Consider the following 72,089-nt stretch of genomic DNA (forward strand, 5'->3'; position numbering starts at 1 on the left):
CCCAAATACCCGATGCTGATACAACATGTCCAAGAAAAACTGACTTCACGTAACCAAAACTCACATTTACTGAACTTCGCATACAACTGTTTATCTCGCAAAGTTTTTAACACAAGTATCAGATGTTTAGCATGCTCAGTTTCTTCACGGGAATAGATGAAAATATCATCTATGAACACAACCACAAACTGATCTAAATACTGTCTAAATATTTGGTTCATCAAATCCATGAAAATAATAGGTGTATTGGAAAGTCTGAAAGGCTTAACCAGAAACTCATAGTGTCCGTTCCTCGTTCGAAAAGTAGTTTTTGGCACATCGGAGTCTTTAACTCGCAACTGATAGTAGCCTGATCTCAAATCTATTTGTGAAAACACTGTAGCCCCTTTTAACTGATCAAACAGGTCATCAATCCATAGCAATGGATATTTATTCTTTATGGTTACCTTATTGAGCTATCAGTAATTAATGCACGTTCCCATAGTTTCCTCTTTCTTTTTCACAAACAAAACTGGTGCACCCTAAGGAGAAAAACTCGATCGCGTAAAACCTCTGTCCATTAACTCTTGCAACTGAGCTTTTAGTTCTTTTAATTTAGTTAATGCCATTCTATACGGAGCTATTGAAAACAGAGTCATCCCCGACACTAATTCAATACCAAACTCTACCTCTCATATCGGCAATAAACCCAGTAACTCATCAGGAAATACATCTGGATACTCGCACACAACTAGTAATAATTCAATCTTCTTTTCTGTCACTTTAGAGTCGATTACATAAGCATAGTAAGCTTCGCAACCCTTTCTCACATATTTCTAAACAAACATTGAAGATATTACTGCTGGTAAACCATTCAGATCATTAGATTGAATCTAAAAATCTCATCATTTTGGCATCGTAAATCAATTGTCTTTCGTTTATAGTTCACAATAGCATCGTGCATAGCTAACCAATCCATACCCAAAATGACGTCAAACTCGTCGAATGGCAGCATCATCAAATCAGCCGGAAAACATGAATCTCAAATTATCAATGGAAAATTCTTACACACTTTGTCCACCAAAACACACCGACCTAAAGGGTTCGATACTCTAATCACAAACTCAGTAAACTCTACAAGAAAAGTCGTACTGGATACTAAAGTCTCATATACATAAGAATGTGTTGAACCAGGATCAAGCAATGCAACAACACTAGTATCATAGAGAGAGAATATACCAGTGATAACATCTGGGCATGAAGCCTCCTCGAGTGCGCATATAGCATAAGCTTTGGCAGGTGCATGAGCCTCATATCGAACTGCTTTGTCTTTAATTCCTCTCTAAATGGTACTCACATTACTCGTATTTCTAGGTGGTCTACCTTGAGCTGACATGTTACTCGGTCTCGCATTCTGTACTATGTTTTGTTCAGCTAACTCAGGGCATTCACAAATGAAATGATCCATCGATACACATTTAAAACATGCTCGATCAAGAAACCTACAACTATCGGGATGTCGTTTACCACAATGTTTGCACTCTGGTTGATTTGATCTGACGTTACCAACACTAGCCACTGAGGTAGCTTTTGAACTCACAGGTGGTCTATCTCGATCACATCTAGAATAACCCGCAGTAGGCTTTGAACGGCAAGAATCATCCCGAAATCTCTTTGACACCAACTGAAATGACTTACTCAATGATCTTTTACGTGAATCTCTAGCTTCAAGGTCATTTTTTCTTTTCTCTTTCCCAAGCTCGTTGGCTTTGCATGCTCGCTAAACAAGTACAATAAGCTCTTTAATTTCAAGAATGCCAACTAACAGTTTAATGTATTCATTTAACCCATCTTCGAATCTTTTACACATTTTTGCTTTACTCGATACACATTCACGGGTATATCTGCTGAGTCTCACAAATTTCTGCTCATATTTTGTCACGGTCATACGACCCTGTTTCAACTCTAGAAGTTTTTTGCGTTCTGGTCGATAAATCTCTGGCTGATGTATTTCTTACTGACCTCAGTTTGAAAGAACTCCCAGGTCACCCGTTCTTTCGGAACCAGCAATATTAGTGTATTCCACTAGTGATATGCGGTGCCTCATAACAAGGACATGGCATATTTTAAACACTCATCTTCATCAAACACGTGGATAGTATTATCAAGCCAGCATTCAGCTCACTCAACATCATCATCATCAGTGGCTCTGAATTCCTTAGCCCCATGTTTTCTAATTTTATCAGGGGGCTTACGTAATCTCTACAGATCAATCGTTAGAGTTATAACGGGTATCAAATAAGGATTTTTTGAGGATAGAGGTTGTTATGCAGCCGGATTCATCCAGATATACTGAGTAAACCAATCATTCCTCATTTGGTAAAAGGCTTGTGTAGCCTCTCCCTCTTGGTTACTTAAAGTTGGTCGAGAGTCAACCGGCGCTATCCCTTGAGCGAGAGCAGGTGCTATACTCTCGACATCATATTCTACGGCTCGATCAGAATCCATTTTCTATACGAAAACAAATTTTTAAATGTCAGGAATCATCACATTATGCAGTATAAAATATGGCATGTATAGCTAGACTCACTCGCGCTACGTTAGTCCTAGAATTGACTAAATCGTAGCTCTGATACCAATCAAATGTAACACCCCTAACCCATATCCGTCATCGGAATGGGTTATGAGGTATTACTTGTCAAAACACAACTTGAAATTTACATGCATTTTATTTCATACTTAATATATTATTCCCATCAAATCACTCAAGCCATTCAATTTCAAAACCTTATAGCTAACATAATCTTTCTACAAATCATTTCATATCATATAACGAACATATATGTAGTCACATAATTCATAAGCAAAAATATCAATTATATCATTTCACCACATAAGCGTGTGCGTGTAATGCCCCAAACCTGGCTTAGACATTATGGCTGAATCTAGCTTTCACATTGAAGTGTTTTTTGAAAATCGTGTTTTCGTTGAAACCCTTATTACCATTTAAAACTTTTTGCCATTTAAAACCCCAGATTTTGTTTACTTATTTTTAAAAAATGGTTTATTAAAAGTCAATCTCTTGTAAAACGTTATTACCCTTAAAACCTTATTTTTTGCGGAAGCTTAATTTATAGCAGTTGCAAAAATGTGATATTTTGAAAATCAATTATTGCTTTGGAAAAATCGTGTTCTACTTCTAGCAATTATAAAACAATAAATAAAATTCCAAAATTTAAAATCTAGAAATTATAAAGGCCTTATTACAACCCAAAAATAATAAATAAGGTAAATAAAATCTAAAGCAAATTTAAGTGTGTGCCTAGCTCCAAGTCCCTCGCAGCACCGAACCAACTTTGTCTGGGGATTACCTGCACAGTTAAAACAGTTGGGTGAGTTTACGAAAACTCAGTGTGTACCTCAGATCAAAACAGTGATCAACCAGAACAGTCTGGGCCTGGCCCATTTCAGATACAGTGTGGGCCTTAGCCCTAATCAGAATAGAATCAGAATAATCAAGCATGCAACACTCCTATCCATCCAACCTCTACACACCAGCTCCGTCCAACCCTACACACCATGTGGGGATATAATATCGACCTACCCATCCCTACACACCACATAATAGTATCGATGTGGCACTAAACAGAATTTACAACAGAGCTGCCAGAACGGTAGGCTAATAGCCATCAGAGATATGTAGCAGTGCTACCAGAACAAGATACTTCCTCCAAACACTAACCCAACCCCATGTTATGCAACATACATCAGTGGCATGCTATTAAATTTTATCATGCATGTAAACAGAACAATTATACACATACATATCATCTCTTGGCATACATAGTCATCCACATACCTTATAAGGTCAAAACAAACATTTTTACCAATTTAGGCTTAAGTACTTTTAGGCCCGTCAGTAAGCCCACGGTCGTCTAGTGACACGTGCAACCGAAAAATAGTACAAAAATTTTTGAATGGGCCAAAGCCCACTAAGTAGGCCATGTGGGCCCACACGACCGTGTGGCCACTAAGCCCAAAATTAGCCTTAGCCATGTGTACGTCTCAGCTAGAATAGTAGTACCTTCTTAATGGTAAGTTTTACACGTGTGGGGCCCACGGGCCCATTGGGCCCATATGGCCCTTTTCGGCCCAAGCCCATAAAATTGCTCATGGTGGTCGTTCCTCAATGTAGGCCCACACTCCGTGAGCCCGAATAATCACATAGGAATTTGCACGCCCATGTGGCCAAAAACCCAATTTTTGGCTTTTCGGCCTTTCGGCATTTCGGGATTTCATCTTTTTTCCGGTCTATAGTTTGAGTGGTGTGTGTACACACCTTGATACGAAGTGTGAGATGAATCCCCAAAACTAAACCTTAATCGATCGCACCTTGTCAAACCCTCTCTAATCGTTAGCAAAAGTTAAACCCCTAGATGAATTCTGCATCACAATGAGCCTTATTAAAAGAAGTTGTGTAATCATATGATTAAAACCACAATTAAAAGTTTACACACCAACTAGAATATTCAGCCTCAACCAAACAAGGCAAGAATGCTCACCTTGGTCAAGAATTGAGAGTAGAGAGTCTATTACTTCAAACAACTTATCCCTCTATCAAACCCGGAGAGAACCTAGGTATCAACCAATATCGAAATATGAGAAAAGAGGAACTGTTACCACCAAAAAGTATTGAAAAGGGATAGAATACATATGAGGTCAAGAAGCAAATCGTTTAAAAAAGGGAAGGGGAGATTCGGTAGAAGAGAAAACAAATATTAACATCAACGACAATACCATTAAGAGCAAACACCATCACTTACACTTAATATCAGCAAAAAGGAGAAGAAGAAACTGTAACTTTATGAAGAAAACAGTAGTTGATAGAGAAAGAGTACGGTATTCGGCTATGAAAAGATGAATGGAGAAAAACAAAAGAAGAGGATGTCTTGCTCATGCAGAGAAATAAAGTAGAAAATCAAGGTCATGGTTTAAAAGAGAAAATAAGAACACATTTGGCACAAGCAAAAAGAAAAAGAAGAGAGGTGAATCGACCAAACAACAAAGAAGAAAACCAAAAACCTGAGAGGTCACTTTCAAAATAAATTCGGCACACGGAGAATGGAGAGAAAGAAAATGCCTTGACAGAAATTGAAAGGCAAAAAACAAAGACCTGAGTGGTAAAAATTTTGGCTCCCACCAATGCAAACTAGGAAAAAATTGAAAAGGAAGAAAAAATATTCACCAAAGCCAAAAAGTGAACCCAAATTTCCCCCTTGCCAAAATTCAATGCACAACAAAAGTCCCATTTTGATTCCATCCTCCCAACAACTCAAATCTCCTTGATTCACTCCTTAATTCTCTCCATAATCCCCTCATCAACATAGTCCCACCACACATTCAAATTCCATGACCAAATCAACCTTCCACCACATAGAATTCTACCCCAATTCAACCACTTGCTGTCCACAAGTACAAAATAAATACTCATCAATATCCTATGCCAACGCTTGAACCCTGGACCTCTTTGCCACCCTTGTAACGCCACCTTGCCACTACACCACAAGGCTCTTTGTGTCACCATTTAGCCTCAATTAATTAAAAGTCTTCACATAAGGAGTCAGGGCTCCCTTAAGGCTAAAAGCCAAAATTTTTTCTATACCAAAACTTGAACCCCAGACTTTCTAGAGACCCCCTAACATTCCAAAATCACTAACCCCACAATTCTAACATGTATATGACCCGTTTCTATGTTCCCAAAAATTTTAACGCCCCACGCCCAAGTGTGATATCTCGAATTAGGGCCTAAACGGAATAGTGGTTTCAAAACCATAATTTTAAAGTAGAAAAATTTATTCCGATTAATTTTTATAATTTATTGAGTGATTAGATGCATGTGTTAGAATATCGATAGAAAATTTCATGAATTGCATGTCTAATTTGCCTATTAGGACTTAATTGCAAAAGTTGATAAATATGAGTTTTAGATGTTAAAGGACTTAATTGAAGAGCATAATTGAAGTAGAGGTCCTTAAATGGTAATTATACCATTAGGTTTTCATGGACAAAAATGGACATACATAGGTAGAAATAACCAAAGTTTTTAATGAAAGGTATTTTAGTCATTTGGTAATTAAAAGATTAAAAAAAGGAAAAAGATGACAAAATATGTCCATCTTCTTCATTAGGACGAAATTTCAAGGGTTCTCCATAGCTAGGGTTTGTTTCAAGCTTCCAAGCTCCATAACCAAGAAAGACGTGGAATCGACCTTGATCGAGGAAAGGAAAAGATTATGGACTAAATTGAAAATTTTCATTATTTTGTACCGAGGTAAGTTCATGTGTAAATGTAGTAACATAATTATTATTTTAAGTAATTTAATGTTATTTATATGATATGATGATTAATATCATGAAATATTATGCTTTGTGATTATTATTGAGTAATATGCAAATTATGTGTGCTACTTGTTAAATATGAATTGCCACCGAGTATTTTGATATTCCGTGGAAGAAGGCAAAGATGTGTGATCGAGGAAAAAGCCCGTTTGAACCTTGGGAATAGATTAGAATACAAGTGACATGTCACTAGGATATTTGAGTTCCCAGCTCGTTGAGTTGAGCCTGAGTTCGTGAGATGTAACTAGGCATCCGAGCTCATTGAGTTGAGTCCGAGTTCACTTATGGATGCGAACGCCTGAGCTTGCTGAGTTGAGTCCGAGTTCACTTATGGGAGGGTTAAATGGTAGCTTGGCTACATAATTTCCGCAGGCTATTGGGTTTGTCTAGCTGCGGGTATGGCACTTACGCACGTCAAATCCATGTATTCAAATTATATTGTGATGTGTTCAACAGGTGAATCTGAAGTGAATAAGGAGAATGCCTAAAACGAAGGTGACATGTTGGTTAGTGTGGTGAATGAGAAAATTTGACAGGTATGTGCTTAAAACCTCGGGTTGAGAACTTGGTATGACGAAATCGTGGTAAGATAGTAAATGAAAGTGTAACATGAATGCCTTGGTCATATTTATACAAATGATGTTTTATGTTAGATTGTATGATTATGTTACTTCCTATTTACAAGTGAACTTACTAAACATTTATGCTTATCCCTCCTTTCCATTCTTTGTAGTTTTGACAAGCCAGCTTGGAAGTCGGGAACAGCCGGAGGCTCGTTCACACTATCCGAGGACAATTTTTGTATAGTGGCTTGTATTGTGACAGCCCAAAAATTGACCCTAGTCGGGAAGTGGTTTCAGGATCGCTAAACCGAGTCACCGAAATGTTTGAGCATAATATTTATTGTCTATAATATGTATTTATGAATGTGTGAAAATTTCAAGCTTCGATTTAGTCGATTTCATGTGAATTCAGTTATTAGGACTTGTGTGACACTTTTGAAATGTGATAGGCTAATCTATAAGGACCTAATAGTGCATGTAATCAAAAGGGAGGACTTGCATGTCAAATTTCCCCCCCTGAATAGCTAGTGGCCGGCCATGACAAGGGATTATGGGCAAAACATGTCATGACATGTTATGTTGGTGCATCATGGGAGGAAAAAAATAAATTAATGGTTATGGGTAATAAAGAAATGGAAAAGAAAAAAAAAAGAAAGAAAGAATGTGTGTGTTACCCCCCATTGCCGTGAGTTGAAGAAAAGAGAAGAAAAAAATTGTTGTTCATCTTTTTTTTTCATTTCTTAGAGCCGAAAATTCTAAGGAAGAAGGAAGGGGTTCTTGCTTCATGCTTGGTTTGGAAGAGGATTAGGAGGAGGTTTGGCCATACTTGTGTCTAGATTAAGGTATGTTTGAGGTTGTGCCACGAGATTCATGCATGTTTTTAGTTGCTAGCTTGATGTTCTTATTAGCCCATGGTTCAAATCCTTGCTAGGTCATGGGGATGATATTCGGCCAAGGTGGATTTTGTGTTAATGCCATTGCATGCTAAATATGAAGCTTGATAATGATACATGTGATGGTGGATTAAGGACTCTTGGATTTTCTTTTAGCATTTTTGAGTGAGACATTAAGTTCTTTGTTTAACCAGGACCAAAATTGAAATGGTATGGTGTTGTGGTGTATTCGGCCATGGTATATCCATAAGCATGATTTATGCATATTGCATGGTAGGTAAGATTTGTGTTTTGGATTTATGTTCATGTTTAGTTATAATCAACTTTGAGATTCGGCTCTAGCATATATATATATATATGTTTGCACATGATGTATGGGTATGACATATATACTATCTCAAGGTATATATTTACATATGATGATGTTTCGGTTATGAAGTAAATGATTGATGCGTGTTGAGTTACAATATGGAATGCGTTAGTGAGTAAAATGTATGCCGTTTATGTGTGGTATTAAGTGTATAATTGGCCTCAACATGGACATGCATATTCGCCACATGAGGGGATTGGTGTGCATGCATTCGGTTAGAGGCAAGCATATTGATGCCTATTCTTGGCTTAGAAAATTGACTAAGGAGAGTACTAACTAATGTGTTGAGTTTGATTCATGATTTCCGTACATATGTGACTTTAATGTCTAATGAAAATATGTGGGCTAAGTACCTTGAATTCCTCTTTCGATGCTCAAATGATTAAATCAATTTATTTGTTGAATTAAGCTCAAGAGCAGAGGGGAGCTAAATCCGATAAAGGGAAGGAAAAAGTGGTCGAATAGCCATCGGAATCATTCGACAACATCCGAGGTAAGTTCTTGAGTAATAGAGCTTAAATTATGATTTGATTAGATCATGTCTCAAGTAAATCGAAATCATGCTCTTTGTGTGTGGATATTGAACCGAAATGTGCAAGAGTGATAAGTGTATTGTATTTGAGTTTTGCTAATGAAAATGAAATACGAATGTGTCATGATTTAGTGTTAAATGTGCATGTTTATTCGAATGATGTCCGGGCAAAGTCCCGAAGGCTTTTGTGCTAAGTGACTAAATCCGGGTCAATTTCCGAAGGCATTTGTGCGAGTTACCAAAACCGGGTTAAGTCCCGAAGGCATTTGTGCGAGTTACCAAAACCGGGTTAAGTCTCGAAGGCATTTGTACGAGTTACTAAATCCGGGCTAATTCCCGAAGGCAATTGTGCGAATTACTATAACCAGGCTATGTCCCGAAGACAATCGAGCTAGTCGCTACATCCGGTTAAATTCCGAAGGTACGTGATTTGGGAATGAGCAATCTTGTTGTAAAAATTTCAGTTAATACACTTGCAAAAATTCCAGCAATGAGGTATGTTCGTATGTGCATTGGAATAGTTGAGTTCCTTCGAATAATATTCGCTCAGTTGAGTAATGAGCTTCCGGTATTTGGCTAAGATGATCCCTTATGTATGAACATTGGGGTTGGAATGTAAAGTAGAAATGATTTGAATATATGAATCTGAATTATCCGATTAATTATGTGAATGCTATACTTGATTGTGTTTAAATTCTTGCTCAAAACTTACTAAGCATAAATTGCTTACTCCGTTTCTTTGTTCTTTGTTTTATAGATTTTGCTCGTTAGCTATCGGATTCGGGATCATCAAGTCGAAGTCATCCACACTATCAAAGCCCTTTTGGTACTCTTTTAGTTGAACTCTGGATATGGCATGTATAGGACTACCCTTTGTTGTTTTTCAAGTACTTTTGTGATGTATGTGTGTACGGCCATGCGAAAATGGCTCGTAGAAGTGGAGTATGGCATTAGACCATTTGTGTTTATGTATGTTTATATGGTTTCATGATGTGACTATGGACTGGAATGGAAGTGTTGGGCAATGATCAGCCCTTGGAATGGCTAAATATGATCATAGGTGGACCTACGATGACAAAACTCTAGTTGGTCCATGGAAACCACGAAATAGGTAAAGTTTACACGAAAACAGATCTTGACAAGCAGCAGTGGTGTGGATGTGAAAAATCACTAAAAATAGCAAGAATGGAATTAAGTAGTGAATAAATTATGTAAATGAACCTTGATGAATCTAATTTCATATGGAAGAAACAAAACGGTCATATGAGTTGTATGTTAAGAGATATTTAGGTTTTCGTGAAACAGGGCCAGAACGGTTTCTGGATTCCCTGTTCCAAGTTTTGAAATTCATTGTAAATTAACCAGAGATAATTAGGAGTCATGCCACATATGTATAGATTCCTCCTTGAGTATAGTTTCTACAAAAACAAACGGCATCAGTATTGAAGCCCTGTACAGGGAGATATCCAAGTCGTAATGCGCAGAGGTCAGTGTAGTCGATCCCTGTAACAGGGGAGACTTTAACTAATAAACTATACTAATTGGCCCGACCAAAAATTCTAGAAACAAATATGTAGATGGGCATATGAGTCTAGTTTCATGGAAAAATTACGAAACTGATTTTCGAGCTTTGAAACTCAAGATATGATTTTTAAGGCGACAGTGACGCAGTAACCAGCTTGTCTGGAAAATTTTTTTTTTATGGACTGAGAAAATAATTAAGTTAAGTCTGTGTGCACCTTGTTTTCGACTCCGGTAACGGACTCGGGTACGGGGTGTTACAATTTTATTGGTATCAGAGCTACGGTTTAGTCGATTCTAGGACTACCGTAATGCGTTTGGGTCTAGCTATACATGCCATTTTATGTGATTATTTGATAGTGTGGTGATTTCGACATTTGCAAATGTGTTTATTTATAGTAATGGACCCGATCCCGACCGAAGCGGTAGTGATGATCTTGAGAGTGTAGCGCTGCTCCAAGACAAGGGACGGCCGGCGGACTCTCAACCTAATGCTTGTAATTGAATGATGAGGCTAGGCAAGCTTTTTATAGCGTGATGAATGATTGGTTCAACCAATACATTCGAACTAATCTACTGTTCCACAACCTCCATTCCCAACAAACACAACCCCGCACCTATAATGCCTCCGAATCGACCAAATAAGGTCAAATAAGCCCCAGTTGACGAATCCGAAAACATGGGGCTCTGAATTTAAAGCTACGGATAGCGGCGATGCCGAGCAAGCTGAATTTTGGTTGGACAACACTATCCGGTACTCGATGAGCTATCTTGTACACCGATGAATGCCTAAAGTGTACTATCTCCTTGCTACGATTACGCCTACTATTGGTGGAGTACTCGACTACATTGCCCCGAGAGCAAGTAACTTGGGAGTTTTCCAAACTAAGTTTGGAAAAAATATATCGATCAGAGATTTGTTGATCAAAAGCGGAAGGAATTTCTTGAGCTTAAGCAAGGTTCTATGTCGATTCGATTCGAGCGAAAATTTGTTAGACTTAGTAGATACGCCGGGAATGTATTTCGTCCGAGGCTATCATGTGTAAATGCTTCGAGGATGGGCTGAATGAAGATATAAAAATGTTCGTTGGCATTCTTGAAATACGAGAGTTCATAGTACTTGTCGAGCGAGCTTGTAAAGTAGAAGAGCTTAGAAAAGAAAAACAAAAAGTTAATGTGGGGCGGAGAGTTTAAGTAAAAGATCCTCGGAAAGTCTCTTCAACAGCATCGAAGAAATTTCGTGATGATGTGGGCGGTCTAGAGGCACCGGGCCTTTTAGGCGAGATCGTGATCGACCCCACAATGGTACACGAGGCACCGATCGCCGGTGTTGGGAATAAGCGTCGAGACAGAGCGGAGTGTCGACATTGTGGCAAATGGCATTCTGGAAGTTGTAGATTCTATGACCGCTCCTGTTACAAGTGTGGATCAGTTGACCACTTCATTAAAGATTGCCCGAGGTTGCCTGAACAGAATGTAAATCAGAGTGGGAAGCGGCGCTACCATCGCTCGAGGTAGACCATCTAGAAATATGGGCAATGCTAGTGGTGGTCGAGAGGATCTAGAGATGCTACGACCAGATCCGAGGCTCGCGCTCTGCTAGGGCTTATGCAATACACGCACGCGAGGATGCTTCCTCGCCGGATGTTATTCTGGTACTTTCACTCTCTTTGATACTAATGTGATTGCTTTAATTGACCTGGTTCTACTCACTCTTATATATGCGAAACCTTAGCATCCAAAGAAGACTTTACCTATTGAGTCTCTTGAGTTCATAATTTGGGTGTCAAATCCCTTGGGTCGTTCGTCTTTGGTTGACAAAGTGTGTAAGAAATGTCCCTAGTAATTGAGGTTCTGTTTTCCGCGGACTTGATGCTTTTGCCGTTCGATGAATTTGATGTTATTCTTGGGTTGGATTGGTTGTGATTGCATGATGCGATTGTGAATTGCAAAAGCAAGACTATTGATTTGAGGTGCACAAATAACGAGATGATCCGAGTTGAGTCTACGGACTTAAAGGGTTGCCGGTTGTAATATCATCAATGTTGGCCCGAAATATGTAAGAAAGGGTGTGAAGCATACCTTGCGTATGTACTTGATGATAAGGAGTTAGAAATAAAACCGAATCTGTGCTTGGGTGGTTTGTGAATACCGGATGTTTTTCTAGAAGAATTACCGGGTTTGCCACTGTTCGGAGATAGAGTTTGGTATTGAGCTTGTACGGGACTACGCCAATTTCGATAGCTCCGATCGTATGGCACCAACCGAGTTAAAAGAGTTGAAAGCTCGATTGCAAGAATTGACGGATAGAGGTTTCGCTCGACCAAGTTTCTCACCTTAGGGCGCACCCGTATTGTTTGTGAAAAGAAGGACGGAACCATGAGGTTGTGCATCGACTATCGTCAACTCAATAAAGTGACAATAAAGAATAAATATCCGTTACAGCGTATTGATGATTTTTTGATCAACCGAAAGGAGCCTCGGTGTTTTCAAAGATAGATTTGAGATCGGGTTACTACCGATTCGAATTCGAGATTCGGATGTACCCAAAACTACTTTCAGAACGAGGTACGGTCATTACGAATTTTTAGTGATGCCGTTTGGGCTCACTAATGCCCCTGCGGTATTTATGGATTTGATGAATCGGATCTTGACGGTGATTTGGACCGGTTCGTAGTTGTGTTCATTGATGACATCTTGGTCTATTCAAGGATGAGACCGAACATCTTGAACACACGAGATTAGTGTTGCAAATATTACGGGATAAGCGGTTATATGCTAAGTTCAACAAGTGTGAGTTACGGTTAGAGAGGTTAGCTTCTTGGGTCATGTGGTATCTCGTGATCGGTATTCGAGTCAACCCGAGCAAAATTTCGACCATACTTAGCTGGAAGCCTCAGAAATATTACCGAGGTTCGAGCTTTTTGGGGCTTGGTTACTACCGACGGTTTGTAAAGGTTTCTCGATGATAGCCACACCCATGACGAAGCTACTTCAAAAGATGTTAAGTTGAATGGACGGAAAAATGTCGAAAAGTTTTGATCAACTAAAACTTATTTGTGGAAGCTCAATTTTAGTGCGGCCCGAATCGGGCAAAGAGTTTGTCATCTATAGTGGCGCCTCCTACTTGCGTTAGGTTGCGTATTGATGCAAGAAGGTCGAGTTGTGGCCTATGCGTCGAGACAATTAAAGCCACATGAGAAAAATTATCCGACCCATGATCTCGAACTAGCGCCATCGTATTCGCTTTGAAAATATGGCGACACTACCTATTTGGGAGAAGTGCCATGTATTTTCGGATCACAAAAGTCTCAAATATTTGATGACTCAAAGAGACTTGAATCTACGACAAAGGCGTTGGCTTGAGCTGTTGAAAGATTATGAGCTAGTCATTGATTATCACCGGGAAAGGCTAATGTGGTTATGGACGCCTTAAGCCAAAAATCTTTGTTTGCTTTTACGAGCGATGAATGTACACTTGTCTATTCTACCCGACAATGTGTTAATAGCGAATTAAAGGCCAAACCATTATTGACTCATCAAATTCGTGAAGCTCGAAAGTTGACGATGAGTTGGTTGCAAAACGAAATTTGAGTGTGTTCGAACAAGGAATTGGAGTTTCAAATTGATGATGATGATTGCTTGAGGTTGAAGTCGTCTGTGTGTTCCAAGGAATTCGGAACTCATTTCGATGATTCTGAACGAAGCCCATTGTAGTCGAATGTCAATTCACCGGGGGAGTACGAAGATGTACAACGATTTGAAACGTCTATTTTGGCGGCATGGTATGAAACGAGATATCTCCGACTTTGTTTCGAGATGTTTAATATGTCAACAAGTGAAAGCGGAACATCAAGTGCCTTGAGGTTACTTGAGCCGATCACGATACCCGAGTGGAAATGGGATCGAGTCACAATGGACTTTGTGTCCGGACCGCCATTGACATGACAAGTAAGAAGGATGCGATTTGGGTTGTTGTTGATAGACCGACTAAGTCGGCTCACTTTATCCCGTCGTCTGGATTTTTCATTGGATAAACTAGCTAAATTGTACGTTTCTCAGATTGTGAGATTACACGGGGTACCGATTTCTGTTGTGTCGGATAGAGATTCGAGATTTACCTCGCGATTTTGGAAGAAATTGCAAGAAGCTTTGGGTACCAAGCTGCATTTTAGCACCGCTTTTCATCCACAAATCGATGGTCAATCTGAGCGGTAATTCCAGATACTTGAGGATATGTTGAGATGTTGCGTCCTTGAGTTTAATGGTTCATGGGAACGGTATTTACCTTTGATTGAATTCGCTTACAACAATAGTTTTCAATCAAGTATTAAGATGGCACCTTACGAGGCTTTGTACGGTCGTAAATGCCGTACACCATTGTTTTGGACCGAGCTCGGTGAAAGTAAAATTTTCGGAGTGGACTTGATTAAAGATGCTGAACAGAAAGTAAAAGTAATCTGTGAAAGTCTAAAGACAGCCGCAGATCGTCAGAAATCGTACGCGGATTTGAAACGAAAAGACATTGAGTATCAGGTGGGAGATAAAGTGTTTCTTAAAGTTTCGCCTTGGAAAAAGATACTCAGATTTGGCCATAAAGGCAAATTGAGTCCGAGGTTCATCGGGCCATATGAAGTCTCCGAACGAGTCGGTCCAGTTGCATATCGATTGATTTTGCCTCCTGAACTTGAGAAAATTCACGACGTCTTTCATGTTTCGATGCTTCGACGCTATAGATCTGATCCATCGCACATAATTAGTCCATCAGAGGTCGAAATTCAAGCCGATATGAGTTATGAAGAAGAACCGATTCGTATCCTAGCTCGTGAAGTGAAGGAGTTGCGAAACAAAAGGGTTCCGTTAGTAAAAGTGTTATGGCTTAAACACGGGATGGAAGAAGCTACTTGGGAACTCGAGAACTCTATGAAAGAGTGATACCCAAACCTATTTACGGGTAAGATTTTCTGGGGACGAAAATTTCTTAAGTGGGGAGAGTTGTGACAGCCCAAAAATTGACCCTAGTCGGGAAGTGGTTTGGGACCGCTAAACCGAAGTCACCGAAATGTTTGAGCGTAATATTTATTGTCTATAATATGTATTTATGAATGTGTGAAAATTTCAAGCTTCGATTTAGTCGATTTCATGTGAATTCAGTTATTAGGACTTGTGTGACACTTTTGAAATGTGATAGGCTAATCTATAAGGACCTAATAGTGCATGTAATCAAAAGGGAGGACTTGCATGTCAAATTTCCCCCCTAATAGCTAATGGCCGGCCATGATAAGGGATTATGGGCAAAACATGTCATAGACATGTTATGTTGGTGCATCATGGGAGGAAAAAAATAAATTAATGGTTATGGGTAATAAAAAATGGAAAAGAAAAAAAGAAAGAAAGAATGTGTGTGTTACCCCCATTGCCGTGAGTTGAAGAAAAGAGAAAAAAAATTGTTGTTCATCTTTTTTCATTTCTTGAGTCGAAAATTCTAAGGAAGAAGGAAGGGTTCTTGCTTCATGCTTGGTTTGGAAGAGGATTAGGAGGAGGTTTGGCCATACTTGTGTCTAGATTAAGGTATGTTTGAGGTTGTGCCATGAGATTCATGCATGTTTTTAGTTGCTAGCTTGATGTTCTTATTAGCCCATGGTTCAAATCCTTGCTATGTCATCGGGATGATATTCGGCCAAGGTGGATTTTGTGTTAATGCCATTGCATGCTAAATATGAAGCTTGATAATGATACATGTGATGGTGGATTGAGGACTCTTGGATTTTCTTTTAGCATTTTTGAGTGAGACATTAAGTTCTTTGTTTAACCATGACCAAAATTGAAACGGTATGGTGTTGTGGTGTATTCGGCCATGGTATATCCATAAGCATGATTTATGCATATTGCATGGTAGGTAAGATTTGTGTTTTGGATTTATGTTCATGTTTAGTTATAATCAAATTTGAGATTCGGCTCTAGCATATATATATATATATATATGTTTGCACATGATGTATGGGTATGACATATATACTATCTCAAGGTATATATTTACATATGATGATGTTTCAGTTATGAAGTAAATGATTGATGCGTATTGAGTTACAATATGGAATGCGTTAGTGAGTAAAATGTATGACGTTTATGTGTGGTATTAAGTGTATAATTGGCCTCAACATGGACATGCATATTCGGCCACATGAGGGGGATTGGTGTGCATGCATTCGGTTAGAGGCAAGCATATTGATGCCTATTCTTGGTTTAGAAAATTCGGCTAAGGAGAGTACTAACTAATGTGTTGAGTTTGATTCATGATTTCCGTACATATGTGACTTTAATGTCTAATGAAAATATGTGGGCTAAGTACCTTGAATTCCTCTTCGATGCTCAAATGATTAAATCAATTTATTTGTTAAATTAAGCTCAAGAGCGGAGGGAGCTAAATCCAATAAAGGGAAGGAAAAAGTGGTCGAATACCCTTCGGAATCATTCGACAACATCCGAGGTAAGTTCTTGAGTAATAGAGCTTAAATTATGATTTGATTAGATCATGTCTCAAGTAAATCGAAATCATGCTCTTTGTGTGTGGATATTGAACCGAAATGTGCAAGAGTGATAAGTGTATTGTATTTGAGTTTTGCTAATGAAAATGAAATACGAATGTGCCATGATTTAGTATTAAATGTGCATGTTTATTCGAATGATGTCCGGGCTAAGTCCCGAAGGCTTTTGTGCTAAGTGACTAAATCCGGGTCAATTCCCGAAGGCATTTGTGCGAGTTACCAAAACCGGGTTAAGTCCCGAAGGCATTTGTGCGAGTTACCAGGTTAAGTCCCGAAGGCATTTGTGCGAGTTACTAAATCCGGGCTAATTCCCGAAGGCAATTGTGCGAATTACTATAACCGGGCTATGTCCTCAAGACAATCGAGCTAGTCGCTACATCCGGTTAAATTTGAAGGTACGTGATTTGGGAATGAGCAATCTTGCTGTAAAATTTCAGTTAATACACTTGCAAAAATTCCAGCAATGAGGTATGTTCGTATGTGCATTGGAATAGTTGAGTTCCTTGAATAATATTCGCTCGGTTGAGTAATAAGCTTCCAGATTTGGCTAAGATGATCCCTTATGTATGAACATAGGGGTTGGAATGTAAAGTAGAAATGATTTGAATATATGAATACGCGGAATTATCCGATTAATTATGTGAATGCTATACTTGAGTTGTGTTTAAATTCTTGCTCAAAACTTACTAAGCATAAATTGCTTACTCCGTTTCTTTGTTCTCTGTTTTATAGATTTTGCTCGTTAGCTATCGGATTCGGGATCATCGAAGTCGAAGTCATCCACACTATCAAAGCCCTTTTGGTACTCTTTTAGTTGAACTCTGGATATGGCATGTATAGGACTACCCTTTGTTGTTTTTCAAGTACTTTTTGTGATGTATGTGTGTACGGCCATGCGAAAATGGCTCGTAGAAGTGGAGTATGGCATTAGACCATTTGTGTTTATGTATGTTTATATGGTTTCATGATGTGACTATGGACTGGAATGGAAGTGTTGGGCAATGATCAGCCCTTGGAATAGCTAAATATGATCATAGGTGGACCTACGTATGACAAAACTCCAGTTGGTCCATGGAAACCACGAAATAGGTAAAGTTTACCTGAAAACAGATGCTGACAGCAGTAGTGGTGTGGATGTGAAAAATCACTAAAAATAGCAGGAATGGAATTAAATAGTGAATAAATTATGTAAATGAACCTTGATGAATCTACTTTCATATGGAAGAAACGAAACGGTCATATGAGTTGTATTTTAAGAGATATTTAGGTTTTCGTGAAACAGGGCCAGAACGGTTTCTGGATTCCCTGTTCCGACTTTGGAAATTCATTGTAAATTAACCAGAGATAATTAGTAGTCATGCAACATATGTATAGATTCCTCCTTGAGTCTAGTTTCTATAGAAACAAACGGCATCAGTATTGAAGCCCTGTACAGGGAGATATCCAAGTCGTAATGCGAAAAGGTCAGTGTAGTTGATCCCTGTAACAGGGGAGACTTTAACTAATAAACTGTACTAATTGGCCCAACCAAAAATTCTAGAAAAAAATATGTAGATGGGTATATGAGTCTAGTTTCAGGGAAAAATTACAAAACTGATTTTTAAGCTTTGAAACTCAAGATATGATTTTTAAGCCGACAGTGACGCAGTAACCAGCTTGTCTGGAAATTTTTTTTTTATGGACTGAGAAAATAATTAAGTTAAGTCTGTGTGCACCTTGTGTTCGACTCCGGTAACGGACTCGGGTACGGGGTGTTACATGTATACTTTGAAATATGGCATGTATAGCACTATAATCATTTTGTGTATATAATCTTATGATATGGCTATTGAATGATAAGGAAATGCTTGGTAAATATTAGCCATTGGAATGGCTAATCAAAAATCATGTTTGGTGTTATGTATGCTTGTTATTTAATCCATGGAAATTCATAATATGGTGAAATTTGCTATAAAATAGTATGATACAACAACAATAACGTGAGTTTGAAAAATCACTAAAAATATTAGAGATAGAATTTGATGATGAGTAAAATATGAAATTGAAGCTTATTAAGTCTTTTTCATATGGAAGAATCAAAAAAGGTAAATGAGTTGTATTTCACGAGATATTTGGGTTTTGGTGGAAAAGAGTTAGAGCGATTTTTGAATCCCCTGTTCTGACTTTATAAATTCACTAAAAATTGTAGAAAAAATAATTAAGAGTCATAATTTATATGTATAGATTCCTTATTGAGTCTATTTTTATGAGAAACAAACGGTATAGTCATCTGAATTTTTACAGAGAAAAAAGTGGTTTGTAGTGAACAGAGGTAAGAGTAGTCGAACACTGAAATAGGGGAAACTTTAACTAATAAACTGTACTAATTGGCACGAGAAAAATTATAGAAAAAATTAGTAAGTAGATATATGAGTCTAGTTTCAGGAAAAAATTACGAAATTAGATTTCAAGTTTCTTAACTCGAGATATGATTTTTTTAGCGACTGAGATGCAAATGGACAGTTTACTACAAGAATTATTTGAACTTGTTTAAATGCTAAAATAAGTTTAATAATGTCTCATGCTCGACTACGACAATGGTCTCGAATAAGGGGGCATTACATTTGGTGGTATCAGAGCTACGGTTTAGTCAGTTCTCAGACTAACATGGCGTATGTACGGGTTTTGCTATACATGCTATATATATTGTGATAGTATGACGGCTCCTGACCTTTAAAATGATTTTTTTATAGTAAATGGATCTCGATCCAGCTATGGCTGATGATGTAGAGACCAATGCGCCAGCTCCTGCTGAAGGGGCGGTGCTGACTAAAAATCGACCTCCTACTGTTGGTCAAGGAGGAGGAGAAGGGGCTCGGGAAGCTTTTCTCCAGATGATTAATGCATGGTATACCGAGTTCATTCGTACAAACCCGAATGCTCAACCTCCCCCACCTCCCCCGATTCCTCAACTTGTACCCCCGATGTCTCAAGGTATGGATCTAATGAAATTTCGTAGAACCCCAATTGATAGAATTTGCAAGCAATGGGCTGAAGAATTCAGGGCAAATGTTGATGATGATGCCGAAAAAGCAGAATTTTGGCTTGAGAATTCTATTCGGTTATTTGATGAATTATCTTGTACACCTGAAGAGTGCTTGAAATTTGCTATATCCTTGTTGAGAGATTCAACCTATTATTGGTGGAAGACATTGATTTCAGTGGTACCGAAAGAGAAAGTGACTTGGGAGTTCTTTCAAGAAGAATTTCGGAAGAAATACATCAGTGAAAGATTTGTTGAACAGAAGAGTAAAGAGTTTCTCGAGTTGAAGTAAGGCAACATGACAGTTACTGAGTATGAAAGGGAATTCGTTCGGTTGAGTAAGTATGCTAGAGAATATATTCCTTCAGAGGCTAAAATGTGCAGACGATTTGATGATGGACTTAATGAAGACATTAAAGTATTTGTGGGAATTCTTGAGTTGAAAGAGTTCGTAGTACTTGTTGATCGGGCTTGCAAGGCTGAAGAACTAATTCAAGAAAAGAGAAAGGCTGAGGTTGAGACTAGGAATTTGAAGAAAAGACTGATAAGCAGTGCATTCCCACCGCAATCCAGAAAATTCAGAGATATGTATTCTCGTTCTCATGTTTCGACCGGACATTCGTATGGGAATCGTAAGAAGCAAAATGCGGGTTTTAAATCTCAGACTATTTTTGTGGCTAGTGTGGGAAATTCGAGATTTGTTAGACCCGAGTGCCAACGATGTGGTAGAAGTCACCTTGGTCCATGTAGAACTAATGAATGTTATCAGTATGGTTCTCCAGATCATTTTATTAGAGACTGTCCTGAGAGAATTGAGAAAGAAAAATTTCAGAGTGCAAAACCTAGTGGTGCAGTTTTGAGAGGAAGATCTTCGAGAAATGCTGGGAATGAGGCAAGTAGCAAGAATGTAGTCAGAGATTCAGTGTTTTAAACAAAAGCTAGAGCTCTAGCTAGAACTTATGCCATATGGGTGCGGGAAGATACTTCATCTCCCGATGTGATCACTGGCATTTTCTCTTTTTATGATGTTAATGTTATTGCTTTGATTGACCCCGGTTCTACTCATTCATATGTGTGCATGAAATTGGTGTCGAATATGAGTATACCTGTTGAGTCTACAGAATTTATGATTAAAGTGTCAAACCCGTTAGGCAAATGTGTTATAGTTGATAAAGTATGCAAGAAATGTCCTTTGATGATTAGAGGTCATTATTTTCCGGCCGACTTGATGTTGTTGTCGTTTGACGAATTTGATGTTATTTTGGTTATGGATTGGTTGACGTTGCATGATGCTATAGTAAATTGTAAACAAAAGGTTATTGAATTAAAATGTGAAAATGGAAAAATTCTGCGGGTTGAATCAGACGAGTCAGAGGCATTGCCTAGTATGATTTCTTCGATGTCGGCTCAGAGATATTTGAGAAAGGATTATGAAGCATATTTGGCATATGTGTTGAATACAAAGGAATTTGAGAAGAAAATTGAATCAGTACCGATTGTATGTGAATTTGCAGATGTATTTCCAGAAGAGTTGTCGAGTTTACCTCCTATTAGAGAAGTAGAATTTGGTATTGAGTTGATACTGAGAACAACTCTGATCTTGATTGCTCCATACAGAATGGCACCAACAGAGTTGAAAGAATTAAAGTCGCAGTTGCAAGAGTTGACTGACAAAGGCTTTGTGACACCGAGTTTTTCGCCTTGGGGTGCTCCTGTATTATTTGTTAAAAAGAAGGATGGTTCTATGAGATTGTGTGTAGACTATCGACAGTTAAATAAGGTAACAATCAAGAACAAGTATCCATTGTCGAGAATTGACGATTTGTTTGATCAGCTGAAAGGAGCAACATGGTTTTCAAAGATTGATTTGAGGTCTGGATACTACCAACTGCAGGTAAAAGAGTCAGACGTGCTGAAAACTGCTTTTAGAACAAGGTATGGCCATTATGATTTTTTAGTTATGCCACTTGGTTTGACAGATGCTCCTGCTATGTTTATGGATTTAATGAACCAAATATTCCGGCCATACTTGGACAAATTTGTTGTGGTATATTTTGATGATATCTTAATTTATTCAAAAAATGAGACAGAGCATGTTGAGCTTTGAGGATAGTTTTGCAAACTTTGAGAGATAAGCAGCTGTATGCCAAGTTTAGTAAGAGTGAGTTTTGGCTTCGAGAAGTCGGATTTTTGGGCCATATAGTTTCAGGTGATGGTATACAGGTTGATCCCAATAAAATTTCTGCTATTGTTGATTGGAAACGGCCGAAAAATGAAACTGAGGTTAGAAGTTTGTTGGGTCTAGCTGGTTATTATCGACGGTTTGTAAACGGATTTTCTATAATTGCTACTCCTATGATCAGACTACTCCATAAGGATGTTAAATTTGAGTGGATGGAAGAATGTCAACAGAGCTTTGAGAAATTGAAAAACTTACCGACTGAAGCACCAGTGTTGATACAACCCGAGTCAGGTAAAGAATTTGTGGTGTATAGTGATACTTCTCTAAATGACTTGGGATGTGTACTTATGCAAGAAGGAAAAGTTGTGGCTTTTGCTTCGAGGCAGTTGAAACCTCACGAAAGGAGTTATCCGACTCATGATTTGGAACTGGCTACTATAGTATTTGCTTTGAAGATTTGGTGACATTATCTGTATGGTGAAAAGTGCCGAGTATATACCAACCACAAAAGTCTCAAGTACTTGATGTCACAAAAAGACTTGAATTTGAGACAGCGGAGATAGTTAGAATTATTGAAAGATTACGAGTTTGTGATTGACTACCATTTGGGGAAAGCGAATGTGGTTGCTGATGCCTTGAGTAGAAAGTCGTTGTTTACTTTGAGAGCTACGAATACTCAGTTGACGATGTCTGACGATGGTTTGATTCTAGCAGAGTTGAGAGCAAGACCGATATTTTTACAAGAGATTTTTGAAGGTCAGAAAAGTGACAAAGTTTTGCAAGCCAAGAGGAAGAAATGTGAGGCTGATACAGGATCAGATTTCAGAATCGAATCTGATGGTTGTTTGATGTTTAAAGATCAGATTTGTGTACCAAAAAATGATGAGTTGATTCAAAAGATCTTGCACGAAGCACATAGTGGTTGTTTGTCAATTCACCCGGGCAGTGCAAAAATGTATAATGACTTGAAGAAAATGCGTTGGTGGAACGGAATGAAAAGAGATATCTCCGAGTTTGTATCGAAATGCTTAATTTGTCAACAAGTGAAAGCTACTTCAGATAGATAGAAATCCTATGCAGATTTGAAATGAAAAGAAATCGAGTTTCAAGTCGGCGATAAGGTATTTTTAAAAGTGTGTCCATGGAAGAAAGTTCTTAGATTAGGTCGGAAAGGCAAATTAAGTCCGCATTTTATCGGATCGTATGAGATAATTGACGGACCGGTAGCATATCGATTAGCATTACCACCTAAATGAGAGAAGTTTCATGATGTGTTCTACGTATCTATGTTACGTCGGTATCGTTCGGATCCTTTACATGTAATTTCACCGACAAAAATTGAGTTGCAACCGGATATGACTTATAATGAAGAACCAATTAAGATTTTAGCTCGGGAGGTCAAGCAACTAAGAAATAAAAGTATCGCTCTCGTGAAAGTATTATGGCAAAAGCACGGAATAGAAGAGGCTACATGGGAGCCCGAGGAAACTATGAGAAATCAATACCCACACCTGTTTACCGGTAAGATTTTCAGGGAGAAAAATCCCTAAATGGGGGAGAGTGATGATATCCCGAATTAGGGCCTAAACGGAATAGTGGTTTCGAAACCACAATTCTGAAGTAGAAAAATTTATTCCGATTAATTTTTATAATTTATTGAGTGACTAGATGCATGTCTTAGAATATCGATAGAAAATTTCATGAATTGCATGTCTAATTTGCCTATTAGGACTTAATTGCAAAAGTTGATAAATATGAGTTTTAGATGTTAAAGGACTTAATTGGAGACCATAATTGAAGTAGAGGTCCTTAAATGGTAATTATACCATTAGTTTTTCGTGGACAAAAATGGATATACATAGGTAGAAATAACCAAAGTTTTTAATGAAGGGTATTTTAGTCATTTGGTAATTAAAAGATTAAAAAAAGGAAAAAGATGGCAAAATATGTCCATCTTCTTCATTAGGATGAAACTTCAAGGGTTCTCCATAGCTAGGGTTTGTTTCATGGTTCCAAGCTCCATAACTAAGAAAGACGTGGAATCGACTTTGATCGGGGAAAGGAAAAAATTGTGGACTAAATTGCAAAATATCTTTATTTTGTACTGAGGTAAGTTCATGTGTAAATGTAGTAAAATAATTGCCATTTTAAGTAATTTAATGTTATTTATATGATATGATGATTAATATCATGAAATATTATGCTTTGTGGTTATTATTGAATAATATACAAATTATGTGTGCTACTTGTTAAATATGAATTGCCACTGAGTATCGGTTTCGATATTCCGTGGAAGAAGGCAAAGATGATTGATCGAGGAAAAAGCCCGTTTGAACCTTGGGAATAGATTAGAATACAAGTGACATGTCACTAGGATATTTGAGTTCCAAGCTCATTGAGTTGAGTCCGAGTTCACTTACAGATGCGAACGCCTGTGCTTGTTGAGTTGAGTCCGAGTTCACTTATGGGCGGGTTACATGGTAGCTTGGCTACATAATTTTCGTAGGCTATTGAGTTTGTCTAGGTATAAGGATGGCACTTACGTGCATGAAATCCGTGTATTCAAATTATATTCCAATGTGTTCAACGGGTGAATCTTAAGTGAATAAGGAGAATGCCTAAAACGAAACTGACATGTTGGTAAGTGTGGTGAATGATACAATTTGATAGGTATGTGCTTAAGCCCTTGGGTTGAGAACTTAGTATGACGAAATCGTGGTAAGATAGTAAATGCAAGTGTAACATGAATGCCTTGGTCATATTTATGCAAATGATGTTTTATGTTAGATTGTATGATTATTTTGCTTGCTATTTACATGTGAACTTACTAAGAATTTATGCTTACTCCCTCCTTTCCATTCTTTATAGTTTTAACAAACCAGCTTGGAAGTTGGGAATGGTCGGAGGCTCGTTCACACTATCCGAGGACCATTTTGGTATAGTGGCTTGTATACTTTGAAATATTGCATGTATAGCACTATAATCATTTTGCGTATATAATCTTATGATATGGCTATTGAATGATAAGGAAATGCTTGGTAAAGATTAGCAATTGGAATGGCTAATCAAAAATCATGTTTGGTGTTATGTATGCTTGTTGTGCTATTTAATCCATGGAAATTCATAATAAGGTGAAATTTGCTATAAAATAGTATGATACAGCAACAATAACGTGAGTTTGAAAAATCACTAAAAATATTAGAGATAGAATTAGATGATGAGTAAAATATGAAATTGAAGCTTATTAAGTGTATTTTCATATGGAAGAATCAAAAAAGGTAAATGAGTTGTATTTCATGAGATATTTGGGTTTTGGTGGAACAGAGTTAGAGAGATTTCTGAATCCCCTATTCTAAATTTTGAAATTCACTAAAAATTTTAAAACAATAATTAGGAGTCATAATTTATATGTATAGAATCTTTATTGAGTCTATTTTTAAGAGAAATAAACGATATAGTCATCTAAATTTTTTACAGAGAGAAAAGTGGTTTGTAGTGAACAGAGGTAGGAGCAATCAAACACTAAAATTGGGGAAACTTTAACTATTAAACTGTACTAATTGGCCAGACCAAAAATTCTAGAAACAAATTATAAGTAGATATGTGAGTCTAGTTTCAGGAAAAATTTATAGAATTGGATTTTGAGTTTCGTAACTCGAGATATGATTTTTTTAGCGACTGAGATGCAAATGGACAGTTTACTATGAGAATTGTTTGAACTTGTTTAAATGCTAAAATAAGTTTAGTAATGTCTCATGCTCGACTCTAGCGACGGTCTCGGGTAAGGGGGCGTTACAACAAGGCCCAATTCCTCTAGGCTCAAAATTTAGGGCGTTATAGTGCGTATATCCAAGCTAATATAATTATTTCATTCCATTATGTCATATATGAATCATATAAATCAAACAAATCAAAACATATATCATTTTGACCATATCATAATAGGCACAATATGCATTTTTATTCTATGATTAAGTCGGTTTATGACCTAAATGATTAACTAACCATGTTTAAAGCATGTCTGAACATTACAGTTTCCCTATCATCAATTTGGCTAACAAATAAACCATGAAATCAAAATCCAATTCAAGCATTTACAACCATGACATAAGCATATATATAAATACTTCTCAATTTATCTAAATTTTGCTAAAATTATCATGACATCACTTTCAACCATACATCTATTTTCAATATAAACATATATCAATATACAAGGACATAATATATTTATTCGTTCACTATCCTAAATATGCGAATAAATAAATACATCAATAGAATCATTAACCAAATCAAATACAACCATTTTCCAAGTATATACTTGATAAACCGTAATTTATACATATTTTTACCCCATGTTTGATGCATTTTATGGATGATTTTCATTAGAATTGGTGAATTCGATGCTCCTAATGCTTTAGTTTCATGTTTTATACTTAGGAGAGCATAGGAGAGCGAAAGGAACAAGAAACGGGCCAAAAACGGAGAAAATGGGCCAAAGTACGAAATTAACATGGCCTGGGCCTCCTCACATGGGCAGACCACACGGTCGTGTCAATTTGGCAGGCTCGAGCACGACCTGAAGTAATCGCACACGGGCGTGTCACACGGGCGTGTCCCTACCAAGTCCAAGTTGAGTCCAATTCAGAAAAGGCTAATTTTGAGGGCTCTTAGGCTTTCCAAAGCCTATAAATACACCCTAGTGGAGGAAGAAAAGGGACACACAGGGAGAAAGGAAAGGAATTACTCGAAGGAAGCTGATTGATCCATCTTAGAAGCCGGATTCATCATCAAGACTGAAGATCTCCCCTCAGTTTCCCTTCAGGAGTGTTGGTTTTTCTTTATGTTTTGTATTCCTTATTATTCTGAGATGTTTTCTTATTTACTTATGAACTAAAACCCATAAATACCTAAGGGGAATGAAACCTAAGACGAATCTTGTTATTATTTTCTGAATTGGATGATAAATATTTAACTTGTTCTTAATTATGTGTTCTTAATTCTTGTTTTGATATCCCAGGATACTGATTCAAGATAAGCTCTTATTCAGAGGAGGAATAGACCCTGTCTAAGAGTACATTTGTCAGAATTAAGTGGAGTTGATTGCGCGCCAAGAGATAGGGTGACAAGATTTTGCCGGATTAGGGTGAAACTTAATAAGGGGATCCATAGATCGAGTTAATGCAACCCTAGGGTGTTAATTTGAGAAAGGTCTCAATTATTCAATCTGGGGATTAGACTTTATTAGTCTTGAATAGGGATAATAACATAACTTAGGGATCTCTACGGAACAAGTTGAATGAATAAATCGTCCGAATCGAAGCCAGAATAACAAGTAAAGTCTAGGTGGATTTTTCCTTAGGTATTGTCTTAATTCAATCGATTTTCCCAAAAGCAATTCCCCAATTCTATTCTCTGTGAGTTCTTAGTTTAGATAATTAGTTAGTTAAAACAAAACCTCCTTATTCTTAGGCTAGATAATAAAAAGACAGTCATTACTAGTACTTTTAGTTCTTTTGGGTTCGACAATCCGGTCTTGCTAAAACTATTCTACTGTTCGATAGGTACACTTGCCTACATCGCAATAATAGTTAGTTTCAAGAACGATTACTTATAGATATTTAAAACCTATCACGAAATCACGCGATCAAGTTTTTTTGGCGCCGTTGCTGGGGAACTAAGATATTAGGAACACTCAATTTTTATTACTTTAGCCATTTATTTTTCTTGCAATTTAATTTTTATTTATTATTATTATTTATTAATTTACTTTTTCTTTCTCTTGGCAGGTTTTTATAGTTTATGACTAGAAGAAACCCGTCAGGACCACTACTTTTAGACAACGAAATCGATCGCACAGTTTGCAGAAACCAAAGAGAAATAAGGCAAAGCTTAAGATACACAGAGAACGAGCAAGAGGACGATACTCAACCCCCAACCAAAGAGATGGCTGAAAACCAAGACAATCAGCTACCTCATATAATTGCGGTTAATCAAAATCCAGCTCCACGCACTATGTACGATTATGCTAAACCTTCTTTAACAGGAACTTAATCGAGCATAGTTAGACCTGCTGTAGCTGCAAAATCTTTTGAACTAAAACCTAACACTATTCAAATGATACAGCAATTTGTTCAGTTTGATGGTTTGCAAGATGAGGATCCCAATGCTCACTTAACAAACTTTTTGGAACTATGCGATACATTTAAAATTAATGGTGTTTCTGAAGATGCCATTCGTCTTTGGTTATTCCCTTATTCATTGAGGAACAAAGCTAAACAGTGGTTGAACTTATTACCACGAGGGTCAATCACTACTTGGGAACAAGTGACTGAAAAATTTCTCTTAAAATATTTCCTGCCGGTTAATACGACCAAATTACGTAATGATATCTCTTTATTTGTGCAGATGGACTTAGAAACTCTTTACGATGCATGGGAGAGATACAAGGACTTACTGAGAAGGTTCCCTCACCATGGGTTACCGCTTTGGGTTTAGGTTCAAACATTCCATAATGGCCTGAATCCTTCAACTCAACAAATGGTTGACGCAGCTACTGGCGGAACCATCAATAATAAAACACCTGAAGATGCTTATAAGTTTATAGAAGAGATGTCACTGAATAACTATCAGTGGCAGGTTATAAGGACAAAACCAACAAAAATAGCCGGTGTTTATAACGTCGATTCAGTCACCATGCTCTTTAATCAGGTAGAACTCTTGAATAAGAAAATTGATGGTTTTCTTAGTTCTTCACAGGTTCACCCAGTAATGCAGTGCGAAGCAAGTGGAGGTAGATTAACCAATTCGGAATACCAACCTTATGGCCACAACATGGATAACGAGCAGTTAAATTACATGGGTAATAATTCTCGATCTCAAAACAATCCATATAGTGACACTTACAATACAGGTTGTAAGTACCACCCAAATTTCTCATTGGGAGGCCAAGGAAATCAGAGACCACCTCCAGGCTACCAACAACCACCTTGCCAACATGAAAAGAAGCCCCCCTTGAAGAGATGCTCTCAAAGTTTATATTGATGTCAGAAACTCATTTTTAGAACACAGAGACAGCACTTAAAAATCAATAAGCATCAATCCAAGGGCTCGAAACTCAAATAGGCCAGCTTTCTAAACTAATCTCTGAACGACCACAAGGTAGCTTACCAAGTAATATTAAACCCAACCCAAAGGAACAGCTCAATGCAATTAATATTCAAGATGACGAAGGAGTCGTTGAGCCTAAGCCAGAACCGAGGCAAGAAACTACGGTAAGCAAAGGTCAAGGTGAGGTAGGTCATAATAAAAACAAATTAGTGAATATCGAATATAAACCTTATGTGCCATACCCCAACGTGACAAGGAAAGACTGCTCAGATGAACAATTTGGTAAATTCCTTAAACTCTTAAAAAAATTACACATTAACTTACCATTTAATGAAGCTCTATCACAGATGCCAAACGCAATGAAATTTTTAAAGGAGCTTTTAGTAAATAAGCGGAAGTTGTTTGAGGCATCGCATGTGGAGCTAAACGCAATTTGCTCAACTATTCTCTAAAATAAACTACCCAACAAACTAAAAGATCCAGGGAGTTTTATGATTCCTTGCTTAATTGGTAGTTTAGATGTTAATAATACATTAGCTTATTTGGGGGCTAGTATTAACATCATGCCCTACAAAGTGTTCAAACAATTAGGTCTCGGGAAACCCAAATAGACTAGGATGAGCATTCAATTAGCAAATAAAACTATAAGATTTCCTAGGGGTATTATTGAAGACGTGCTAGTCAAAATTAATAAATTTATATTTTCCGTTGACTTCATTGTTTTAGACATAGAGGATGATAGCAACACTCATTTGATCTTAGGAAGGCCCTTTCTAGCAACTGCTAAAATTATTATTAATGTTGGCACAGGTGAACTCACACTCGTGTGGGAGACGAAAAAATCACTCTTCAAGCTTGCAATTCTAGCAACACATCAGAAATTGAAGGTGTTAATTTCACCCATTCTACTAAAACTGACAATATGGTACAACCTACTTTGCAGGAAATGAGTCTAAAGGAAGTACATGAGCCATTCTCAAACAATAGTAGAGGACCTATTCATGAAGAACGAAGGCTACAAATCGAGGAGCTCGATGAATGGTGGACGCATAAACTGAGAACACTCGATAAACCGAAACTACGACAAAATGAGCTAATACCTTTCCAAATCAACTTAAGGTTGGAGATAAAGTTTTATTAGATGCCGCAGATCCTCACATTGTCACTACTAAACCGAATGAAGAAATCCCTCTTAGGGTACTTAGTATTTTCCATTCGGTACAATTGAGGTAAGTCACCCTAAGTTCGGCACTTTTAAGGTAAACAACACTCGTTTAAAACCTTAATTTGATGAGATTGATAACAGGAATGAGGAGTATAAACTCCTCGAACCACCATGACCATTCAACGGAGACATAATTTGAACTTAGACTATAAATAAGTGCTTCTCGAGAGGCAACCCGAGCACTAACTATATTAACTTCGTTAAAAATTTAGCCTTCAACACCTAGCTTACTAACGGAACTCTTGAATGCAGGTTTTCCACAGAGACACGGCCAATAGCACGGCCGTGCTTAGTGTCATGTGAAAATAGAGCAATGATTTTCCCAAACACGAGCTACAATAAAACGCCATGGCCGTGTGACATGTCCGTGGTCAAACCTACCAAAACAACACGAGCGTGCGACACGCCCGTGTGAAAGAACCATGGGTGAACCTGTTAAAACAGCACGGGTGTACGACACACCCGTGTCTAGCACCCGTGGTCGAACTTATTAGATTGACACGGGCGTGGGAAAAGCAAACAATGCCAGACACGACTGTGCAACTCAACCGTGTGCACCCACACGCCCAAGGAACACTGGCGTGTACTAAATGTCAGACATGCCCAAACTCAAAATTCACGAATCACACAGGCTGAAATTGGGGAACATGGGCGTGTTACCTGGCCTTGTGCCCCAAAATCTATAAATAGGCTGCACTATTCATTGTCTTCTTTAACCAAAAAAACCCTAACCCTAGCCACTGCAAGTCTACATGCCCTCCCTGCCACGCCCCTGCGTCGCTCCCAACTTCATTCTTGACGCTCAATCTCTTTCCTTTAGCTTTTGTTTACTCCTTTCTCTTTTATTTCACTGATTTATAATGTTATTTATCATAGTAATCTTTATTTTTCATATTATTTTCATATTTCTATCATACAAATTTCATTTATAGAACAAGTCATCATCTTTTTCATGTTCAAAATCTTACTCATTACATGATTTCTCTACTCCATTTAATTAGTTAGAAGTGAATATTCATGGTTAGGATAGTTGAAACAATCATGCCTTTTGTGTTGACATTTCTATTCATTCGTAGAATATGTTGTATTCAATTCTTTGCCATTTTTACTTATATCACCATGCTAATGCCACAAAAAAATAGGTCATTGAACTTATTGTTTTAGTTAAAACTTAGTAGTTGTGGCTGAACATATTTATGCATTTTTCTTTCGAATTTAGTCGCATTTTTTTTCCTTGTCTACTCATCAACATGAATTCATGTTTCCACTTGTAGGTATACAATGTCATCTTCACGTGGTAAAAAGGCCACTGTCCCTACTTCAAAGAAAAGGAAGGGAACGTCATCTTCCTTGGATCCTACCGCGGAAGTTCATCACCCTTTCCTGAGGTTCCCCATCAGGGACCAAGAAAAACTATTCCAAATACTCCGAGCCCAACCTTTAATTGCTGACCGCTACATCAACTAGCCTGTGGTAGAACAAGTTCAGCTGGCTAAAGCGATTCGGGCCCTCCTAACCACCGACCCTTGGGAGCTGTTCTTTGGGATCATTGAGCCAACATACCTCGAGAAGATATGGAACTATGCTCAACATTCCATCTTCAGACCGTAATGACGAACTACGATGATCACAGCACGGTCCAATTTTGCCTAGGCAAGTTAGTCCGCCAGCTCAGTGTCCCAGAATTTGGTACGACGCTGGGTTTATATACGGAGGAATTAAAGAAGGAGAATGACTTACATGCTCTCAACCGCCACATCTATCATTCTCCTTCACGGTGCTGGGACTTCTCTAATACCAAGTGGGGCCACCTACAGTCCTAGACGCTCCAAGGCATTGGCTCTCCCTCCACCTTTGAGGTACCTATACGCCATTTTGGCTCACATGATTATAGGACAGTGAGAGAGCACTAGCATCGCCAACACTCACGATGCCTACTTTTTATGGTATATGCTGCACGGGCACGTCATTGACCTTGCCTATTTCATTGCCCTCACGATTCAGCACCAAATGGGGTGGCATAGGAATGGGGTAATCTCCTTTGGCCCCTATGTTACTCGGTTGGCTCGACACTTCGGGCTCCTCAATACCGCAGCCCAAGAATCATCGTTAAACCTCATTGGCTAGATGTCTCCACAAGGCATCTCGAGCATGCTTAGCATGAGGATGATCGAAAAGTGCCAAGGAACCTACCTTCCTCAATATCGTCTCGCCCAATCTACCGAGGAGGAGTCCTATGAGGACATTCCTAATGATTTCCCTCCATAGCATGAGGAACCACTGACTCAGCCACCACCACCCTCTCGTCCAGTTCATGCGTTGGCTTCATATGCTGACATCTCTCGAGCGCCTCACTCGATTCGAGCAGCAGTGTTTTCAATGATTTGACAATATTGATGCTACTCTACAACAGATTTGTCAACACCTCCATATCTCATCGCCAGTCCCACCTCGCAAACCATCCAGCGATGAAGATGTTTAAAAAAATTTATTTATTATTTTATATTTTTAATTTTTATTAAAACTACTTTTTACTTTTTATTAGATTTTAGAATTTTATTTTTAATTATCAATTTCAGTTATTTCTTTATGAGTAATTATTCTTCCTAATATCTCCTAAAAAGTTCCTAATTTTATCACAGTTATATAGAGCTCCTAAGCTCATCAACGCATAGGAACTAAAAACTCCACCCGGAAAGGTTCTCCACGACTGCCATGTCCTGATCGACCATGACCATAGCTACCACTAGATATAATATTCTTTTGGCGCAGGACTTATGGACTAATGAACCTCTGCCACCGCCGGAGTATCCTCCTCCACTCTCGTACCGATTACTCTCCAAAACTCCAGTTCGAGGAATTCATCATAAAGGAAGTTTCACTTCTCCCTCTATCTTATGATTACAAATTTATCTTTTCCTATCTATCTTTGTACATTGAGGACAATGTACATCTTAAGTGTGGGGGGTATTCATTTCATTATTAGAAAAATCTCTGAATGACTGCCTTATTCTCTTGAAAAGCTCTCATATTATATTTAGGATAAATTTTGATTGATTTATGATTTTGATTGATATATCTTGAATTAAAATATAGGCATTTATTTATTGATTGTTTAAACCTTAAGACATTAGAGAATCGAGCATGATAAGTTGATTTTTAAGAATTTTAAAATTTAGGTTGTTTCCCCAAAGTTTAGGTATTACTTTGAGTTGGAATTCACAAGTTTTAAACATAAAAAAGCCATAATTTTTGTGAGATTTTTGAGCCTTTTGAGCATCTATTAATTCTTTCATGCTCACTTTTATTATTGCTTTGAGTGCGTCAGTATTGAATTGTTATTCTAGAACTTGTTTGATTATGCATGTTAAGACCACACCATTTGATTTGATATGTCAAAATGAGAAAGGCACTTAGGATTAACCCACTCATGCCATGAAAAGCCTACCTCCATGATTAACCCTTAGTAAACCCAGCTGAGCTAGCAAGCCATTTCTTGTATTACCCTTAATATTAACCCTTAACCCAGTATTGTTGAAATCCCTTAAATTAATTTGATCCCTATTTTTGTCGAGATTTGAATTGAAATAGTTACTTAGCTGTGTTTTATTCTATTTTGTAATTTAACTTGTTCTTAAAAAAAAACATGTATACATCTTAGTAGTAGTAATCTTCTGAGCTAAAGAAGTTAAATTCCATATTCTGAGAAAAGCTCTGTTGTACGCAATTGATGACTAGCTATTTTTCTAGTTAGGTAATTTTTCAAGTCAATCTCGATTTTAACCTTTTCTTTCAGCTTGAGACCACACCCCTTAACCAAGCCTCGTTACAACCCTCAAAGACCTTTTGATTGATGTATCATCTCAATTTATAGTGGTGGAGATTTTATTTTCGTGCAAGCTTATGGTAATGACTTTTCATTATTGACTATTGAGTGCTTCATTTATTGTCCATAAACACCTCGAGTGATTTGAGAGAATCTTTAGTGAGGATGTAAAACTCTGTGACATTTTGAATTCAAGGTAATTACCTAGATTAAGGGAGACACCTATGTTTTTAGAATAAAATGCTCAACTTGGAGTGTTTGAAACTTTGATGTTCTTTGAGTTGAATTCTCAATATATGATTACCTGTGGATTATTTTGAGATATTAACGATAGAAATTATAAGTTGAGAAGAATTTATTTTGATTACGAGTTGAAAATTTTGCTTGAGGACAAGAAAATGCTTAAGTGTGGGGGTATTTGATAAACCGTAATTTATACATATTTTTACCCCATGTTTAATGCATTTTATGGATGATTTCCATTATAATTGGTGAATTCGATGCTCCTAATGCTTTAATTTCATGTTTTATACTTAGGAGAGCATAGAAGAGCGAAAGAAATAAGAAACGGGTCAAAAATAGGGAAAATGGGTCAAAGTACGAAATCAATACGGCCTGGACCTCCTCACACGGCCAGACTACACGGTCATGTCAATTTAACAGGCTCGAGCACAGCCTGAAGTAATCGCACTCGGGCGTGTCCCTACCGAGCCCAAGTTGAGTCTAATTCGGAAAAGGCTAATTTTGAGGGCTTCTAGGCATTTCGAAGCCTATAAATACATCCTAGAGGAGGAAGAAAAGGGACACACAGGGAGAAAGGAAGGAATTACTCGAAGGAAGCCGATTGATCCATCTCAGAAGCCAGATTCATCATCAAGACTGAAGATCTCCCCTTAATTTCTCTTCAGGAGTTTTGGGTTTTCTTCGTGTTTTGTATTCTTTATTATTATGAGATGTTTTCTTATTTAGTTATGAACTAAAACCCCTAAATACCTAAGGGGAATGAAACCTAAGATAAATCTAGTTATTATTTTCTGAATTGTATGATAAATATTTAACTTGTTCTTAATTGTGTGTTCTTAATTCTTGTTTTGATATCCCAGGATACTGATTCAAGATAAGCTCTTATTCAGAAGAGGAATAGACCCTGTCTAGGAGTACATTTGTCATAATTAAGCAGAGCTGATTGCGTGCCTAGAGATAGGTGACAAGATTTTGTCAAATTAGGATGAAACCTAATAAGGGGATCCATAGATCGAGTTAATGCAACCCTAGGGTGTTAATTAGATAAAGGTCTCAATTATTCAATCTAGGGATTAGACGTTATTAGTCTTGAATAGGGATAATCACATAACTTAGAGATCTCTATGGAACAAGCTGAATGAATAAATCGTCCAATTCGGAGCCAGAATAACAAGTAAAGTCTAGGTGGATTTTTCCTTAGGTATTGTCTTAATTCAATCGATTTTCCCAAAAGTAATTCCCCAATTCTATTCTCTGCGAGTTCTTAGTTTAGATAATTAGTTAGTTAAAACAAAACCTCCTTATTCTTAGGCTAGATAATAAACAGACAGTTATTACTTGTACTTTTAGTTCCTTTGGGTTCGACAATCTGGTCTTGCTAAAACTATTCTACTATTTGATAGGTACACTTACCTACATCGCGATAATAGTTAGTTTCAAGAATGATTAATTATAAATATTTAAAACCTATCACGAAATCACGTGATCAAGTTTTTTCATCATATACAATTCATTACACATAAACCAAAGTACTTATTTATGGACATTAATGACCGTTGATAACTTTCACTTAAATCGTATATCCAAAACTAACCAAGCAAATAAATTTAACTACTTGGATACATTCGACCTTGATTTTTAAACATACAATAAAGCCTTATAGCACATTACTAATCACAACTAATATTCATGATAAAAACAGCTATGAATTTTTCACTTATAATATCACTTTGCCGAAATAATTTAACCATATCATCATGTACATATCCAACACCTCACATACATATAATATGTGTATCATTAAACTAACATATGAAATAACCTAACTCAACTAGCATACAAATTTACCTTATGATCGAAACACATACCCAGCCTTAATAAAATAAGCCAAACATAATACATATATATATATATATATATATTTTAACCAAACGAACGAAACCACATCCAAAATCACGAACCATTTTCAATGCATATGACACATATAAACTTGACTAAAATTTCATATACTTACATAACATATTAGCCATTTTCGCATGGCTTAATATATACACAACTTCAAACTTAACCAAATATAATCTACCCTATACATGCTATAGGTTCAAGTTCAAACTTATAAAGTACCAAAAACAATCAATAGTGTGATAGATTTCTCTGATGATCCTCGAGCCCGTTACTAGTTCCAAAATCTATAAAACAGAGAGTAAACATACAAATAGTAAGCTTTCATCGCTTAGTAAGTAATAAGCAAATATATATCTAAGAATGCATATTAACATTATATTAACAAGGTTGAATCAACTTATTCTAAATCAAGGGTACATACTTATGCTTGTAACTCATGAATCATCTCATAAATATTCACATTTTATAGTCATAAGGTTGAATATGATCAATCATATATACATAGAATTCCATTTGCATCATACATAATTTATATCACATTTCAAATAACTATCTTACCTTATTTTCATATAAGCATTTAACAAGCACATACCTGAACCTTTTAGCTCGATTATACATTCAATCATAACTTATCATTGCCTATTGAATCATTCTGAATTGAATATGATACTCAGATAATCACACATATCGTACAATGCCAACGTCTCAGACGTGGTCTTACATATAATCACATATCAATGCCACTATCCCAGACAGGGTCTTACAGGTAATCACATATTAATGCCAGTGTCCTAGAAATGGTCTTACACGTAATCACATATTGATGCCAATGTCCTAGATGTTGTCTTACATGAGAACACATATCAGAAATCCTATGTCATGACATATGTATCCTAGCTATTCCTAAGGTTCGTACAGGGCTTCCGGACGTCGTATTTCGGTCGAATCGAGTTTGTAAACATAGCTTCCAAGCATATACACATTCGGCTACCACATATATACTTTAACATAATTCATTTCAGCATATATAACTATTATTTATTTAAATTTTACAACATCTATTTGCTTATAAACTTACCTCGGGTATCGACGGGCTGAATAGAATGATTGTTCAATTTTTTTTGTTTTCCCCTGATCCAAGTCCGATTTCTTTGATTTTGGATCTAAAAATATTTAAATTAAACTCATTCAAACATAATTTCATTCAATTTATTCCAAAAACACATAAATGGGCAAATCACCATTTCGCCCCTAAGATTTTACAATTTTTACAAATTTATCCCTATTGCACAAAACACAAAATATGAAAAATTTGAACACATCATGCTTAGGCCGAGTCTTCCTTGTACTCATACAAGTACATACATTTCATTTATTTCACATTTTAGTCCCTCAATTTATTATCTTTACAATTTAGCCCTAATTACTCAAATTCATCAAAAATTCCAATACAGAACATATTAATCCAAAACATATCTTTCATAATTCATCAACTAAAATCACAAAACTCAATTATTCATCAATGGAATAACTCAAAATATTCATCAAAATCAAAAATTAAAGCATAGGCTTTGTACATTTCACTGCAACGATCTCAAAAACGTAAAAATTATAAAAACCTGAACTAATTACATACCTTAATGGAGCATGCATATGGTCAAAACTTTAAAGCTTTATTTGTTTTCTTTTCTCACAACATTCGATCCTTGTAAAAAGATGAATGCATGCCTTTTAAATTTTATGTTTTATTTATCATATATTATTACTTTAATTACTAATATATCCTTAATGAAATAATTATACAAACATTATATTCATGTCCTTAACCATCTATCATTTATAATTATGGTCTAATTGCAACATAAATACTTCATATTATAAAGACAACAACAATTAGGCACTTTCACATTTAACTACCAACTTTTTCATTTTACGCGATTAAGCCTTTTTATATAATCGGACATCCAAACAGTGAAATTTTCAAATGAGGTTTTCATACATATTAATTCACACATTAATAACACAAAAAATGTTTTTAATATATTTTTCTGACTCAAATTTGTGGTCCCGAAACCACTGTTCTGAATAGGGATTAAATCGGGCTGTTATTGTGACAGCCTTAAAACGACCCTAGTCGGAATGTGGTTTCGGGACCACAAAACTGAGGCATAAAAATAATTTAATATTTATTTTATTTCCTATAATGTGTGTTAACTCATGTGTGACATTTTTGATGTTTTGATTTAGAGTTATAAATGTGAATTTCACTAGAAAGGACCTAGTAGTAAACTTTGAAAGTATGATGGGGAAATGTGTGATGACTAATTAAAGCATGCATTCAAAACAATGGACTTGCATGTCAAATTCCCCCCCCCCCAATAGCTAGTGGCCGGCCATGACAAGGAATTATGGGCAAAATCATGTCATGAAACATGTTTGGTAAGTGGGTTATGTTGGAATAAATAAAATAAGGAGTATGGAATAAAAAAAATGTGTGTGTGAAGGCTTCTCTCCCTCCCCATTGCCGTGTAGGTAGGAAAGAAAACAAAAAATTTTGTTCATCCATTTCACTCTCTTTTGGCCGAAAATACTAAGGATAAGGAAGGAGTTTTGCTTCATGCTTGGTTTGGAAGAGGATTAGGAAGGGTTTGGCTATACTTGCATCAAGATTAAGGTATGTTTGATGTTGTGCCATGAGATTCATGCATGTTTTTGGTTGCTAACTTGATGTTCTTATTAGCCCATGGTTCAAATCTTTGTTATATCATGGGGATGGTATTTGGCCAAGGTGGATTTTGAGTTAATGCCATTGCATGTTAAATATGAAGCTTGATGATGATACATGTGATGGTGGATTGAGGACCCTTAGATTTTCTTTAAGCATTTTTGAATGAGATACTAAGTTCTTTGTGTAATCATGACCAAAATTATGGTGTCGTGATGTATTCGCCATGGTACATCCATAAGTGTGATTTATGCTCATTGCATGGAAAGTAAGATTTGTGTTTCAAATCATGTTCATGTTTAGTTACAATCAACTTGAGATTCGGCTCTAGCATATATATATGTATATATGTTTGAGCATGATGTATTGGTATGACATATATATACTATCTCAAGGTATATACTTACTTATGATGATGTTTGGTTATGAAGGAAATGATAGATGTGTATTGAGTTACAATATGGAATGCATTAGTTAGTAAAATGTATGATGTTTTGTGTGGTAATAAGTGTATAATTGGCCTCAACATGGACATGCATATTCGCCACATGAGGGAAATTGGTGTACATGCATTCGGTTAGAGGCAAGCATATTGATGCCTATTCTTGGCTTAGAAAATTGGCTAAGAGGAATATTAACTAATGTGTTGAGTTCGATTCATGATTCGTACATATGCGACTTTGATGCCTAATGAGTATATATATTGGCTAAGTACCTTGAATTCCTCTTCGATGCTCAAATGATTAAATCAATTTATTTGTCAAATTAAGCTCAAGAGCAAAGGGAGCTAAATCCGATAAAGGGAAGGAAAAAGTAGTCGAGTAGTCAGTTAAATCGCTCGACAACATCCAAGGTAAGTACTTGAGTAATAGAGCTTAAATTCTGAATTGATTAGATCATGTTTAAAGCAAATTAAAATCATGCTCTTTGTGTGTGGCTATTGAGCCGAAATTTCAAGTGTGAATAGTGCCTTGTGTGAGTTTTGCTAATGAAAATGAAATACGAATGTGTCATAATTTATTGATAATTGTGCTCGGTTATTCAATGATGTCCGGCTAAGTCCGAAGGCCTTGTGCTAAGTGACTATATCCGGACTAGGATCCGAAGGCATTCGTGCGAGTTAATAAATCTGGGCTAAGCCCGAAGGCATTTGTGCAAGTTACTAAACCCGGGTTAAGTCCCGAAGGCATTCGTGCGAGTTACTATAACCGGGCTTTGTCCCGAAGGCATTTGAGCGAGTCGTTATATCTGGTTAAATTCCGAAGGTACGTGATTCGAGAACGAACAATCTTGCTGTAAAAATTTCAGTTTATACACTTGTGAAAATTCCAACAATGAGGTATGTTCATATGTGCTTGAATTAGTTGATTCCCTTCGAATAATATTCGCTCAGTCGAGTAATGGGTTTCCGGGTATTTGGCTAAGATGATCCCTTATGTATGAACATAGGGGTTGGAATGTGAAATGAGTATGATATTGAGAATTTGTGCATATGAAATTATCCGTTAGCTTTATGAATGCTATGCTTTTGTTGTGCTGGAATCTCTTGCTCAAACTTACTAAGCATAAATTGCTTACTCCGTCTTCTCTGTTTCTCTGTTTTATAGATTTTGCTCGTTAGCTATCGGATTCGGGATCATCGAAGTCGAAGTCATCCACACTATCAAAGCCCCCATTTTGGTACAATTTTGGTTGAACTTTGAAATGGCATGTATAGGACTACCCGTTTGTTGAAGGTCATGTACCTTTCGGTTTTGTGTAAACTTGGATGGCCATGCGAAAATGGCTTATATACGTTTTTTGCCTAGTACCATAATCGTTTGTTTGTTGATCATTATGAGGTATGGAATTGTTTTGAAATGATTAGCCATTGGGATGGTTAATCATGATCACACTTTGTGCTATGTATGCAAAAGGGGCCAATTGAATCATGGAAATCATGAAATAGGTAAAGCCTACCTTAAAGGCAGATGCTGACAGCAGCAGTGATGTGGATGTGAAAAATCACTAAAAATATTAGGAATGGTATTAAATAGTGAATAAATTTTGTAAATTAACTTTGATGAATCTACTTTCATGTGGAAGAAACGAAACGGTCATATGAGTTATATGTTAAGAGATATTAAAGTTCTCGTGAAACAGGGCCAGAACGGTTTCTGGATCCCCTGTTCCGACTTTGGAAATTCATTGTATATTAACCAGAGATAATTAGGAGTCATGCCATATATGTATAGATTCCTCTCTGAGCCTAGTTTCTATAGAAACAAACGGTATCAGTATTAAAGCCCTGTACAAGGAGATATTCAATTCGTAACGCACGAAGGTCAGTGTAGTCGAACCCTGGGATAGGGGAGACTTTAACTAATAAACTGTACTAATTGGCTCAACCAAAAATTCTAGAAAAAAATATGTAGATGGAAATATGAGTCTAGTTTCAGGGAAAAATTACAAAACAAATTTTCGAGCTTTGAAACTCAAGATATGATTTTCAAGGCGACAGTGATGCAGTGACCAGCTAGTCTGGAAATTTCTAAATGGACTGTGAAAATAGTTAAGTTTGTGTGCACCTTGTGTCCGATTCCGGTAACGGACTCGGGTACGGGGTGTTACAGTTATAGCTCCACTCCTCCTTCTCCGCTTGTTCTTGTTGAACCGAGGCTTCCACGAACATTGAATGCTTCTCAAAATGGTGGTTGATTGACTCTTTTTCAAGAGGTGAAATTGGTAAGGAAATAGGGGAAGAAAATGAGGAACAATGGAAGGGAATGAAGAGAGAAAAATGAGAGAAAAGTGAAGAGATGATAAGGGTTTGAGATATGTTTAAAGTGAGCATCCAAGAGGGTATTTATAGGTTGAGAAGGCTACCAAAAATAGCCAAAATCAGTAGCCAAATACTCCCTCCATGTCCGGCCATGCATGTGGCATGTTTGAAGTTTTCAAACTTGCTATTTTGTGGTAGGGGCAAATCTAGAAAGGCATGAATAGTGGAGGGGTTTGAATGCAATTTGAAGGAGTTTTCAAGGGCCATTTTGTAACAGCCCGTTTTTAGTCAAATCAGAACAGTGGTTTCAGGACCACAAATCTAAATTCAAAATAATTATTTTATTATTATTTTAATGTTTACAACATGATAGTATGTTTGCGTGAAAGTTTCGCTAAGAAATTTTATCTTTTGAGTGCTTAATTTGATAAATAGGATTATATCGCGTAAAGTGCAAAAGGGATGTTCTAATAGCTAAAGGTATTTAATAGCTATAGAACCTTAAATTAAGAGTCCTTAAGTAGTAATTAAACCATTTCAATTGTGAGTGGACAATTATGGGCATATATTAAGTTATTTATAATGTTTATAAATAAGGTTAAATAACTAATTTGATTATTTAAGGTATAATAAATAAAACAAAACCATTTTATCATCTTTTATCATCTTTATGAACAAAAAATTGAAGAAAAGAAAATCCTTAGTTAGATTTTCCATTTAGCCATGGTTATATAGCTCATTAAGGTATAATTTTTGTCTCGTTTTTAATGATTTCTATGTTTTTGAGATCATTGCAGCTTAGTCTAGCTAGCCCAGGGACTATTTTGCAGAACTGTTAAAGATTTAGGATGTTTACATTGATGAATAAGCATGTATTTTGATGATTGACAATAGGTTTTGAATTTTTGATGATAGTTATACAAGTTTTGTTAAGTGATTTTTACTGAAAATGCAAATTAGGGATTAAATTGTGAAACGTGAAAACTTTGGGGTTAAAATGTGAAATAAATGAAACATATGGGCTACTAAGGACCTATTTGTAATTTAGATAGCATGGGTTGGTATTAAATTGCATGAATTTGTGATTTCATGAAATAAAGACTAAATTGTAAAAGTTGTGAAATACTAGGGGCAAAAGTGTAAATGTGCTTTAATAAGTGTTTTGGATTAAATTGAATAGTGAGGTGATTAAACAAGCTAAATTTGATTACGTATAGATCAAGAAAAGTGAAATTCGGATCTAGATCGGAAGAAAAACAAAGTACTTGACTAATCGACCTATTTCATCGTTTTAGCGTTCGAGGTAAGCTCGTATGTAATAAGTTTCACTATAAATGTATTTTAAATGCTTTACAATCACATAAACTGTGAATACGAGAATACAGACATGTTCGATGTTGATTAACCAAACGTGAAAATCCCGATTGAACCTTAGGAATAGATTAGGATACGAATGACATGTAATTAGGGGTTATTGTGATATTGTGATCCGGGTGCTGGTCCTATACATCCTACTAGTGGTTAAGTATACCTTCATATATTGCGGTTACTTGATAGATTGTGTGAGCAGCACCGTGTAGCTATGTCTTGACCCACAGCTTGTGTGAGCAGGCCCGTTAATAGCTGGAGAGTAAGCATATATGTGATTTGAAATTGAGATAGCATTGGTGATGTGATATCTCGTGATGAGTTTTATATTTATGATTGATCATACTTGAAAACTAACTATTATCATGATAAAGGCAAGCGCACCTATCAAACAGTAGTATAGTTTATAGCAAGACCGGAATGTCGAACCCACAAGAACTAAAAGTACTAGTATTAACCTTCTTTTTATTATCTAGCCTAAAAATAAGAGGATTTGTTTTATCTAAACTAATTAACTAAACTAAGAATGCACAGAAAGTAAATTAGGGAAATACTTTTGGGAAAATTGATTGATTTAGACAATACCCAAGGGAAAAAATCCACTTAGACTTCACTTGTTATTTGACTCTGAATTAGATGATTTATTCATTTGACTTGATCTGTAGAAATCCCTATTTATATTATTATCTCTCTCAAGACTAACAATGTCTAACCCTAGGTTGATTAATTGAAATCTCTTTCTAATTAAAACCCCTAGTGTTGCATTAACTTAATCTATGGATTCCCTTATTAGGTTTGACTCTAATCCGAAAGATTTATGTCGCCTATGTCTAAGGGTGCAATCAACTCCGCTTAATTATGCTAGATCTACTCTTAGACAGGGACTTTTGCTGCTCTGAATAAGCACATCAATACTTGAATCAATATCCTGGAATATTAAAGCAAGAATTAAGAACACATAATTAAGATCAAATCAAATATTTATCATATAATTTAGAAAATAATAACAAGATCCGTCTTAGGTTTCATTCCCCTTAGGTATTTAAGGGATTTAGTTCATAAGTGTAAAAGAAAACATCTCAAAAGAATAATGATAACAAAACATAAAGAAACCCAAAAATCCCGAAGGAAATTGAAGGGAGATCTTCAGTCTTGAAGGAGAATCTGGCTTCTAAGATGGATCAATTGGCTTTCTTCGAGTAGTTTCTTGCCTCCTACTCTGCGTGTTATCTCTAGGTTCCTCCTGGGGTATTTATATAGGCTTTAGAATCCTTCAAAACCCTCAAGAGTGGCCTTTTTCGAGTAGAACTAGACTTGGGATTGATAGAGACACGCCCGTGTTGTAACACCCCGAACCCGAGACCATCGCCGGTGTCGGACACGAGGGGTTAGCAAGCCAAGTTCACTTGTTTTGCCCATCCATTGGACATTTCCAGTCAGGCTGGAAAAACTGCATCACTGTCGCCTTAAAAATCATATCTCGAGTTTCAAAACTCGGAAACTGGTTTCGTAAATTTTCCCTGAATTTAGACTCATATATCCATCCATGGATTTATTTCTAGAATTTTTGGTCGGGCCAATTGGTACAGTTTATTAGTTAAAGTCACCCAGGTTACAGGGATCGACTGCTCTGACCTTCGCGCGGTATAACTTGAATATCTCTCTGTACAGGGCTTTAATGCTGGTGCCGTTTGTTTCTAATGAAAATAGACTCAAAATGGAATCTGTAAATATAAGGTATGTCTCCTAATTATTTCTGGATAATTTATAGTAAATTTTTAAATTTGCAACAGGGAACCCAGAAACCGTTCTGGCCCTGTCTCACAATAGCTTTAATATCTCTTAACATGTAACTCCTATGACCATTTCGTTTCTTCCATATGAAAATAGACTCATCAATGTTCATTTACATAGCTGATTCACTATTTAATACCATTCCTACAAATTTTGGTGATTTTTCACATTCACGTTACTGCAGCTGGCAGCATCTGTTTTTAAGGTAGGTCTTACCTATTTTGTAGTCTCCATGAACCAACTAGTCTTGCCTTACATAGGTCCACATATGATCATTTTAACCATGCCAATGGCTGATCATGTGACCAACATTCCCATTTCCAATTCATAGTCACATCATGACACCATATATATATATACAAACCGCAAATAGTTTAAGTTGATACTTCACTATTACGAGCCATTTTCGCATGGCCGTACACATATACATCATAACATATTTAAACCAACAAGGGTAGTCCTATACATGCCATTTCAAGTTCAACCAAGAATTTATACCAAAATGGGGGCTTGATAGTGTGGATGACTTCGACTTCAACGATCCCGAATCCGATTGCTATCGAGCGAAATCTAGAAAACTGAGAGCCAAAGCAATGAGTAAGCATTTTTATGCTTAGTAAGTCTCAAGGAATATAATCAACTCTAATTACAGCAATACATTCACATAGTTAAATGCATCATTTCATTAATGCACATTCACATAATCATACTTACTTCACCATCCCAACTCTTATGTTCATACACAAATAACGGCTTCATTAAGGCCGATAACTCGTTCCATCATAGGAGCGGATATTCACACGCCAGATACTCTAGCGCAGCAAAGCACACACCGCACTTACCTTGTCATTGGGAAATTTCACAAGTGCATTAGCTGAAATTTTCCAGCAAGCTTATAATTTTCAAATCACATACCTTCGAGTTTAACCGGATGTCGCTACTCGATCAATCGCCTTGGGACATAGCCCGGTTATGGTAACCCGCACCAAGGCCTCACGGACTTAACCCGGATATCACGATTTGCACAAATGCCTTGGTCTTAGCCGGATAGAATGACTCGCACGAATGCCTTGGTCTTAGCCGGATGTAGCCACTAGCACAATTGCCTTGGTCTTAACCGGTTATAATTTCCAGCATAATTGTCTTCGGGCTTAGCCGGATATCATTCAATTTCTCATGCACACATACATCAATAATCATTGGACATACATATTTATTTTCGTTACTAAGGCTCAAACACAATTATAATCACTAACATAATCGCCTTGGGACTTAGCCCGGTATCATTCAATACTCATACACACATAAATCAATAATCAATACATCCATATTTCATTCCACATAATTCAAGTAAGGTCACTTCTTGAGGACTTACCTCGGATGTTGTCGAACGGCTTTTACGGCTATTCGATTACTTTTTCCTTCCCCTTGTCCAATTGTGGCCCTCTTAGCTCTTGAGCTAATTCAAACAAATTCAATTTATCAAAACCTCATTGTGCTAGCTTATGGCGAATATGACAAGGAATTTAAATGGTCATATGGCCACCCTTTAGCTTGAATACACAATGGTCATGCACATTTTATACTACATCAAGCAATTCAATACAATTTATTCGAGCATCAAGGAAAAGCTAAGGCCTTCAATAGGCTACCCAAGGCCGAATATACTTGTCCATGTTGAGGCCAATTATGCACTTAATACCACACAAAAACAGCATGCATTTTACTAGTTAATGCTTTGCATATTGTAGCTCAAAACTTACAATATAGCATCAAGCACTCATATGTGTGCTAGGCAGAATGTGCTTACAATTTCACAATTATTCTTCAACATCTTCTTCTTTAAACAAACTTATTCATCACTTCCTTCATAACCAAAACATCATGTGCAAACATATATATACATATATGAGCATGGCGAATTTCAAGGTGTCCATAGCCATCCAAAACACAAATTTTAACTAACATGCAAGAAGCATGAACCATGCTCATGAATGCATCATGGCGAATATGACAATCATGCTCCTTTTCAACTTCAATCATGATAAAACAAAAGAAAGCTCAAAATCTTACTCAAGAGTAGACAATCCATCATTGCATGCATCATCATCAAGCTTCACACTTAGCATGCAATGGCTTTATCACCATAACAACTTTGGCCAAATACCATTTCCATGGCTTAACAAAGATTTGAGCCATGGCTAACATGCACATCAAGTTAGCAACCAAAACATGCATGAAACTCCTAACACAACCTCATACATACCTTAATCTTGATGCAAACTTAGCCAAATCTCCTTCTAGATCTCTTCCAAACCAAGCATGAAGCAAAAATCCTCCTTCTTCCTTAGTTTTGGCTCAAAGAAAGGATGAACAAAATTTTTTCTTTCCTTCTCTACAACTCACGGCAATGGGGGATTACCACACTCACACACATTTTTTTTTCATTTTTTATCACCCATACACCTTTGTTTATTATTTCACCCTAATGCACCAACAAAACATGTTTCATGACATGTTTAGCCCATCCTCCTTGTCATGGCCGCCACCACCTATAAAGGGGAATTTGACATGCAAGTCCATTATTTTGCATGCATGCTTTAATTAGTCATCACACATTTCCTATCATACTTTCAAAGTTCATTACTAAGTCCTTTCTTGTGGAATTCACCCTTATAACACTAAATCAATCATCATAAAATGTCATACATGAGCACACATATTATAGGCATCAAAATAAATTTTAATTATTTTTATGCCTCGGTTTTGTGGTCCCGAGACCACCTTCCGACTAGGGTCAATTTTGGGCTGTCACACGTGTGGTGTGGCTTAGGCCGTGTTTAGAGTTTTTAAAGTAGACATGGGCGTGTGAACTACTTGTGTGAGGAAGTCCAGGCAGTGTTGATTTCCCTTGTTGACCCATTTTCTTCGTTTTTGGCCTGTTTCTCACTCTTTTTACTCTCTTATGCTCACCTAAGTATAAAACATGAAATTAAAGAATTAGAAGGATCGAATTTCACAAATCTGATGATAATTCATCCAAAAATATGCTAAGCATGGGATAAAAATATGTATAAATTACGACTTACCAAATACCCCCACACTTAAGCGTTCGCTTGTCCTCAAGCAAAATCTTCAACTCACAATCAAAATAAATTCCTCTCAATTTATAATTCTCATCAATAGTATCATACCAAGTTTCAAACATTGAAGATTCATAAGTAATCATACATTGAAAATTCAACTCGAAAAACATCAAAGTTTCAAACATTCCAACTTGAGCATTTTATGACGAAAACATAGGTGTCTCCCCTTATCAAAGTAATCACCTTTGATTCAAAATATCACAGAGTTTCACATCCTCACTAAAGATTCACTCAAATCACTCGAGGTGTTTAAGGACAGGAAACTTAGCACTCCACAGTCAATATGAAAAGTTATTACCATAGGCTTGCATGAAAATCAAATCTCAACCATTATATATTGAGATGATACATCAATCAAAAGGTCTTTAGAGGGTTGTAACGTGGCTTTGGTTAGGGGGCATGGTCACAAGCTGAAAGAAAAGGTTAGAATCAAGATTTAATTAAAAAATTACCTAACTAGAAAAATACTAAAACTGACAAATTACATTCATAATTAGAAGATCCTAGAATTGAGCTTTTCTTCATGGAATATGGAATTAAATACTTAAGCTCAAGAACAAAAAATTACTACTAATATGTATGTATGTATGTATGTATATTTAAGAACAAATCAAAATAACATAGAACTTTGCTAACTATCAAAAATAAAACATATCTAAGCAATTTATTCAAATCAAATCTCGATAAAAATAGGGATCAAATGAGAGGATTTCAACAATAATGGGTTATGGGTTAATATTGAGGGTAAATCAATGAATGGCTTGTTAGGCTTAAGGGGGTTCACTAATGGTTAATTATGAGGGTAGACTTTTATGGAGTAAGTGGGTTAAACCTAGGTACCTTTATCATCTCAACATATCAAATCAAATGGTGTGGTCTTGACATGCATAATCGAAGCAAGTTCTAGAATAACAAATCAATATTGACGCACTCATAGCAACAATAAAAGTGAGCATGAAAGAAATAATATATGATCTAAAGGCTCAAGATTTCACAAAAATTATGGCTTTTTGATGTTAAACATGTGAATTTCAACTCAAGATAATACCTAAACTTGGGGGAACAACCTAAAAAATTTTAATTCTCAAAAATCAACTTATCATGCTTGATTCTCTAATTCCTTAAAGTTTAAACAATCAATGCATAAATGCTTATGTATTAATTCAGGACATACCAATAAAAATCATAAATCAATCAAAATTCATTCTATTAGTGATATGAGTGAGTCACGTGAGAATAAGGCAAAATTCAGGGATTTTTCTGATAATGATATGAATAACCCCCCTCCCCCACACTTAAGATGTAACTTGTCCTCAATGTACAAAGATAGATTTACTGAAGAATATAGATATAAGATTATAAGATAGGGAGAGAGGTGAAACTTCTTGAATGTTAAATGGAATCCTTGAATTGGAGTGATGGAAAGTAGTGGGCTAAGGTAACAGTGAGATTGGAGGAGGATACTCCAGTGGTGATCGAGGTTGGGTCTCACAACCGCAGTGTCCAGCGAAGAGGTTATCGTGGTGGTCGAGCAAGACATGGCAGTCGTGGAGGACCTTTTCCCGTGGAGTTGCAAATTCCTAAGTAATAGTGGGTTTTGGAGCTCTTTATAACTGCGATAGAATCAATAACTCTTTAGGAAATATAAAGTAGCATGATTACTCATAAAGAAATGGCTGAAACATAAATTGCCTAATATGAATTTTAAAACCTAAGGATGAAGTAAAAATAAAATTAAAGAGAAATAACATTAAAAGTAGTTTTAAAAAGATAAAAGTAAAAACATAAAGATAATAAAAAATCTTCAAAAATCTTCATCGCCAAATGGTTCGTGAGGTGGGGGTGGCAATGAGATGTGAAGGTGTTGACAAATCTGATGTAAGGTTGCATCAATCTATCAAAGCACTGAAAACATTACTGCTCGAATCGAGTGAGACGCTCAGAGATGTCAGAGAGTGAAGCAACTGCATGAACTGGGTGATGCACAGGTGGTGGATGAGAGGGTGGATCCTAGTGAGGTTGTGGAATTGGTGCGACAGCCACGAGCATGGGTAGTGAGGCCATGTGATCCGTAGTGAGGGTGCGCAAGGGTAAGAAGAGGGGAAAGAGGGGCAAGAGAGGGGAGAAAATAGAATAAGAAAGGAGAGTTAGGGGTGGCCGGTCGGTGGGGGGAAAGATTGCGGCGGCTAGGGTTAAGGTTTTTTTGGGGAAAGGGATGATTACTAGTGGGGGTTTATATAGATTCTGGGGCACACGGTCATGCTCGTGTGTTTCGTGGTTTTCAAATATTGGCGCGTCCGAAATTTGGCCCATGCCCATGTTCTTTGGGCATGTTGGTGCACACGATTGTGTCTCACGACCGTGTCCTGCTTTGTTCATTTCTCCCACGCCCGTGTATAAATACACACACCCGTGTTATTTTGACAGGTTCAACCACAGCTGGTGGGCACGGGTGTGTCGCACTCCCGTGTTAATTTTTCAATTTCTACAATGGCTTATAGACACAGGCGTGTTGCATGCCAGTGTTGATTTGGCAGAATTGCCCACGGCCACATCGCACGACCGTGGCAATGTATCGAATCCCGTGTTGGGAAAAAATTTGCTCTATTTTCATAAGACCGTATCGCACAGCCGTGTCGCAGCCCATGGTATGAGCACGGTCTAAGGCACACCCGTTTTCCTGGCCGTGTGGATTTGGAAAACCTGCGTTTAATGATTCAGTTAATGATTAGATGTTAAAGACTAAAATTTAAAGAAATTAACACTGTTAGTGCTCGGGTTGCCTCCCGAGAAGCGTTATTTATAGTCTAAGCTAGACTTACCTCTCGGGTGCGTGGTCATGGTGGTGCGAGGAGTTTACACTCCTTATTTTTGCGATCAATCTCATTAAAATAAGGTTTTTGACGAGTACTATTTACCTTAGACGTGCGGAATTTAGAATGAGTTACCTCGATTGTACCATATGGGAAAATGTTGTGTACCGTAAAAGGGATTGCTCCATTAGGTTTAGAAGTGGCAATACGAGGGTCCGCTACATCTAATAGTACTTTGTCTCCAACCTTAAGTTGATTTGGTGAAAAATTGAGCCCGTCATGGCATGGTTTTGGTTTATTGTTTGTTCTCGATTTCTGTGTCCGCCATTCATCTAGTTCCTCGATTTGTAGCCTTTGTTCTTCATAGATGGGTCCTTTATTGTTACTTGAACATGGCTCATGTATGCTCTTTAAACATGTTTCCTACAAAGAAGGTTGCACCACATGATCACTATTAGTAGCATAACTTATACAACCACCCTTGATATCCGATGTGTTACTCAAATTACGAGCTTGAAGAGTGATTTTTTCATCACCCACACGAAGTTTGAGTTCACCTGTACCAATATCAATAATAGTTCTATAGCAGTTGCTAAAAAGGGTCTTCCTAAAATTAAAGGTACGTCACTATCCTCTTCTATATCTAGAACAACAAAATCAATTGGGAATATAAATTTGCCAATTTTAACAAGTACATCTTCAATAATACCCCTAGGAAATCTGATTGTCTTATTTGCCAATTGAACGCTCATCCTAGTTTGTTTTGGTTTCCCAAGACATAGTTGTTTAAACATTTTATAGGGCATGACATTAATACTAGCCCCTAAATCAGCCAAAGCATTTTTAACGTTTAAACTACCAATGAAACAAGGAATCGTAAAACTCCCTAGATCTTTCAACTTGTTGGGTAGCTTATTCTGAAGAATGGCTAAGCAAACTATGTTCAACTCCACATGCGACGCCTCATCCAACTTCCTTTTATTTGCTAAAAGCTCCTTTAAAAATTTAAATACATTTGGCATCTACGAAAGAGCTTCAATAAACAGTAAGTTAATGTGTAATTTCTTTAATAGTTTAAGGAATTTACCAAATTGTTCGTCCGTAGGTCTTTCCTTATTGCACTGGGGTATGGCACACGAGGTTTGTACTCTATACTTACCGATTTTCGCTCATTATGGTCCGTCTCACCTTTACCTTCACTTACCACAATTCCTTGCCTCGGCTCTGGTTCAGGTTCAACTAACCCTTCCTTATCTCGAACGGTAATTGCATTGAGTTGTTCCCTTGGGTTTGATTCAGTATTACTCGGCAAGCTACCTTATGGTCGTTCAAAAATCAGTTTGGCAAGTTGGCCTATCTGGGTTTCGAGCCCCTGAATCGAAGCTTGTTGAGTTTTAAGTGTTGTCTTAGTATTCTAAAATTGAGTTTCTGTCACCAAGATAAATTTCATTAGCATCTCCTCAAGCTTTGGTTTCTTTTTCATACTAGTAAGGTGGTTGTTGAAAGCCTGGGGGATGTTATGGCCTTTGATTTCCTTGGCCACCCCCCGAGAAGTTGGGATGGTTCCTTCAACCTACATTATAAGTGTTATTGTATGGGTTATTTTGAGGTCTAGAATTATTATTACCCATATATTGAACTTGTTCTTCCTCGGTGTTAGGGTTGAAAGATAGATATTCTGTGTGTACTTCTCCTCCATTTGAATCGCACCTCATCACTGAATGTACCTGAGTAGAACCATACAGACCGTCAATCTTTTTATTTAACAGTTCTACCTGGTTAGATAGCATAGTAACCGCTTTGAGGTTGAAAACACTGGCTGCTTTTGTTGGCTTTATTCTTATGACTTGCCACTGATAGTTATTCAGTGACATCTCTTCAATAAATTCATAAGCCTCTTCAGGTTTTTGTTGTTTAAATTTCCATTGGGCTGCGTCGATGAGTTGTCTTGTTGAGGTGTTCACACCGTTGTAAAAAGTCTGAACCTGTAACCATAAAGGTAACCCATGGTGAGGGCACCTTCTCAATAGATCCTTGTATCTCTCCCATGCATCATAGAGTGTTTCTAGATCCATCTGCACAAAAGAAGAGATATCATTCCTCAACTTAGCCATTTTAGCCGACAGAAAATATTTAAGTAAGAATTTTTCGGTCATTTGTTCCTAAGTAGTGATTGACCCTCGTGGTAACGAGTTAAACCACTGATTAGCTTTGTTTCTCAACGAAAAAGGAAACAACTGAAGGTGAATGGCATCGTCAGAAATGCCATTGATCTTAAAATTGTTGGCAAACTCTAGGAAATTCACCAAATAAGTGTTTGGATCCTCGTCATGCAAACCATCAAACTAAACAAACTATTGTATCATTTGAATTTTGTTAGGTTTTAGTTCAAAATTATTTGCAGCAATAGCAGGTCTAACTATACTCGATTAAGCTCCTATTAAAGTAGGTTTAGCATAATCATACATAGAACAAGGAGCAGGATTCTGATTTGTTGGATCTGCAGCAACCATAGGAGGAAACTGATTATTCTGATTTTCAGCCATTTCCCCGGTTGTATTATGGATATCTTCCTCTTGTCCTTCCTCTATGTTTCTTAGGTTTCACTTTATTTCTCTTCAGTTTCTGTGAGCTGTGCTTTCAATCTCACTGTCAAAAAGTAATGGTCCTGACGGGTTTCTTCTAGTCATAAACTATAAAAACCTGTCAGAAGAAAACAAAAGAAAATTTATTAAAATTAACAAAACTAAAATAAAATTTAAATTGCAATAAAATAAATGGCTAAAGTAATAAAAATTAAGCGTTCCTAATATTTCAGTTCCCCGGCAACGGTGCCAAAAACTTGATGTGATATCTCGTGATGAGTTTTATATTTATGATTGATCGTACTTGAAAACTAGCTATTATCACGATAAAGGCAAGCACACCTATCGAACAGTATTATAGTTTATAACAAGACCGGAATGTCAAACCCACAGGAACTAAAAGTACTAGTATTAACCTTCTTTTTATCATCTAGCCTAAAAATAAGGGGATTTATTTTATCTAAACTAATTAACTAAACTAAGACTGCATAAAAAGTAAATTTGGGAAATGCTTTTGGGAAAACTGATTGATTTAGACAATACCCAATGGAAAAATTCCACCTAGACTTCACTTGTTATTTGATTCCGAATTAGACGATTTATTCATTTGAATTGATCCGTAAAAATCCCTAATTTATATTAATATCTCTCTCAAGACTAACAATGTCTAACCCTAGGTTGATTAATTGAAATCTCTTTCTAATTAAAACCCCTAGCGTTGCATTAACTCAATCTATAGATTCCCTTATTAGGTTTGACCCTAATCCGGCAGATTTATGTCGCCCTATGTTTAGGGGTGCAATCAACTCCACTTAATTATGCTAGATCTACTCTTAGACAAGGACTTTTGCTCCTCTGAATAAGCACATCAATACTTGAATCAATAACCTGGAATATTAAAGCAAGAATTAAGAACACATAATTAAGATCAAATCAAATATTTATCATATAATTTAGAAAATAATAACAGGATCCGTCTTAGGTTTCATTCCCCTTAAGTATTTAGGGGATTTAGTTCATAAGTGTAAAAGAAAACATCTCAAAAGAATAATGATAACAAAACATAAAGAAACCCAAAAATCCCGAAGGAAATTGAAGGGAGATTTTCGGTCTTGAAGGAGAATCTGGCTTCTGAGATGGATCAATTGGCTTTCTTCGAGTAGTTTCTTGCCTCCTACTCTGCGTGTTATCTCTAGGTTCCTCCTGGGGTATTTATATAGGCTTTAGAATCCTTCAAAACCCTCAAGAGTGGCCTTTTTCGAGTAGAACTAGACTTGGGATTGATAGAGACACGCCCGTGTGGTGTGGCTTAGGCCGTGTTTAGAGTTTTTAAAGTAGACATGGGCGTGTGAACTACTTGTGTGAGGAAGTCCAGGCAGTGTTGATTTCCTTTGTTGACCCATTTTCTTCGTTTTTGGCCTGTTTCTCACTCTTTTTACTCTCTTATGCTCACCTAAGTATAAAACATGAAATTAAAGCATCAAATTCCATAAATCTGATGATAATTCATCCAAATATATGTTAAGCATAGGATAAAAATATGTATAAATTACAACTTATCAATTGGCTATGTATGTGGAACTTTGGTGCTAGTTTCCCATGTAGCCGATAGTATTCCGAATGGTTTAATAGGTAAATGAAAGATGTGGTTGAGTATGAGATTGATATGAGATGGTATAGGTATGTACATGAGCCGTATAAGCTTTAAATCGAGGAAACTTGTGAAAGACACATTTAATCTTATGATTGAAAATATGAAAGGTTTGCTAGTTAATATGAGTTACATGTTGATAAGTTCAATTTGTTGAATTGTGCATTTATGAATAGATTGAATTTATTTCATATGAGCTTACTAAGCTATAAAGCTTACTTTATTTTTTTTTGTGTTTTATAGTGATTTCAAGGCTAACTCAGATTTGGGAATCATCGGAGACTTCATTACACTATCAAGCTATCATTTTGGTACTCTTGAATTTATGTTTTGGAATATATGGCATGTATAGGAACTTTGGTCATTTTGGTATAAAGTTGTTGATGAATTTAGCCATTTGGTTTGGCTTGTAAATGTTTATGTTTTGGTTTGTATTTATAGTCATGAGAGTTGGCTTAACTTGGTTAGTTTTGTTATGCATAAATAGGCGTGCATATGGCCTATATTATGTGATTGAGGTTGGTTTGTGATGTTTATTGATAGTTGGTATTGTGAATGTAAAATGGTTGAAATTAGAGAAGATATATGCTTGTGAATATTGAGTATAATGATGCATATTTGGAAATGTATAATTAGTTGAATTGTATATGTGAATTTGGTGTAAATGGTATGGTTTATTTTGTGACTTGTGTGTATTGAGAAAGGTGGTTTAGAATATGCATGAATTAAGCTTGAATTGGTTGGTTTAAATGCCAAATTATGCTATGTTTTGTTGCCAATTGGGTTGATGTAGGTATGCACAAGTTTGGGTGGCAAAATGGCTTGGTAAATAGCCTATTTTTGTCCACACAGGCAGAGACACGGGCGTGTGTCTTAGTCATGCGTGATACATGGTCATGTACACGGTCGTTTGTCCCTTGGTGTTGAAATTAATATTAAGTTAGTATGCTTCACACGGCCTCAGAAACGAGCATGTGACTTCGACATGTGGCATAAGTTAGTATACCCTACAGGATTGGCATGGCCCAGCTCATGGCCTGGCACATGGGCGTGTGTGACCATTTTTAGGGCACACGGGCTAGTCACACGGGCATGTGTATTGGCTGTGTGACCCAAGTCAGAGAGTTACACTGGGTCGGACACGGGCTGGGACACGGCCATGTGATCTCATTTCAATTGTCCACACGGCCTACGACACAGGTGTGTCTTTGGCCATGTGAGACACATGGCTAGGCCACACGGGCCTGTGTCCCCTATTTTTGGAAAATTTTTCTAAATGTTTGAGAAATTTCTAAAGTTATCGGTTTAGATCCAAACCACCCAAATGTATGTTTTGGGCTTGTAAGCTCGTATTAGGGATGGTATGAATGAATTTGATTGATGATTATGTTAATTTGAGAAATGTATATAAAATGTACGATTATTGTGTTGTATGTCCGGTAATGCTCTGTAACCCTATTCAGGCATTGAGTACGGGTGAGGGGTGTTACACATTTTGGAAGCCAAATAATCAGCCGAGCAAGCTAATTGGGTCAGCATGTGGGAGGGTTTTGGGCTGCTCAATGCTCAGTTGGATAAGTTTTCTCGGTTCAGCTCAACTGCGCCCCATTTCATAATTAATTAATAATAATTTATTTAACCCGACTTAAATTAGATAAAATTAAAATTAATTATATTATGAATTAATACACATAATTTGAACTATCTTAGGCTGAAAAATTAATTCACCTTGATACTACAAAATTGCTTCTTGGTTTTGCGCTTCTAGTAGTGTCTACTGAGCCGTTTTTTACCCTTTGTGCAAATCTATCGAAAATGATCAAAATTTGATATAAAATTAATTAAAATTCAACATGTTCATAACTTCAGTGCAATTTAATTATTTTATAATTATTATATATTTTTCGACAAGAATTTTACCGAAACTACATGAGTTTGAGTTAAAAAGGGCATGGAAAAGTGTGTATATTTTCGTGTTTCCAATTTTTCCATATGTCACTTTCCTGAATCATAAGCCTCAGAACCGGCTTTTCTCTTTGCTTTGCTAATTTCCTCAACCTTGTACGCTCTTACAACCAAAACCATGAATTCTTTTCACCCAAGAATCTCGACTAACAGCTTGATATATTCATTTAAGCCATCCTCAAATCGAGGGCACGTAGCAACCTCTGTCGGTATACATTCTGGGGCATACTTATTGAGTCACACAAACTCCCTCGAATACTCAGGTACTAACATACGACCTTGCTTCAATTTAAGAAACTCTTTACGTTTCTTATCGAGGAATCTCTAACTCACATATTTCTTTTTGAACTCTATCTGGAAGAGTTCCCAATTTGCTTGATCTCTCGGTACTACTGCAACCAAGGTGTTCCACCACTGATAAGCTGAGTATTTTAACCAAGAAACAACACATTTCAAGCATTCAACTAGAGTACACGATAATTCATCAAAAACTCTCATTGTGTTTTCTAACCAGAACTCGACCCTTTTAGGATCATCTTTAGCTGTACCTTGAAACTCTTCAGCCCCATACTTTCTGATTTTATCGACTCGAGGCTTGTTTACTCATACTGGTCCCAAACCTTGGGGAACTATAGGGACAGGTTGGGGTACAAGTGAGGGTGGAGGTCGTTGAGCCATTGAGTTTGTTTGCATGTGTAACAGCCCGGTTTTAGCTAAATCAGAAAAGTGGTTTTAGAACCACAAATTTGATGTAGAAAAATTATTTGAATACTATTTTTGGTGTTTACAACATGATAGTATGTACGTGTGAAATTTTCGTGAAGTGATTTTATTGTTTAATAGCTCAAATCGAGAAAAAGGACTTAATCTCATGAAATGTAAAAGTTGCATGCTATAAGTTAAAAGTGTCTATTTGATATGGTTTATTAAACCAAAGGTTCTTATGATGTTATTATGCCATTGATAAGGTTAATTGACATATATGGACTTATAATAAGGCATTAAAATGGTTTATGAATAAGGATAATTTTGTAATTTATTTAATAATACATAATTAAATGATAAAAATTTTATATCATCTTTTTATGTTCTTCATCATCAATCGAACACTCAAAAGGAAGAATCCATTATTTTGCATCTAGGGTTCGGTCACTTTGAGATTAAATTGGTAAGTGATTTTAGTTTTGTTTTTGATGATTTTTATGTTTTTATGATCATTGCTTCGTGTTCTAGCTAGCCCATGCTTTAATTTTTGAAAGTATTTATGATTTTGAAAGCTACCAATGATGAATTCATGTGTTTTTGGATGTTTGATGATGCAATATGAAAGCTTGGTGTTTGATATACATGTTTTGTAAAGTTATTTTAAGTAAAAATGCATATTAGGGATTAAATTGAGAGAAGTGTAAATTGAAGGGTTAAATTGTGAAATGAATGAAAAATATGGGCTACTAGGAATGAGTAGAGAATTCGGCTAAGAATGTGTCTTATTGATTTTTTGTGAATTTGGTGTATTTTTGAAATAGGGCCTAAATTGTAAGAAATGTGAAAATTTAGGGCCAAAGTGTAAAGTGGCTTAAATATGTGTTTGTGGATGAAATTGATTGGGTTGGTGGTTAAATGGATTGATTTTGAATACATTTAGATCAAGAAAGGAGGGATTCAAATCTAGATAGGGGAAAAACTAAAGTTATCGACTAAACGATTCGATTCGTCATTTTAGTATCCAAGGTAAGTTCGTACATGTTAAAAATTGTTAAAATTATGTGTTAATGGTTTATTAATTGCATAAATTTTTTATATGAGACTACGGTTATGTACGATGATAAATCAACTATGTTTAGCACTTAGTGTGCGTTTTGAGATAGCTTCGGCTATATATAGCACTTAGTGTGCGTATCGGAATAACTTTGGTTATATATGGCACTTAGTGTGTAAGACTGTGATAGCTTTGACTATGAAAGGCACTTAGTGTGCGAGATTATAATAACTTCGGTTATGTTTTGGCACTTAGCATGCGAGATATCAAGTATTCGACAGTATCACGTAAAGGTATGAGTTTGATATGATTTTGTACAGGTTTGTACATATAAAGCATGAAATCCAGATAGAAGATGTAACACCCCGAACCCGAGACCGTTGCCGGTGTCGGACACGAGGGGTTAACAAGCCAAAACCACTTATAGCACCGACCAACTGGACATTCCCAGGCAAGCTGGAAAACTGCGTCACTGTTTTCTTAAAAAGCATATCTCGAGTTACAGAACTCGGAAACTGATTCCATAAATTTTCCCTGAATTTAGACTCATATATCCATCCCTGGATTTTTTTCTAGAATTTTTGGTCAAGCCAATTGGTACAGTTTATTAGTTAAAGTCACCCATGTTACAGGGGTTGACTACACTGACCTTCACGCGTTACAACTTGAATATCTCTCTGTACAGGGTTTCAATACTGATGCCGTATGTTTCTAATGAAACTAGACTGAAAAAGGAATCTGGAAAAATAAGGCATGACTTCTAATTCATTCTGGATAATTTATGGTAAATTTTCAAAGTCGCGACAGGAGACCCAGAAACCGTTCTGGCCCTGTCTCACGAGAACTTTAATATCTCTCAGTATACTGTTCATATGATCGTTTCGTTACTTTCATATGAAAATAGACTCGTCAAGGTTCGATCACATAATTTATTCACTATTTAACACCATTCCTACAAATTTTGGTGATTTTTCACATCCACGTCACTGCAGCTGGCAGCCTCTGTTTTTAAGGTAGGCTTTACCTATATTGTAGTTCCCATGGACCAACTATAGTCTAGTCATACTTAAGTCCACATATGATCATATTTAGCCATTCCAATGGCTGATCATGTGACCAACACTCTCATTCCAAACCATAATCACATCATGAAACCAAATATAATTACAAACCACATATGGTCAAATTCCATACTCCACTTTTACGAACCATTTTCGCATGGCCGCACACATATACATCACAAAGTACTTAAAACAACCGAGGGTGGTCCTATACATGCCATATCCAAAACTCAACTAAAGGAGTACCAAAAGGGCTTTGATAGTGTGGTTGACTTCAACTTCTATGATCCCGAATCCGATCGCTAACGAGCAAAATCTATACACAGAGAAACAAAGAAACGGAGTAAGCAATTTATGCTTAGTAAGTTTGAGCCATAATATACACACAACCAAAGCATAGCATTCAAGTAGCTAAACAATAATTCATATGCACAATTTCTCAAAGACATGCTTACTTCACAATCCCAACTCTTATATTCATACACAAATAACGGCCTAGTTAATGCCGATAGCTCATTTATCATTAGAGCGAATATTCATACGCACTTACTCATAGTGTGCTGAAGCACACACAAAACATACCTTGTTGTTGGGAATTTCACAAGTGCATTAACTGAAAATTTTCCAGCAAGTTCAAAGTTCTCGAATCACATACCTTGGAGTTTATCCGGATATAGCTACTGTTCAAACGCCTTGGGACATAGCCCGGTTATGGTAACCCGCACAAAGGCCTTGGGACTTAACCCGGATATCACAATTTGCACAATTGCCTTGGGCTTAGCCCGGATATCATAACTCGCCTAATTGCCTTGGGCTTAGCCCGATATCATAACTTCGCACAATTGCCTTGGGCTTAGCCCGATATCACTCGAACATTCATACACATCTTTGTTTCAATTTCATAACACAACTTTTATGCACAATTCACTTAGCAAAAATATCATTTCGGCTCAATGGCCACATACAAAGGCACAATTTCGATTGCTTATTACTTCATTCAATCGAATCAAAATCTAAGTTTCGATACTCGAAAACTTACCTTGGACGTGGTCGAACGATTTCGACGGCTATTCGACGACTTTTTCCTTCCCCTTATCGGATTTAGCTCCCCTTTGCTCTTGAGCTTAATTTAACAAATAAATTGGTTTTACCATTTGAGCATCGAAGAGGAATTCAAGATACCTAGCCAATATATATGCTCATTAGGCATCAAAGTCGCATATGTACGAAATCACTAATCGAACTCAACACATTAGTTAATATTCCTCTTAGTCGAATTTTCTAAGCCAAGAATAGGCATCAATATGCTTGCCTCTAACCGAATGCATGCACACCAATTTCCCTCATGTGGCGAATATGCATGTCCATGTTGAGGCCAATTATGCACTTAATACCACACAAAACAGCATGCATTTTACTAACTAACGATTACATATTGTAGCTCAATACACATCTCTCATGTACTTCATAACCAAACATCATCACAAGCAAATATATACCTTGAAATAGTATATATGTCATGCCAATACATCATGTGCAAACATGTATACACATATAGGTGCAAGGTCGAATCTCAAGGGTTCATACCCATCCAAACACAAATTTTACCAATCAAGTAACAAGCATAAATCATGCTCATGAATGCACCATGGCGAATACATCACAACCATACTCTTTCAACTTCGGTCATGGTTAAACAAAGAATTCAATGTCCTACTCAAGAATACTAAAAAGAAATTTCAAGAGTAGTCAATCCATCATTACATGCATCATCAACAACCTTGTAGGTGGCAGTCAGAAAGGGACGAAAGGTACAGTAGTTCGATCTGAGGCTCATGCTCCTGCCAGAGCATATGCTATACGCGCTTGTAAGGATGCTTCTTCCCCAAATGTTATTACCGGTACTTTCACTCTTTATGATACTAGTGTTATTGCATTGATTGATACTAGTTCGACTCATTCTTATGTGTGTGAAACATTAGTATCCAGTAAGACATTGCCTGTTGAGTCTACTAAGTGTGATAGCCCTAAAGTGACCCTAGTCGGAAAGCGGTTTCGGGACCGCTAAACCGAGTCACCAAATTATTTGGATGTGATATTTATGGTCTAAAATATGTGAATATGAATGTGCAAAAATTTTAAGCTTCGATTTAGTAAAATTGCATGTGAATTTAGTCAAAAGGACTTGTGTGACACTTTTGAAATGTGATAGGCTAATCTACAAGGATCTAATAGTGCATGTAGTCAAAAGGGAGGACTTGCATGTCAATTTTCCCCCCCTAACTAGTAGTGGCCGGCCATGAGCATGAGGATGGACAAAATGTTATGGGGTGAAACATGTTGGAAACATGTTGTGTTAGTGGGTTATGGGAGAAAGAAAAGAATAAAGGGTTTGTAATAAATGAATGGGAAGGGTGATGAGAAAAAAAAAAAAGTTGTCTCATCCATGTTCTTTCCCCCCCCCTTTAGCCGTGACTTGAGAAAGAAAGAAAAGAAGAAGTTGGTTCTTCTTGGCCGTGAATTGAAGGAGGAAGAAGAGGGGAAGTTCGGCCAAGGTGATTCTTGGGATTAAGGTATGTTAATGCTCTTTCATTGAAAATATTTGTATATTTGGAGTGGTCATCAAGTATAGAAGCTAGCTCATGGCAAATGTTTTGTAAATTTATGAAGATGACATTCGGTCATGGATGGTTGTATCTTTTTGTTGTTTTTGATGCTTTAGTGTATTGAAGGTTGATTATAGATAAGTTGAGCTTGGTAAAAATTGAATAGATGTGGCTTAATTGCTTAATGACAATCGGCTATGTTGAAGTGAAAATGTTTTGCAAATTGTTTATGGACATTCGGTTAAGGGAGAGTATTTGTGTTAGAAATCAAGATTGGATAGTGAGTTAGGCATGTGATCTTTGTGTTCGATTATTGAATGGAAAACTAAAGGGATGAGGTTACATGTTGAGCTTGTATTCGAATAATACAAATGAATTGCTAATGTGAGATGTTATGTATTAATATGTGAATTAAGTGATAATTGATAATCAACTAAGTAGCTACATGGCATTTAGATATATATTATAGTAGCTGATTTTGGATTTGATTCTTATTGTGAATTAGTAGTTGATATGGAGATTAGACCGAATGAAATTTAAAATGTTAAAGAAATTATTTCGCTAAGTGCTAACCTTGTTTATATTAGCGAATGTGTAAATGTATACCATGAAGTGGTTTAGCTTAAAGTGAATCAAGGTTCTTGGAAGGTGAATTGCGGGGATGGTTTAAGAAATGAATCTAATTTTGTTATGTATGTGATGACATTGCGAATGTAAATTGAGTTGTTAAATTGGTTGATTTAGTTCACGAGCTCAAGGAATCAATCTTGCATAGCGGGAAGGCGAATATAATTGAATAGCCGTTTTGAAATTGATCAACAGATCTCGAGGTAAGTTCTCAAGTGTTTGAACTTTACTTTAGTATACTTAAAGATTGTATAAACTTAGTAGCGAGAAGGATGAATTTATATAGTTTAAGTGCCAAACTAGTCTTGACAGATTTGAGTTACTGCAGTGTTGTAACTTTGAAAATACATCAAAAATTGTAGAAGGCGAGTTCGAAGTTGAATAAAATATGAAAATGAAGCTTATTGAATCTAGTGTCTTATAAAAGAAACTATGTAAGTAAAGGAATTTCCTATAAAGGTATATTTAAAGTTTTGTGAGACAATGTCGGATTGACTCCGAAATTCCCTGATTTGTTTTTGGAAAATCATTATAATTTGTACAAAAATGGTTATAAGATAAGATTTATATGCTTAGACTCCTTAACGAGTCTAGTTTCAAATGGAATCAAATAGAACACATTATGAATTCTGTACAATGAAAAATTTGATTCGTAGTGAAGAGTGGTCAGATTAGTCAACAGTGAAACAGGGGAAACTTTAAGAAAAATCTGGTATTGATTGGCCAAACCAAAAATTCTGAAAATTTTATGGATGGAAGATATGTGAGTCTATATTCAGGGAAAATTAACGGCAATTGATTTTTAGTTTTGTAGCTCCAGTTATAAACAATTTAGTGACTGTTGCTCAGGAAAACTGCATGTAGTGAATATGTGATTTTGTTGTAAACTTTGATGAAACTATTTGAGTTGCTTATAAGCTATTGCTGAAATTGATGTACAAGAAAAATATGAAATATGTATGAGATGTATATATGTGATAAGGCCTAATGGCCGATGTGATGAATGTGAAAGTGTGTATATATGATAAGGCCTAATGGCGATGTGATGAATGTGAAAGTGTGTATATATGTGATAAGGCCTAATGGCCGATGTGATGAATGTGAAAATGCGTATATGTGTGATAAGGCCTAATGGCCGATGTGATGAATGTGAAAGTGTGTATATCTGTGATAAGGCCTAATGGCCGATGTGATGAATGTGAAAGTGTGTATATATGTGATAAGGCCTAATGGCCGATGTGATGAATGTGAAAGTGTGTATATATGTGATAAGGCCTAATGGCCGACGTGATGAATGTGAAAGTGTATATATATATGTGGCAAAGCCGAATGGCTAATGTGAATGTTGAAACATGTGATTAAGTGTACATGAAACTTGGAAATATGTTCCGGGTGAGACCCGATGACTACGTGTGGAGATTATGTCCGGGTACGACCCGATGACTACGTGTGGAGATTATGTCCGGGTAAGACTTCGCAATAAGAATTGCTTATAAATATACGCAATGCGAAAGGTTAAACAGGTATGTACTCCAAGTTTATATGTGAGCTTGATTTGAACTAAATCATAAGGTAGTTATGTGATGCATACGAGAGCAATCCATGAGACTATTCCTATGAGTATGTGACATCGGATCAGTGTGAGAGGTTATGTGAAATCATACAATATATCTATGTCCCATGAGCTCACTTTTATGTGAAAGTTTATCTGCCTATTGTATATGATGAGATGTGTATATTTGGTAAAGGGATGGTATGCCCGAAGGAAGAGTGAGATAAAAATACGAATAACTATGTTATAATTTGATTGTTATCTGTTGACACTGCTTGAAACTTACTAAGCATTGAAATGCTTACTCCGTTTACTTTGTTTTCTCTGTTTTATAGATCTCATTTGGAAGCTACAGGCTCGGGGATCGTCAGCAACTAGTCACACTATCACTATCCACTGTTTGGTACTGCTATGTTTTGGAATATCTTATGGCATGTATAGAATAGACTAGTAGTGAGAGGATATTTGGTCATGTACCCATGGATTTTGTGTAAATTTGGATAGCCATGCGAAAATGGCTTATATACGTTTTTAGCATAGTACTATAATCGTGTTGTATGTTGATCATTAAGAAGTATGGAAGTGTTTGGAAACGATTAGCCATTGGAATGGTTAATCATGATCATGATTTGTGCTGTGTATGCAAAAGGACTAATGGAATCATGGAAACTATGAAATAGGTAAAGTCTACCTCAAAGGCGGATGCTGTCAGCTGCAGTGACGTGGATATGAAAACTTACTAAAAATAGTAGGAATGGAATTAAACAGTGAATAAATTATGTAAGCTAACCTTGACGAGTCTATTTTCATAGGAGAGTAACGAAACGATCATATGAACAGTATGTTAAGAGATATTTAAGTTTTAGTGAGACAGGGCCAGAACGGTTTCTGGAGTCCCTGTTCCGACTTTGGAAATTCATTGTAAATTAACCAGAGATAATTAGGTGCCATGCCATATATGTATAGATTCCTCTTTGAGTCTAGTTTCTATAGAAACAAATGGAATCAATATTGAAGCCCTGTACAGGGAGATATCCAATTCGTAATGCATGAAGGTCAGTGTAGTCAAACCCTGGAATAGGGGAGACTTTAACTAATAAAATGTACTAATTGGCTCGACCAAAAATTCTAGAAAAAAATCTGTAGATGGATATATGAGTCTAGTTTCGGGGAAAAATTACGAATCTGATTTTCGAGTTGTGGAACTCAAGTTATGACTTTTAAGGTGACAGTGACGCAGTTAGCGATCGTCTGGAAAATATTAAAATGGATTGTGAAAATGAATGGTTTAAGCCGTTAACCCTCGTGTCCGACTCCGCAGCGGTCTCGAGTGCACGGGTGTTACAATTTATTGGTATCGAGCTATGGTTTAGTCGATTCTAGGACTAACGTAGTACGCATGAGTCTATTTATACATGCCATAAAGTGATAAAACGATAGTGTGATGATTTTTGACTATTAAAATGTGGTTGTCAGATTGTAATGAATCTTGATCCCGATCGAGCTGTAGCAAGCTTCGACTATGGGAATTTGCGATATAATTTCACTTAGATATGCCTAGATTATTGAGTTGATCAGTGCATTATCATGTACTCGTATTTGAATTTCAATTTGGATTGAATTAAGGGTATAAGTGATGCAATTTTGAAAGAGTGTTATGAATATAAATGTGATTTTTGTATATGGCTATGGAACTGGAAGTTGAATGGTCGATAAGTATGTTGTGTTGTATTCAAGTAATGTAAATGATATACTAATGTGTATTGCTATATGTGTATATGTACATGAGAATTGAGAGTGATGTATCCGGGCTAAGTTCCGAAGAGCATTCGTGCTAGTGTTGTATCCGGACTAAGTTCCGAAGAGCATTCGTGCTAGTGATGTATCCGGACTAAGTTCCGAGGAGCATTCGTGCTAGTGATGTATCCGGACTAAGTTCCGAGGAGCATTCGTGCTAGTGATGTATCTGGACTAAGTTCCAAGGAGCATTCGTGCTAGTGATGTATCCGGACTAAGTTCCGAAGAGCATTCGTGCTAGTGATGTATCCGGGCTAGGTCCCGAAGAGCAATCGCGCTGGTGACGTGTATTCGGGCCTCCGTGCCTAGTAGGCTTCGTGCCGGTAAATTGAGCAAAGTTTAAGTGTTCATTATTATACGAATTCAAATTTATATGAGACGATATGTTTAAAAGTGTACATACGTGATGTTTATAGACTTGGGTAAGTCATTTCAATGTGTAATAACGAATGAATAAGAGCACTATGTGTGTGAATGATTAGAGGCACTGTGCGTGTGCAAATCCCTTTAACCGAGCACTATGAGTGCGAGATCGGTCAGTGGGCACTAAGTGTGTGAAGTGGAATTCATGTAAGACCTCGTCTGGGACGAAGGCATTGATTTGAGATAATGTGTAAGACCATGCCTGGGACATGGCGTCGGCTCGAGATGTGAGAATATGTAAGACCATATCTAGGATATGGCATTGTAAGAGCTATATGTGCTTGAATTAGTTGAGCCCTTGCAAGTAAGTATTCGCTCAGTTGATAAACGAGCTACCGGCCTTTGGCTAAGTTGATCTTTTGTGTATGAACATAAGGGTTGGTAAGGTGAAGTAAGTTCTTGAGTAATAGAGCTTAAATTATGATTTGATTAGATCATGTCTCAAGTAAATCGAAATCATGCTCTTTGTGTGTGAATATTGAACCGAAATGTGCAAGAGTGATAAGTGTATTGTATTTGAGTTTTGCTAATGAAAATGAAATACGAATGTGTCATAATTTAGTGTTAAATGTGCATGATTATTCGAATGGTGTCCGGGCTAAGTCCCGAAGGCTTTTGTGCTAAGTTACTAAATCCGGGCTAATTCCCGAAGGCAATTGTGCGAATCACTATAACCGGGCTATGTCCCGAGGACAATCGAGCGAGTCGCTATATCCGGTTAAATCCCGAAGGTACGTGGTTCGGAAATGAGCAATCTTGCTGTAAAAATTTCAGTTAATACGCTTGCAAAAACTCCAGCAATGAGGTATGTTCGTATGTGCTGAATGAATTAAATGTTCAGGTGTGTGGAAGTTGAATATTGAGATACGATGGAGTTATAAAGGATATTTATTGGGATGTTTGAGTATGTGTGTATTTTCGACCAGGTTACAGCTTATACATGGATGAAAATGTGGGTTACAAATATGTGGGTTGATGATGTGAATTATACATGTTAGTATGTGCTTGATATGTGTTTGAAATGCAATTGTGAATTAAATTAAGTGATTATTGCTTATGAAATCAAGGAAATGAGACATATGTGCATACTTGTAGAAATGTTTATGTATTTGTTTTGAGATAAGAAAATGATAGATCGATGTGAAATCAATAATGAATTACAATTGCTATCGAGGAGCTAATGTTTATATGAATATAATTCTATAAGAGGACGTTATTCTAAACTATGCATCGGTAGAAATTTTCGGGGACGAAAATTTCTTAAGTGGGGGAGAGTTGTGACAGCCCTAAATTGACCCTAGTCGGAAAGCGGTTTTGGGACCGCTAAACCGAGTCACCAAATTATTTGGATGTGATATTTATGGTCTAAAATATGTGAATATGAATGTGCAAAAATTTTAAGCTTCGATTTAGTAAAATTGCATGTGAATTTAGTCAAAAGGACTTGTGTGACACTTTTGAAATGTGATAGGCTAATCTACAAGGATCTAATAGTGCATGTAGTCAAAAGGGAGGACTTGCATGTCAATTTTCCCCCCCTAACTAGTAGTGGCCGGCCATGAGCATGAGGATGGACAAAATGTTATGGGGTGAAACATGTTGGAAACATGTTGTGTTAGTGGGTTATGGGAGAAAGAAAAGAATAAAGGGTTTGTAATAAATGAATGGGAAGGGTGATGAGAAAAAAAAAAAAAGTTGTCTCATCCATGTTCTTCCCCCCTTTAGCCGTGACTTGAGAAAGAAAGAAAAGAAGAAGTTGGTTCTTCTTGGCCGTGAATTGAAGGAGGAAGAAGAGGGGAAGTTCGGCCAAGGTGATTCTTGGGATTAAGGTATGTTAATGCTCTTTCATTGAAAATCTTTGTATATTTGGAGTGGTCATCAAGTATAGAAGCTAGCTCATGGCAAATGTTTTTGTAAATTTATGAAGATGACATTCGGTCATGGATGGTTGTACTTTTTTGTTGTTTTTGATGCTTTAGTGTATTGAAGGTTGATTATAGATAAGTTGAGCTTGGTAAAAAATTGAATAGATGTGGCTTAATTGCTTAATGACAATCGGCTATGTTGAAGTGAAAATGTTTTGCAAATTGTTTATGGACATTCGGTTAAGGGAGAGTATTTGTGTTAGAAATCAAGATTGGATAGTGAGTTAGGTATGTGATCTTTGTGTTCGATTATTGAATGGAAAACTAAAGGGATGAGGTTACATGTTGAGCTTGTATTCGAATAATACAAATGAATTGCTAATGTGAGATGTTATGTATTAATATGTGAATTAAGTGATAATTGATAATCAACTAAGTAGCTACATGGCATTTAGATATATATTATAGTAGCTGATTTTGGATTTGATTCTTATTGTGAATTAGTAGTTGATATGGAGATTAGACCGAATGAAATTTAAAATGTTAAAGAAATTATTTCGGCTAAGTGCTAACCTTGTTTATATTAGCCGAATGTGTAAATGTATACCATGAAGTGGTTTAGCTTAAATTGAATCAAGGTTCTTGGAAGGTGAATTGCTAGGGATGGTTTAAGAAATGAATCTAATTTTGTTATGTATGTGATGACATTGCCGAATGTAAATTGAGTTGTTAAATTGGTTGATTTAGTTCACGAGCTCAAGGAATCAATCTTGCATAGCGGGAAGGCGAATATAATTGAATAGCCGTTTTGAAATTGATCAACAGTATCTGAGGTAAGTTCTCAAGTGTTTGAACTTTACTTTAGTATACTTAAAGATTGTATAAACTTAGTAGCGAGAAGGATGAATTTATATAGTTTAAGTGCCGAACTAATCTTGACAGATTTGAGTTACTGCAGTGTTGTAACTTTGAAAATACATCAAAAATTGTAGAAGGCGAGTTCGAAGTTGAATAAAATATGAAAATAAAGCTTATTGAATCTAGTGTCTTATAAAAGAAACTATGTAAGCAAAGGAATTTCCTATAAAGGTATATTTAAAGTTTTGTGAGACAATGTCGGATTGACTCGAAATTCCCTGATTTGTTTTGGAAAATCATTATAATTTGTACAAAAATGGTTATAAGATAAGATTTATATGCTTAGACTCCTTAGCGAGTCTAGTTTCAAATGGAATCAAATAGAACACATTATGAATTCTGTACAATGAAAAATTTGATTCGTAGTGAAGAGTGGTCAGATTAGTCAACAGTGAAACAGGGGAAACTTTAAGAAAAATCTGGTATTGATTGGCCAAACCAAAAATTCTGAAAATTTTATGGATGGAAGATATGTGAGTCTATATTCAGGAAAAATTAACGGCAATTGATTTTTAGTTTTGTAGCTCCAGTTATAAACAATTTAGTGACTGTTGCTCAGGAAAACTGCATGTAGTGAATATGTGATTTTGTTGTAAACTTTGATGAAACTATTTGAGTTGCTTATAAGCTATTGCTGAAATTGATGTACAAGAAAAATATGAAATATGTATGAGATGTATATATGTGATAAGGCCTAATGGCCGATGTGATGAATGTGAAAGTGTGTATATATATGATAAGGCCTAATGGCCGATGTGATGAATGTGAAAGTGTGTATATATGTGATAAGGCCTAATGGCCGATGTGATGAATGTGAAAATGCGTATATGTGTGATAAGGCCTAATGGCCGATGAGATGAATGTGAAAGTGTGTATATATGTGATAAGGCCTAATGGCCGATGTGATGAATGTGAAAGTGTGTATATGTGTGATAAGGCCTAATGGCCGATGTGATGAATGTGAAAGTGTGTATATATGTGATAAGGCCTAATGGCCGACGTGATGAATGTGAAAGTGTATATATATATGTGGCAAAGCCGAATGGCTAATGTGAATGTTGAAACATGTGATTAAGTGTACATGAAACTTGAAATATGTTCGGGTGAGACCCGATGACTACGTGTGGAGATTATGTCCAGTGCGACCCGATGACTACGTGTGGAGATTATGTCCGGGTAAGACTTGCATAATAAGAATTGCTTATAAATATACATAATGCGAAAGGTTAAACAGTATGTACTCCAAGTTTATATGTGAGCTTGATTTGAACTAAATCATAAGGTAGTTATGTGATGCATACGAGAGCAATCCATGAGACTATTCCTATGAGTATGTGACATCGGATCGGTGTGAGAGGTTATGTGAAATCATACAATATATCTATGTCCCATGAGCTCACTTTTATGTGAAAGTTTATCCGCCTATTGTATATGATGAGATGTGCATATTTGGTAAAGGGATGGTATGCCTGAAGGAAGAGTGAGATAAAATACGAATAACTATGTTATAATTTGATTGTTATCTGTTGACACTGCTTGAAACTTACTAAGCATTGAAATGCTTACTCCGTTTACTTTGTTTTCTCTGTTTTATAGATCTCATTTGGAAGCTACTGGGCTCGGGGATCGTCACAACTAGTCACACTATCACTATCCACTGTTTGGTACTGCTATGTTTTGGAATATCTTATGGCATGTATAGAATAGACTAGTAGTGAGAGGATATTTGGTCATGTACCCATGGATTTTGTGTAAATTTGGATAGCCATGCGAAAATGGCTTATATCGTTTTAGCATAGTACTATAATCGTGTTGTATGTTGATCATTAAGAAGTATGGAAGTGTTTGGAAACGATTAGCCATTGGAATGGTTAATCATGATCATGATTTGTGCTGTGTATGCAAAAAGGACTAATGGAATCATGGAAACTATGAAATAGGTAAAGTCTACCTCAAAGGCGGATGCTGTCAGCTGCATTGACGTGGATATGAAAACTCACTAAAAATAGTAGGAATGGAATTAAACAGTGAATAAATTATGTAAGCGAACCTTGACGAGTCTATTTTCATAGGAGAGTAACGAAAAGATCATATGAACAGTATGTTAAGAGATATTTAAGTATTAGTGAGATAGGGCTAGAACGGTTTCTGGAGTCCCTGTTCCGACTTTGGAAATTCATTGTAAATTAACCAGAGATAATTAGGTGCCATGCCATATATGTATAGATTCCTCTTTGAGTCTAGTTTCTATAGAAACAAATGGAATCAATATTGAAGCCCCGTACAGGGAGATATCCAATTCGTAATGCATGAAGGTCAGTGTAGTCGAACCCTGGAATAGGGGAGACTTTAACT

General features: G+C 36.7%; 1 long non-coding RNA gene and 2 other non-coding genes across 3 annotated transcripts; 2 read left to right on the plus strand and 1 right to left on the minus strand.

The window, feature by feature from the left end:
* Positions 1-28,384: 28,384 nt before the first annotated feature.
* On the minus strand, positions 28,385-28,491 carry LOC128283338 (small nucleolar RNA R71). Its single transcript, XR_008273680.1, has one exon. It is a non-coding gene; the product is annotated as a small nucleolar RNA R71 (small nucleolar RNA).
* Positions 28,492-52,926: 24,435 nt separating this feature from the next.
* LOC128282932 (small nucleolar RNA R71) lies at positions 52,927-53,033 on the plus strand. Its single transcript, XR_008273282.1, has one exon. It is a non-coding gene; the product is annotated as a small nucleolar RNA R71 (small nucleolar RNA).
* A 9,326-nt stretch (positions 53,034-62,359) lies between these two features.
* On the plus strand, positions 62,360-65,324 carry LOC128281704 (uncharacterized). Its single transcript, XR_008271964.1, has 2 exons — positions 62,360-62,519; positions 65,067-65,324. It is a non-coding gene; the product is annotated as an uncharacterized LOC128281704 (long non-coding RNA).
* Positions 65,325-72,089: the final 6,765 nt, after the last annotated feature.

Source organism: Gossypium arboreum, chromosome 10 (assembly GCF_025698485.1).
Source record: "Gossypium arboreum isolate Shixiya-1 chromosome 10, ASM2569848v2, whole genome shotgun sequence".
NCBI lineage: Eukaryota > Viridiplantae > Streptophyta > Magnoliopsida > Malvales > Malvaceae > Gossypium > Gossypium arboreum.